Genomic DNA, 72,089 nt, shown 5'->3' on the forward strand with positions numbered 1-72,089 from the left:
ACAGAAACTCCAACGTGGTTAGCTGGATATTCTGCCTGGTCAGCTTTGAAACCTACTTGTCAGGCCAGAGAAAGGTACCGGCTAGATTCTACTACTGCAGCAAGGAAGGCTGGGGAACGGAGACTGTCACCTGGAAGCCATTTATCTGTCCAGCTAAGATTTGGAGACTCCACTATTGAAAAGGTAAAGGAAGAATGGATCTGGGAAGCTATTAGCATTATCTACCATAACTGTACACCAGCACACAAGGGATAGAATCAAGTAATTTTGCTTCGGGCAGTAGAGATGCGAGCAGAAGTCATACATGTACCCTTTAGTTTGCATCTTTAAAGAAAATGAACCTGCCCTCTCCTTCCCTTGTTCTCATTCCCTACTGGCTGGATGTCAGCAAGATGGCAGGAGCCGGAAATGGTCAGGTCACGACATGAAAGGAGCATGGTGAAGATGGGAGAACAAACAGTTACGGGGCTCCAAGTAAGACAGGACCTAGTTAGAGTCCTCCTGGAGCGCTTCTCTAGACTTTCCCAGTCTGAGAAAGGGGTATCGAGCATGGCCAAAATGAATCTTAGGGGCTAGTGAGGATGGAGGTCTAGCAAAATGGCAGTGAGGGAACAAGGGAGAGATGGTAGGCAAAGCAAACTCAACATATACTTGTAGTGTTCTATTTTATTTTCATAAAAAACAATGTATTTAATTGCTAACAAAATAAACATTGGTTTTCAGTATCTAAAAGAAATCAAGGCAGAAAGACTTGAAAATATGAAGTTACTCCAAAACCCACCTCACCAACTTTGGTTACACAAGAGGAAAACACAGCATCCTGGCTTGTGGCATAACAAGTGTTACAGGATGACGTTTGAGGATACTGAAACTGTATCAGAGCATTTAAGAACTATCATATACCTGAACAGATTCTGTCCCATCTCTTTCCAGTTTTGAAACCATAGGGAGGCCTCTATTTTTCTCCAACCCTTGAGGCTATTCTGAGGTCTTAATGATATTATAACTGTAAAGTGCTTTATTGTGCCTAGCACACAGTACAATTAGTGACAGCGATCATGATTGCCAGTATTTTATAGCACTTTCCCAACTCTAGAACCTTCTCTTTGCTGTTTTCTCAAACTCCTTAGCACTTTTTTTCCCTCTCAACATAGAAAGGATTGACCTATTGTGCCACTGAATTCTAACACTGTCAGAAGGTTTATTAAGTTCCAGGATTCAGTATCTATAAAAAGAAATCAGTGCCCTGTTTTATGGAAGCTCAGGGCTCAAAATTCTATAAAAAGGGTTTACATTTAATGACAAGTACCTGCACCGTGAACGTCATTGTTAATATTTCTGTGGCAAACTGCACTGAGCAATAAGGCATTTCAGACAAATACCCTGATGTCATGCAGCGGGGAAAGCCTTCTTTACTTACTAATTCTTAACTCCAAATGCCCTGTGTGCCTCTTGGTTTACTATTACATCAGAGTAGTTATTATCACCGAAACATAAGGTTAACATTTCCATCATCACTGAGGTTACAATTTGCATACTGCTGCATAATTCTTGTGCACAGCTGCTGCTGCTGCTATGCTTCATCTTTCATCTTAGTTTGTACAATTCATCTGGAATTTCTTAAAACTGAACTATTCATAATAACAGTCTTGAAAGAACTTCAGGGGGAATGTTGGGTTCAACATTTTAGCAGCATCCTTCACTTAAATAAAAAAGCTTCAGAGCCTCTTGAAGACATGAACAGTTTTGACTAAAAAGTTTAATATCAACCACATGGGCTAAATTATTGCAGAACAAATTTTTTATTGCATTATAAATCTGCTGGAAACAACGACAAAAAAAGATCATCAATCGCTTCCTTACTTCTTGTTGGTTTTTAAAAATTACTCTGTTTGCCTTTCTTGTTTCCAAAACTAAACTAGAGTATTCAATGTTGTCACAGCTTCTAATTGTCAATATATGTTTTTTGTAAACTGTCGAAACTTGTAGGCTAGATGAGAGGAAATCACCTAAAAACTCAAGCCATCTTTAAAAATCAAAAGTGCAATCAAAAGAAATTGGTCAACAGCCATTATGTGAAATGAAGGAAAGGCAAAATAGAGTGGTATAAAGAAGACATGAATTCTTTTTTTTTATTTTTATTTTTATTATTTATTTATTTATTATTTTTTTTTTGAAGACATGAATTCTTGCCTTGACTTTGCTTAAAACTTGCCATTGTTTCTTGAGCACATCATTTCACTTTTCAGTAGATGGGTTTCTTGATTACAAGTTTCAGAATCCAATCCAACTGGCAAAATAACAAGTGAAAGCAGTGGTGGGGCTGAGCCATCCACTGGCTCACATAAAAACATGGGGGTATATTTGGTTCAGGTGTGGTTAGATTGAGGCACCAAAATGAGGAACATGTTCTCCCTTACCCCTGTTCCTCAGCTCCTCTTTTTCTGTAGGTTGACTTCACTTTCAGGCAAGCTTTTCACATCCCATAAGAAGAGAGTTACTAGCACTTCCAGTTTATGTCTATCAGTTTAGCTATCCCAGTGGAAAGACAGCATCCCATTCCCAGTAATTCCCATAAAAGACCCATGGTCTTTGGAAAACCCCTTTATATCTCAGACTCAAATCTGAACCAATGCAAAATTCAAATTGTCCAGGTTTAGGCTACATGCACCACATACTACATGAACTACAATTTGGGAGGGGGTGTTTGCCTGAAGGAAAATCGGAATACTGTTACCAGAAAAAGTGGGGAATGAATAATAAATGGTGGGCAGGTAAAAGCAATTAACTTTCACTCCAACCTCTCTTGGAGCTCAAAGTAGTCAATGAAATGCAGAACTTGGAGTTGATGATGGGAAGTTTTTTACTCTAAGATTTAAACTACAATGCCTTTGAGAAATGTCTGAGAAAGAAAATTGAAACCCAACATTTATTCTCCTTCTCTATCTTTAGTAAAAGGATCCCCTAACCTGTTATAGAAGCACAGCTGCACAGCAAAAGACTCTTAGTCCTAAGCTCCCATGTAGCTAAGTGCGGCCAAATGACTGATGTGGTAGGCTGAATTATGACCTCTGTATTAGTCCGTTCTCATGCTGCTAACAAAGATGTACCCAAGACTGGGTCATTTGTAGAGGAAAAAGATTTAACCGACTTGCAGTTCCACATGGCTGGGGAGGCCTCAGGAAACTTAAAAATCATGACAGAAGGGGAGGCAAACGTCCTTCTTCACATGATGGCAGGAAAGAGAGGTACGAAGCAAAAGGAGGAAAACCTCCTCATAAAACTGTCAGATCTCATGAGAATTCAACTCACTATCATGAGAACAGCATGAGAGTAACTCCCCCATGATTAAATTGCCTCCCACTGGGTCCCTCCCATGACACATGGTGATTATGAGAACTACAATTCAAGATGAGATTTGGATGAGGACACAGTCAAACCATAACAGCATTCAAAGATAGCCAGATCTTAATTCTTGGAAACTAAGAATGTTATCTTATAAGGTAACAAGGTCTTTTCAGGTGTAATTGAGTTAAGGATCTAGAGATGGGCTGGATTATCCAGGGAGGCATTAACTGCAACCGCAAATGCCCTTATAAGAAGGAAGCAGAGGAAAATTACATACAGCAGAGGAGAAGGCAATGTGACCATCAACGTAGAGTCTGGAGTGATGCAAAATGCAATAACTACCCAAAGCTAAAAGAGGCAAAGAGGGGGTTCCCTTCCACAGTCTCCAGAAGGAGCACAGTCCTGCTGACACCTTAAGTTCATCACTAAAAAAGAGGACTGTGAAAGAATAAACTTCTGTTGCTTTAAGCCACTAAATTTTTTTAAATTGTACTTTAGGTTCTAGGGTACATGTGCAGATCATGCAGGACTGTTGCATAGGTACATACATGGCAATGTAGTTTGCTGCCTCCATCCCCCCGATCACCCACATCTGGCATTTCTCCCCATGTTATCCCTCCCCGACCTCCCCACCCCACCACTGTCCCTCTGTTGGTCCCCCCCAACAGACCCCAGTGTGTTATGCTCCCCTCCCCATGTCCCTGTGTTCTTATTGTTCAACACCCATCTATGAGTAAGAACATGTGGTGTTTGATTTTCTGTTCTTGTATCAGTTTGCTGAGAATGATGTTTGCCAGATTCATCCATGTCCCTACAGAGGACACTAACTCATCATTTTTTATGGCTGCATAGTATTCCATGGTGTATTAAATTCATGGTAGTTTGTTACCACAGCCATAGGAAAATAATACAACTTAGTATGAGTTTTGGAAAGTAAAATATGAGCAGAAAGGAGGTACCCAACTACCAGCTTATGCCCTTCAAGATCAAAGGCAATAGCCTCCCTTCCTCTCTCTTGTTTATTCAGTAGGCTGGAAGGCAGACATGATGGTGAGCTGTCTTAGGCCACCATCAATTATGTAAATAATGGTAACAACCCTACAATGGCAGAGCAGCAAGAAAGAAGGACCCTAGATCCCCAGTATTCAGCTTGAGATTCAAAGTTGAGAAATAAATAAAATTTTCTTTTGCTTACGCCAGAGTATTTTGGGGTCTCTTGTGACAGCTAATCTGTATCCTAATGAAATCACCATTTTTGTCTGCTATGAGATGCACCTTGCAGACTTCCTACTACAAGGAGTATAATACACCAACAGTCAGTGGCCACAATCTGAAATCCCCCACTACGTTTTCACTCAGCCCGTGCTTTCACAAGCTGTTCCTGGATAGTGACAGGGCATGGTAGAGATACTGAAGCAGTTCTATTCCTGGGAGACATGGTACTCCTATAACAGCCAGCTTTGGCTCAAAGATTCCCCAACGTCCTTGCCAAAACTTCCTTAGACAGCACAGCAGTCTAAGAAACGTAGACCCAACCTTCCTTTGCTCTGCAATCACTCAGGGCAGACTTGTTTTACCCTCTGATGGCTCTCCCAGCCTTACCAGCTCCTGCCCCATTTTCCCTCACAGATGCTTCTGCTAATTAGATTCTTGCTCATTTAATTTCATCTTGGCATCTGCTTCTCAGATTAGCATACCACCTTTTCTGAGAAATTCAAGAACAATAGGTCTTCTGCAAAAGTAAGAAAACACAACAAGAAACTTATTGAGCAGTAAAAATAACCTGCTATAAACGTATTTTGTAAATACCCAAGGTACCTCTCTGTGAAACCATGAAGGAAGGCTTGACCATCTCATACAACTTTATGTTCCCCCAGCAACCTCCTGGTTACTTCCAAATTCTCCTCTGCCACTTGGAAACAAATTAGGAGGGCAATAAAGTTCTCTCTCAAGATTTAGCAAACTATGTTATTGGCTATTCTGAACAACTGAATGAAAAATAAAATCCCATCAATTACCCAATTGCTTATTTAAATATAAAACATGTAGTTGGTTGATGCTAAATAGGTAAACATTCAGAATGATCAATTTTTTTTATTAATCTCCTACCTGATTTAACAGAGTGTATATGCAGCCCATTAGCTCTATGCCTCCATGTGTTTGCATGTTTTCGCCCTGGTGAGTGTGAATCTGTCATCCTGGATGTGTGGATGTCCACATAATGTGAAGACTTGCTTAACTTTCCTGATTAGAAGTTACTGCTCTATTCCACTAAGTCCACTATTTGCACTTTTAGTCATAACTTATTTCTTTATGCTTACTATATTTGTCTGCTGAATTGTCATGCTTTTTATTTATTTGAGGAGTCCCGTAACTATTTCCCACACCATGTCTGTCTTCATCACACATTTGTTGAATTGAATCAAATGTGAAAGAGTTGAGAAATGGGAGCTTTCATTGTTGGACACTGACAGTTCTGGAACAGTTTCTACCACAGGTGTTAAGAACTTCCCTCTGTGAGTAGTGACTGGAATAAGGAAATAGGCCATTGAGAGGATCTCAGGGAAGGATATGTCTGCTCTTGACAAAGGCTTTGAACACAAGACACAGCAGAGAAAACTGAGAATGATGAGTTCTAATCTTTTCACCTGTAGTTTATTTACAGTCATGCCAACTGAAGGAAGACTCTAAGAAGCATGCTTTGTTGTTGACTGGAGGGTGTGTTTGTGTGTGTGTGTTTGTGTATGTGTGTGTGTGTGTGTTCTCCAAGGGAGAGCTGTATTTTTGTTTTGTGCACTTCTTTTTTGTCTATTTTCAGAAAGCAAAGCTTTCCTACACGCTTATAAAAACAAATCAATATCTCCTTTTTAATGACAGTGGAGAGCTGTGACTGTCATAACTCCAAATAAACACATTTCTTTAAGTCTGAAAGGTTTTTGGTTTTTTATATTAAAAGAAAACACTAAATCTAGTCCTGGTAATAAAACACATGAGGAAATTGTGAATTCTTAGAATGTTGGCATATTAGTCATGTGAAAATAGGAGTCACCTAAATCCTCTGAGGCCTGACAACCTTATCTATACAATGAAAGAGTTGAAGCATATCAAAGATCAAACACTGGTGGTTTATGGGCCCAGTGTAGCCTAAAGGTGTGCTTCCTTTGATCAGTTAGTAATTTTAAAACCGAACCAATTGCCTACATATAAAATCAGATGTTTTTGCCAAAATATTAAATTAAATTTCTGGCTTTAAAAATAATCAGAAGATATAATCATCATCCTGTATTCCTATCAGGCAACCATAAAGTCAATTCTCCACAAGCATACCTGGCCCACTTCATTCATTTATGTCATCTGCCTCAATGCCCTTGACAATCATTTGAGTGTGTGATTCCTACACTCCATGACTGAAATACAATTGAGAGTCTAGAAACTTATACATATAATCAATTGATTTTCAACAACGGTGCCCAAAACTCAATGGAGAAAAAAAAATATTTTCAACAAATGGTACTTTGAAAGGACAACTTGGATATCAAATGGACAACTTGACACCCACATGCAATAAATAGTATGAACTTGGATCCCTTTTTCACACCATACACAAAAATTAACTCAAAGTAGATCACAGACTTAAATATGAGATGAAACTATAAAACTATTAGGAGATTCTTCAAGATCTTAGGTTGGGCAATATTGTTTTATATATGACATGAAAATACAAGTGACAAAAGAAAATAGAGAAATGAGACTTCAAAATTAATAATGCTTGCGCTTCAAAGAGTGCCACTGAAGAAGTAAAAAGACAGCCTACAAAATGACGGCAAATATTTGCAAATCATATAGCCAATAAGGAACTTGTATCTATATTACATTCATAATTATTTTAATAGAACAATAAAATGACAGCCCAAATTAAAACATGTGTAAAGGATCTGAATAGACATTTCTCCAAAGAGGCTATACAAATGGCCAACAGGCACTTAAAAAGATGCTGAATGTTATTAGCCATTGTGGAAATGCAAATAAAAATCACAGTGAAATTTGACTTCACACTCACTAAAATGGTTATAATAAAAAAGACAGACACTGACAAATGTTGACAAGGATATGGTGAAACTGGAACCCTCATATACTATTGGGAACATAAGATTTTGCATCGACTTTGGAAGATAGGCTGGCAAGTCATCAAAAGGGTAAACATAACATTATCATATGGCCCCCAAATTTGACTACTAGGTATATTCATCCAAGAGAAATGAAAATGTGTGTCTGTATAAAAACTTATACATAAATGTTTATAGCAGCATTATTCATAATAGCTTATAACTAGAACCAAGTTTTCATCAACTGAATAATAGATAAACAAAATGTGGTATATTCACCAATGGAATATTACTTGGCAATTAAAACAGAATGAAATGCTGAAACATTATAGAAAAGAGATGAACTCTTAGAGTAGTATGCTATGTGAAAGAAGTCAGACACAGAAGGCCATATATGGCAAGATTCAATGTAAATGAAATGTCCAGAATAGGCAAATTCATGGAGACAGAAAGTAGATTGATGGTTGCCAGGGAGTTGGGGTAGGGAGAAGGAAGAGTGACTGCTTAAAGGTATTGGGTTTCTTTTGGGGGGTGAAGACTATGTTGTAAAATTAGATAGTGGTGATGGTCGTACAACTTTGCGATCATGCTAAAAAAACATTGAATTGTATACTAAAAAGGTGGATTTGATGATATATGAGCTATATCTCAACTTGTAAAAGTCTATGAGTCTCTAATAGCATGTAAACATTCATCACCATTATCCCTATTAACATTGCCAATATCCTTAAATCATTTTCCCCAGTCATCAGTTAACCAATATGAGCTTCCCACTTCACCTTAGCATATGACATAGTGAATTAAGGCTAACATTGGAATAAATTTTACTTATGAAAAAATAAGACATGAGCCTCTTCTTTCAAAAAAAGGAAATTAGGAGAAATTTTTAAAATATATATTTTACTCATCTTTTGAAGATTAAAGTTTTTGTATTTTTTCCCCATAAGCATCTCAGCTCCATGTGACCATATGAAATCTCTCTTCTTTTGTTGACAGGCTTGTTGCAGGATAGAGAAGACAAATCCTAATCAATGACAAACTGGTTTCTTTAAGTCTTCACATCCTTTTGTATATTTACCTTTGAGACTGAGCTCATGGTCTCTTCTGAATTCCAGATCAAGCTGGGGCAACTGATAAATTGGCAGCCCCTACAGGGACTCATTCTAAGCCACTTTTCTCATACCCCAGTACTTGAAGATTACATGAAAATGGCAACTGTCTTGTGACCATTAAAAAATTAAACCCTGGGCCAGGCATGGTGGCTCATGCCTATAATCCCAGCACTTTGGGATCATGAGGTCAAGAGATTGAGACCATCCTGGTCAACAAGATGAAACCCCATCTCTACTAAAAATACAAAAATTAGCTGGGCATGGTGGTGTGCACCTGTAGTCCCAGCTACTCGGGAGTCTGAGGCAGGAGAATTGCTTGAACCCAGGAGGCGGAGGTTGTGGTGAGCCGAGATCGTGCCATTGCACTCCAGTCTGGGTAACAAGAGCAAAACTCCGTCTCAAAAAAAAAAAAATTAAACCCTTTATTCAAGGATTGCTGTGCAGGCAACTGAATTATCCCAGTTCTTCTGTATTTCTATCTTAAATCTCAGCATAAGTAAAGAGGAGACATACATTACTAAAATAACAATATACCAAAAACGTTCCCCTGAAGCATTATTTTCATAGCTGTAAATACAGTTGAAGTTCCAGAAATATCTTCTCACTATATTGACCAAGCATAAAATATAATAAATTATTTAACATTAACCAGTCTATCTAGGAAAATTCTGCATGTTTCATCACTATTCCAGCATTAAAGATGAAAACATATTTGCCTTTAGAAAGCGGTTCCTATGGAAATGACCATAAATACAGACAAATGTGAATATATAATGGGAAGTGGGAAAAATACATTCATTTTAAGTTGGCTAGTTTGAATTGGTTGACTTGAGAAGAGTGCAGCTTCTTTTCTTTGGCAGAAAATTTTCCTTTGTTTAGAAAAGACATCAGTGAGTTTCCCTGTATTGTATACATTTTTTATTTTATATATATTATGATGTTTTGACATCTTAAAAAAAAACCTTTCTAGCAGGGGAGGGACTGCCCCTTCCAGGAATAGCCACGCAGAGATCAGGAGAGCTCAGCCAGGCACGCCTTTGATATGCAAACCAACCAATCTGCAGCCCAGAGCCTAGGCTTCTCTATTTGGCCCAGACACCCCAGGAGACTATATTCCTCTGTCCTAAACATCCTAAAGCCAGATGCCAGGCAACTAGGGACCACCCCTATAATTTAGAACCCACCCCAAATTACTCAAACCAGTCAGTCCTAAATTGTTCACCTTGCCCTGCCTTGTCTTTCCCACAAACCATGGTCCCAATCCACCCCCTGTTTTCTGTTTCTTTTTTCTGCCTCCTGACCACCCTGCTGTCTTACCGCTATGTCCCTGCACGGTATGCCCCATCTTTAGGACCTGTGAGTATAACACACTTTGCTTTCTGGGGCCTTTCCTGTGTCTCCTCTTGTGGTTGCATCTTAATGAACATCATATAAAAGAATTCAAAATACCCCTCAATCCTCTGAACCAGATAAGAGAGATCTAGAAAAAGAAAAATAAAGCTGATCTTCATAATAAATAATTAAAATTTCTCCAGTGGTATGGGGCAAGAGGATCCTCCACATCCATTCCCCCACCCTGCTCTGCCCTGCCTTTCATCTGACCACAGAGGACTATATCAACAGACTCCTTGGCCACTGGCTCCCAGAGGGGTTGTGCCAACATGTGATAACTGTCAATGACAGGTTAGTGAGGTTTGGGTGTTTATTCCCCAGGCTCTCCATCTGCTGCTTCATGAGCCAGCAGCACTTGGGATTTGTGGAAGCAAGGCATCCTTTTCCTGCAGGGGCCCTCTCCCACTCGGGATTCCCATGACATCTTCTCTGCTCTCTTCCTTCAGACCTAAGAGTGGTAATAGCTCCCTGCTGTTGCCAGCCACAGGGTGCTTCAACATAAAGTCGGTTCTGCTATAATGCAACACAGACATTGCTGAAAATCAACATACTATGTAAAATTGTACAATGAAAACCATAGGACTTAGGGCAAAATGGGGCTAGAGGCAAATACACAAAAATGACACCTGTGATGTCGTTTAAAAAAATGGTATACAGCATTATACTTCCTGAGTTATTAAGAAAGACATAAATACTAGAAGAAATATGGCACTCAGCCTTGGGAAAGACCTGGCATTTCCTTATGGAAATGGGTGTGGGGAAAGATGCAGCTTGTGGGTTATTGTGAAGTGGTGGAAATGGGTTACCTGGGATCCCAGGGAAAGTTGTAACATAGGATGTAGATGGATGTGGCTCACAAGAATGTGATGAATTCAGTGTGGATGCTGGTGGATGCTCGAAGCACTTGCATTTTGTGTATTCCTACACTGCTTGGCTCGCCTAGGTGTAGTTTTCTGTGTTCACTTAATGTTTCTCATGGATGAAATCACACATGAGCAAATACAAAATTATGGTCAAATTGTTCCTGAATACATCAATGGCTTTGGAACAAATCTGTGTTTTCAAAACAAGTGTTATGAATGAAATGACTGTATGTAATTTGTTCCCCTATACTCGGCCTATGACTTTTACTAAATTCTCCTCAGTTTTCAAACTCAAGCGTGTTCTCTGTTTCCTCTCAAAACACCTATAAAGAGAATTAGGGGAGCCTGGGAAAGCTCAGGAGCTTCACTTGGAGCTCTAGGAATGTAGTGGGAATTCAGAACCTAAGACTCGAACAGCCTCTGTAAGAAATTCCTGTTGGGAGCTTGAGCCAAGGGAACTATGGCATGGGCAATGTCCCATCAACCTGTGTGAGTGATGTTGCCACCCTGTGTGTCTGGAAGGCAGAGCGTCAAAGCAAAGAAGATTATTCTCAAGCCTTTAAGATATCACAGGGCTTGGCTGGCTTGGTTTTAGACTTGCTTGGTACTAACACCCCTTTCTTCTTTCCTGTTTTTCCCTTTGGAATGAGAGCGCGTATCCTATCCCTGTCCCACTATTGGATTTTGGAAGCACCTGGTTTCACAGGTTCACAGGTGGAGAATGGTTTTGCCTCAGGATGAATTACACCTCAGGTCTCACCTATATCTGATTTAGATATTTAGATGAGACTTTGCATTTTAGAGTTGATGCTAGAATGAGTTTAAACTTTTGGGACTGTTGGGATGGAATGAACATGATTTGCATATAGAAGAGCATGCATTTGGGCGGGAAAGGGTGGAATGCAATGGAATGAATGTTTGTGTCCCACACAAAAAACATGTTGAAATCCAAACCCACAAAATGATGGCATTTGGAGGTAAGGCTTTGGAAAGTCATTAGGTGATGAGGGTAGAGTCTCCATGAATGGAATTAGTGCCTTATCAAAGAAGCCCCCCGAGAACTCCCTTGCACCTTCCCCCAGTGAGACTACAAGCAGACGCTGGCAGTCTGCAACCTGGAACAGGACCCTCATCAGAACCCAACCGTGATGTCAACCTACTCTAGGATTTCCAGCCTCTGAAAAAGTAAAAAATAAATTGCTGTTGTTTATAAGCCACCGTAAGTCAATGGTCTCTGTTATAGCAGCCGAAACTAAGACAAATCAATTGCCAAGGAACTTTGAAAGATGGTGATGTCTCTTTATAAAATTCTAGTTGCTTCACATTCTATATGATCTCGCAATCTCTATCACAGCCTGTCCCACCTTCCAGCCTGCAACAGCTGTGGCTTTGTGAAGATGTGGGAAAGGAAAGGGGAGGAGAATGACAAGTGTTAGACAAAGATAGACAGAAAGACAGGGACCACAGTTGCCAACAAAAAAATAATAATTGAGACACAAACCTCCTTCCCCAAAATCAATCGAAGAAAGGGACCTTTGAAGGGAACCAGGCAGTTCACGTTGTGTTAGTATGTAACTAGGGACTATATTCCCATGGCTAGAGAATTGCACTCTACATGCAGAAAAAGTGAATGACTTTTACTTCCACATTTTTCACCACAGAAAGCTTCCCAGCTATATTTTCCATTCCAAAAGCACTTGTTCTGCAAGTAACAAAATTTTAGAGTAAAAATATTCCATTATTTTTTCCTTCAACAAGCCATTTCTTTTTTACCTGAGCCAGAACATAAATATGACCTAGACTTTGCCCAACAACATTACATTAGCCACAGAAACACACCCATGTGAAGGAGTTATTAATCCTCAAAAAAACCATGGCAGAATTTGATGAAAGCTGAAATGTATTTTTACAGATGGTTGTGCTATGATGTATTTGATTTGAAAAATATTAAACAAAGGAATACTTCATTTCTGTTTTACTCCCTGAAAGCAATTACTACATGAAAAGGTAGACAGGCAGGACACAGTTAACAAACAAAGACTAAAGAGTTGTCATCGGGTTTGAAATGGTCTGGAAAATAAATGAGGGCCACTCACCAATAATATGACTATAAAATACAGCAATGAAAAATCTATATTGTGAACATACGCATACTTACATCCCACATCACAGCTTGATGGAGCAGGAGATAAATGACCCAACATTGATTGTTTTTACAGGACTATGACAACCCCCCGCCCAAAGGAAGAGAAGCAGAACGTCTCTCCCTTCACATAAAAAGCAAATTACAGATGGAAAAAAAAATCACTACTCTCAAAGCAAGATTCAATTAAAAAAATATGTCTGGCTTTGACAGGGCAAATTCCAGGCGAAGTGTGTTTTCATAGAAGTTGGTCCTAAAGGAAAGATTTGAGTGCAACAAAAAACTGTGGAACTTTTCACAGCTTCTAATTTCTCCGTAATACTAAGCAAGGATTTCCACCTCCTTAGCTCATATTTTTCTTAACTGACCCTGCAAGGTGGTGTTATGTTTGTGATAGTGTATGTCCTTTCTGAAATCCACATTGTATAATAGCTGCACTGCAGACACTGAATAATAACTAATACTCTCTTACAGCAATACCGTAACGGGGAATGCTTTATTGAGGAGTGTGTGTGTGTGTGTGTGTGTGTGTGTGTGTGTGTGTGTAAATACTTGAGGTTATATGGCAGGATGAAACTACAGGAAGGAAGGGCAGAGGCAGCTCATCCTGTCCTATGCAATGGTGCAAGGACATCACAATGGCATTATTTAATTACAAGGCAATCCTAACTCTGGGACATCCACTTCTATCTTCAGAAACATTAAACAGGAACTATATTGTCTTTGTGTTGTGCAAAGGTTCAAGGCAACCTCTGAAAGAACCTCTGAAAGTCGCATGATTTTTGAGCCAACACTTCTGCGCACATTCCCCTCTGCCTTGTCACCTTTCATCCACTTTGTCCAGAGCATCATTAGGGTTTCTAGACACCTTGTTCTGGATCTTGTTATAATGCTCACAATGGATGTCAGTGGACAGGAAAAGAGCTCCAGTAGTCAGGTTTGAGCTATGTGAATAAATACACCCATTTGGGTGTTATCGAGCTGTTTCATTTGTCTTATCATTTCGTTCTTCATTTGACACTGTGACCCTTGAAAAGCCAAAGATGGCATTTCTCTGGTTCTTTACCCTCAACCTCAAGGTACCACAGCCTTTATTCTCTGTCCCCTGTTGCACTTTGGAGATAATTGCCTACACTTTGGTGCCTATATTACATATGTTTCAACCTGTTCTCCAAACATTAACTGTTTGGGATTAAAATAGTTTCTAAGAAGTATTTTCAGCCTTTCCTTGAGCTTCTGCCAAATCTGTGGCTCTTCACAGAAAGGAAAATGCTGAGCATCAAAAAACAAAATGAGGATTAGTCAGAAAGAGATAATAAATAGCACATTACTACATGTAGCAAAAGCCAAAAAAAAAAACAACTAGTTTGTACTTTAATGGTTTAACCATGACAACAGTCTGAAGTCTTAGTAAAGATAACAGGAATATAGGTTTCTCACTTCTATCAAGAACTGAGAAAAGATTGGAAAGGCTTTTCATGGAAGTCATATCAGATTATTGATATTGTTTATGCAACCAGATTAAAAGATTTCACTTAAATACTTCCACAATGCATTATTTGGAATAGAAATAGTAATAGCAGCAATAAATGATGGAATAAATTGTGATGTGGATAATTACAAAATAGAAGTTGGACTGAGGTCTGCAGGACTCTAGTACCCTCAATATTATGCTAATAAAGGGGCAGGGCAAACTCTGTTGAGACCTTTGTCAGAGTCTCTGCGGGTGTGGGTGGACAGTGGCTACCACTTGGGAAAGAGAACCATGGTGGTAAAATCATAACAAACACTACTACCACAACTTATTTAATCTTACAAAAAGAAAAAAAGCCAACCGTATGAGGTTAAGGCACTATTATCATCCTCATGTTGCAGATGAGGAATTCAACACCCAAAGAGAGGTGGGGTTTACTAAAGGTTAGAGAGTTGATAGATGGAGCAAAGATGTAAACCCAAGCAGTAGAGCTCATATGAATCCCTACTTAACTCCACAGTATCGTGCCTGCATAATGGGCTAGGAAAGTTACAGTGTGTATGCGCCATGTCTCACTAGAGGATTAGACATTTAGCCGATCATTCATGTATTTATTTGTTTATACATTCAACAAATATACATTGAGCACCTACTATGTGCCAGGCATAAATGCTAGAGCCTGGGGTTTAAGGATAAACAAGTAGGTGAGCCCTCTTCTTTTGGAATTTACAACTTGGGAGCGGAGATTGGTGGAAAAAACAGGTTACCTGCAGAACTACAGAGGGAAATACTCACAAGTAGTTCTGGAAGGTTAATATGCCTCAAAATTGCCCAGGGAGTTTATGAAAGCATAGATTGTGCACCCCCACTCTCTGCCCCCACCACTGCCACCTGCAGTTTCTGACTTAGTAGGTCTGTGTTTGGGCTTAACAATTTACATTTCTAACCAGTTCCCAGATGATGCTTATACAGCTGGGCTGGAGACTATACTTGGAGCATTGTTGCTCTAAGGGGTATTTGGTTGAGGGAGAAAGATTTCTTCACGTTGTACTTTACATCCCTTGGAGATAATCCTGTGATTAAGAAAAATAGTTACTAACTTATATAGATATAATATGAGGCCTGCCAGAAAGTCTCTCTCATCCTGCCTTAAAATATCAACATGCTCTCTAGGATGAGTAATATTCAGCCACCCACAACATTCACATGTGGGATCTGGTAAAGTGGGACAGAGGACAGGTAAGTTGTTTTTTGGTTTTTTAGGTTTTTTTTTTAAAGCCTTTATTTTGTAGAGCAGATTTAGGTTCACAGCAATATTGAGCACAAATACACAGCTCCTGTATACCTCCTACCCCCACCTCACACCAACAGCTCACACTGTCAACATCCCCCACTGGACAGGTACATTTGTTGCAATTGATGAACCGCCATTGACACATCATTATCACCCAAAGTTCATAGCATATATTAGTGTTCATTCATATACATTCTCTGGGTTTGGACAAATATACAGCAACATGTATTTACCATTATAGTATCATACAGAATAGTTTCATGCCCCTAAAATCCTCTGTGCTCTGTCAATTCATCCCTCCCTCCCCCAACCCACAGTTTTGCCTATTCCAGAATTTCATATAGTTGGAATTCTACAATATGTAGTCTTTTCAAATTGGCTTCTTTCATTTAGCAATATGCATTTAAGATTCCCTGATGGTTTTTCCTGGCTTGCTAGCTAATTTCTCCTTGTTACTGGATAATATTCTGTTCCTTGGATGTACCATTGTTTATTTATCAATTTACTTACTGAAGGACATCTCGGTTGTTTCCAAGTTTTGGCAATCATGAATAAAGCTGCTATAAACATTTTTGAGCAGGTTTTTGTGTGGATAAAGATATTCACTTTTTAACCATTGGTAAAATGTCTCTATAACTTGTATTTTTGTGTATTTTACAATGAAACATCTTTATATGGTATTTTTATTTTTAATTAATTTTTTGTTTTATTAACTATTTAAACTTTTTTTAAGTTGGCAAAATGATATATGATTACCACATACACCATGATGTTTTGAAGTATATATACATTGTGGAATGACCAAATCTAGCTAATTAACACATTTTATTGGCTCTCATACTTACTTTTTTTTTGGTGAGAACACAATATTCACCCTCTCAGCAATTTTCAAGAATACAATATATTGTTATTAACTGCAGTCAGCATGTTGTACAATAGATCTCTTGAACATATTTCTATATAACTAAATTGTGACATTTTAAAATGAGCTAATATATATAAAGCACATATCAAAGCCTAATATATATATAAAGCCTAATATATATAAAGCACATATCAAAGTGTGGCACATATCAAAGCCTAATAATGCTACCAGACAGGTAAGTTTTGATAACACATACTTGAAAGGAAAAGCAAAATGTGAAGCCAGGGTGTGCTACCTTGAGTATATTACTGAGGAATCAGAGGTAATATACAAAATATTGACACTCTAAGGGATGAAGATGCTAATGGCAAGATGGGAACCACTACAGAGGAATTTTTTACTCATCAATTCAAGAAGCACATATCATTCTTTTTTTTTTTTTTTTTTTTTTTTTGAGACAGAGTCTCGCTCTGTCACCAGGCGCCAGGCTGGAGTACAGTGGCACAGTCTCGGCTCACTGCAACCTTCACCTCCTGGGTTCAAGCAATTCTCCTGCCTCAGCCTCCCCAGTAGCTGGGACTACAGGTGCACGCCACCACACCCAGCTAATTTTTGTATTTTTAATAAAGACAGGGTTTCACCATGTTGGCCAGGATGGTCTCGATCTCTTGACCTGGTGATCCACCCGCCTCGGCCTCTCAAAGTGTTGGGATTACAGGCTTGAGCCACTGCGCCCAGCCCACATATCATTCTTATAGACAATGACACCTTACCATTTAATTGACATGACGATTAAAGTTGCTTCCAGTTTCCTGGGTCTGGCTCCAACACATGTTTTTGTTTTGGATTTCTTGTCTATGAAAGGGCATTTTTCCAGATTCATGACCTTTTCGTCTACTAGAGACATACATGGCAAGAGTGAAAGGAAGTATTGTGAAAGAGACAATTTCTTTAAAATCCATATGTGGATAGAAAGTGCAGCATTATCTCTGAGAACAATAATAGATGTACATATATACACATACACATGATTTTTTTCCCATGTGTATGTGTACAAGAGTTGTCAGGCTGAATGCTACAGAACAAGAGGGCTTGTGGAGCTAGGTTATAAAACTGTGAGACACAGAAAGGAGTAATCCATGGGTTGGCATTTGGATAGCTTTCCTCCCAGATCAAAGATCAAGCAGAATAAATTTCTGATATCAAGAGGCCATTTTCCTCTGCTCTGCAAATAGCCTTACACTAATGCCAAGTAAGAGCCTAACAAGTAGTACAAGTACATATCCCTCCTTAAAAGCAAATGCAAGTGATTTGGAAAGTCATTTAGGAGTTGGTTATCTATAATATCAGCTATCCGAATGGCCTATTCCTTAATCTGGTCCAGATAATTAAAAGTTAGCTAATTTTCTAAGCTAATGGCACACAGGCAAAATCTGATGTACAGATGTGATTTGTTCAGTCTGTGTATCTTGCTGCTTGTTGATGTGCCTTTAAATGTTGAACCTGAATGAGTTAAATGGAGCACTCAGTCTCCTTTGTGCAACCTTGCCCACTGGTCTCTGATATCTTTTACCTGGACTGGGTGAAACCTTTAAGTTATTGGCCAATCCCTTGGAAAGATTTGAGTTTTTGACCCTTGTTATATAATTTACAAAGTTTCTCTTCAACTACAGCATTATTTTTCTATTCCTCTAACTGCTTCTTATTTTTTCTTCATCTCACTAGTGAAAGGCCAGGTTTTTCCATAAGGATTTAATTGTTCCTGGGTGGATGATATAATACTATGTGAAACTTAGGGAGGAAATGTTTCTCAATGAAAATACAGAATTACTTTCTGGCATGGTTCACAGTACAGTCCATATTATTGACCTATTTGATATGGGCTTGAAAATTTTAAGCTGAATAAATAAAATGGGTCAAATCTGTGAAGTATCTTGATTTTTAGCAATAGAAGCATATTACTACCAGACACAAATTAGCTCAGAGAATACATTAAATTTTAGGAGGTACAGAAAGGGCTTTGTGTGTGTGTGTGTGTGACAAAAGAAGGCTGGGAGAATGTGAAATGCCCCAGGCATGTTCATTTTTATTCTGTAATGAATAGGAAATCTACTGCAGTAAAAGCAGAATTAATGATTCAAAAACAGCTGGAGATATTGAAACAGAAATTAATCCTACTTACCTAACTCTTAAAACTGGTGAAAGGACAAGGCCGGCTGAAAGCCAGCACCTGAAAGGAAATGGAATGTGGATGTTAAAAATCTGTGACCAGTCATTTGTAGGACATTCACAGTACACAGTTACAGTAAAGCTCACAAGTAGCAAATCTCACTAATTAGGAATAACAGGGTGATGGCCACTTGAAATCACTATAAAACCTGAAGTGTGGATACTTTTTAAGGCATTGCTTTCAAGGCAGAGACTAACGCAAATGACTTTCAAAGGACTGTAAGGTCCCACTGGAGCTGCTAAGAGATAAAAATCATTTGCACTTAGTACATTCTTTACAGGCCAGGGACTGATGTTTGGGTTATACCAATCACTTTAAAACAGTTTGATTTTAAAAAGCTATGCATATCTCCTCCTACCTTATCTATGCTGCTCATTTGACCATTTTTTCTAAAAATGGTAGAAAGGTTTACTTTAGTCCAAGTGCTTTCCTGAGTGACAAATTCATGTTTGTAGTATATGTCGTATTGAAGTGGTCCCACTGATCTTGGAAATTCTTACTGTTACAGTTGGAGAAAGGCTGAAACTCGGAACATATGTATGTATGTATATACACGTGGGTGTGTGGGCACCTGTGTATAAGGCCCATATCTGCCATCTTCTATGTTGCTGTAAGTTTTTTAAAATTGAACTCTAGGAGGCAAGTATGCAAACTTGAGCCTCAAACAATTCATTTTGTAGTTTTTGTTTTTCGGGGTATTGTGACGATATAGGAATCATGACCAGGGCTTTTCTTCACGAGTAAATTTGCTGGTGGATTTTAAGCAAATAGCAAAATAAGCAAAATTCATCTGGCAACTCTGTTTTACCACCATGTATATATTTTCAAACTTATTCTGGATGGAAAAACAGCATTTATGGCCAAATCTATTTCAACATCAGCTCTCAACCAAAAGATGTCTTTACAGAATTTCCAAGGCTAAAGTACTTGCTTATTTCCATACGCAGTGACTTTCAAGAGAGAGGAGCTTATAAAATAACACACCAATTCCAGGATGTTTGTGAATGTCTTTACGCATTGGGGTTCAAGGCACAAAAGGCTTGTATATTTGCTGGATGAAACTGCTTGAGATTTCCCTAAGGAGGAAGGAAAAGAACTTATATCAAGTGTGTTCTCAGTGTCAGTCTCTGAATGATAAGCTTTATGTTTGTAATATATTAAATGACATCCCTATTTGAAATTAGGCCATGCCCCCTCCTACTTAATTTCTCTCCTTAGCATTTGTCATTTTCCACTATAATATAAAATTTACTTATTTTGTCTATTTTCTTTCTCCTACCACCAAAATATAAGTTTCATGAGTATAGAGATTTTACCTGTTTCTCATTGCTCTGTCTCCAGTGTCAAGAATTCTGTCTGACCAATAATACGTACTCGATAAATAAATCATTTTGGAGTGACTGAGTGAATGACTGAGTATAAACAACTATGGATATCATCTCATTATCTTGTGTTCTAATGGACACAACAGGAAGACCTGGCTGGAACCCAGCTCTGACACTTACCAACTGGAAGGCCTTAGATAAGGGACAGTCTCTCTGAGCATTCGTTTTTCTCATGCCTGAAAAGCAGATAATGATAGTTCCTTCTCCATAAGGTTTTAATAACAAAAAAGGAACAAGCCAGGACACTGTTTGGCATGGTTCTTGGTATACTGTAGGTGGTTCAAACATGTTGGCTATTATTACTGCTTTTGTCTTTATTTCAAAACCATTAATGAATGCAGGATAATACTGAATATAACATAATTCTGCACCTACATATTTCATCATTCATCTTAGAATGCTGACACAGGACTAGGAAGAAACTGATGGGTGAAGAAGCTGCCTTACTCTTGCTGAGTTTTGCAAAACCATTTCTGGGGCCTGGGAAGTGGAAAGGGCCTTCTAGACCCGACCCCACAAAGGACCAAAGTCGCACACTTAGGAAATCAGTAAGGCATTTGGGTCTCACTCTATTACCTTTCTGAAGCCTTAAATACATTTGAAAAGCAATTGTTTTCTTTCTAGCTTTGGAAAGGAAAATGTGAAGAGATGCCTGGTGGAGGCAAAGCTCATATTTCAAGGCACGTCAAGGACCAAGATGGATGATGTGCAGATAACAGTGGAAACAGATGTAAAACATAACGACCAGACCCACACAGATGCCCACACTGCCCCCCCAACCCACCACTTTGGATCAAGATGAAATGGAGTCATAACATTCAAAAACAGAGACACTGGTTTTCAGAGTAAAGAAAGGCTTGATAGCACCTGATATTCAGGTCATCATTGTCTGTGCTGGGATTTTGAATGCATAGATGCTTCCAGATAATGTCTATTTTTCTACCTCTTTGTTCTGTGATTCCTAGTTCTACTAGCCTTATTAGAATTATCAGTAAAGGATACTTTTCAAAAGCACTTATTCTATGCATAAGTGCTTGTTTCATCCTTGCAATAAGCCATCAAAATAGGAAATATTAATTTGTGTGCCCATTTCACAGATGAGGTCTTGCCATAACACCAGTAAGTAGCACAGTCAGATCTGTCCCCAGGCCTGTCTAAATCAAGCTTACACGCTGCTCTAATATCACGACACCACAAACCAAATTAGATTTCTTGTGATGCTCTCACAGCTTCTTTTACTTTTTCTTCATAGCGTTGAACTTAATTTATAGAAATATATGTGCATAATTACTTGCCTAATTCTTGACTCAGCAATAAACAACTTTTTTATATATAAAACTGTATTTGTAAAGCAGAGCCCAAACCTAATTCATAAGAGAGGGTCAGAAAACATCTGTCAAATGTGTGAATACAAAGTGGACATAAATTAATATTTCACATTAAGATTGAAATTTAGTTCATTTTTTAAATGAATAAAGAACATTCAAAACTCTTATATTCAGTGATCTTTCCTCTTAAAAGGATAAAATCATGTGTAAAAGTTTCTAATAACCTTTAGTATAATTATTCCATAATCATAGGGAAAGTCAAACAATTGTACAATTTATTCATTTATTATTTTACTCTTCCACTAAACAACTGCCAGTATGTACCTACCCTCTACATTTTTTTCTCCTTTTGATTCTAGTTCTTAGTAGGTACTCAACAAATATTTGTGGGACAAACTAATTAAAAATACTGCTGATGAGCAGTTGCTGATATTTTAATAAAAGTAAAAATGCTGACACCTTTATAACCATACATAAATCTTTCCTGAGTGATGTGAACTTAGAGATTTTCAGAGTGAGTTACTTTGTGACTTGACAGCATTCAAGATACAACAAAATAATGAAAATCTGATTTAAGGGAGAAACTCTGTGGCTATGAACCAAAGCTAAAGAGAAAAAGCCCTGCTGTTTTAGTTTGTTTTTACCAAACAAAGTTGGGAGGTAAGCCACAGCTTCTGACCATGTTTTTAAACATTTCAAAAACTCTCTGAAATCACTTACATGTAAACAGCAAGAGATTAATACTGTGTTTTTGAAACTGGCTTGAATAAGGGCTGTGAGATTTCACCACAGAAAATGAGAAAATGTTTGTTCCCAGAAATAAACAAAAACAATGTAAGAATTTAGATTTTTCTTTATCTTTCTGTTAGCCGAAAGCAAAACACAACAGACAATGCAAACAAAAAGCAAATGAACAAAAGAATCTTAAAAGGAAAGAAGTGGTGATAAAGTCTAAGGAAGGGGAAATGTGCTGTGAAGCAAGAAGCAAAGTATTCCAGTGAAATGTAAGGGAAATGCTAAATGAAAGATGGGTATGCAGCATGAGGCAGAATCAAGAAATGGTAAGAGGTTGGACAGAGAAGAAGAATCAAGCTGCTGGGTAGTGAGTCCAAACACTACTAAAATCCAATTCTAATTACACACGAACTTCTTCTCTGCATTTGTTTAATTTTATTCTTCTCTGAAAACACAGAAACAGCTGCTTCCCTTTTGACACAATTATCTAAGTCCAGAAGCTTTTGAAATGTCCCTTTGAAAGGTTTGCAGACCTTACAAGAAGCCTAAACATATTAAGTAACAGATCTTTTGGATTTTAGACAAGGAAAGCATTTTACTCAAGGCCTTGAATCTACAGGCCAGAGGACCTAGGGTGATGGAAGGAACCATGATGAGTTTCAAAGTCAGGATAAATGGCAACTTATCTGGCCTTAAAAGTCAACAACTTGACAATTAGCTTGATTACATTATGAGCAAAAAATTGACCCAGAGTATTCTTCCATTGGCTGATCAGTAGCTAATCAGATTATCTTCATTGACTTAGTAGTTTAAACTAAGATATTGAGAATCTATAGTCAATTGTTAATGGACACCATAATGTAAAGCCAAGGAGATGTAGGATTAGTCGTTCCATTGGGCCATGTCCATGTCAGTCAGGAGACACAAAGAACACTGAGTAGTTCCATCAAGAGAGAGAAAAGACTAAAGGAAAAAAGGGAAAGACTACAGAGGAGACACAAATGAATAAACCTGTGGCCCTAAAGAGATGGAAGTATTTTCCATTCCTATCAACTTTTCATTTCCAGTCTTCATGAAGACTCAATATTCAAACTCAGTATCCAATAAACAAATAATGATCAATGTTATTGAACACATAACCACAGCATTGTGCATATATTGTTTCATTTCATCCTCAAACAACCCTATAAAGTAAGAGCCATTACTATTTTACTTTTACAGCTGAGAAATCTGAGACCTGGAGAGCTTAAGTAACGCACTCACGGAAGTCCCGTTGTTAGTGACTGGTAGCAAAAACTCAACTCTGTCTTATTCCAAAGTTCATGTTCTTTTTAAACCACTGCTTCTTGGACCCTGAAATGATCTTCCTCTTTATTTGAGCAAGTTTGAGAATTTCTTTTTTAAACATCAGCCATCCCTGATGAAGACATAAATGAAAAAGTTCAACATGTTGGCAAAGAGGGCACCCTTGCTAAGCACAGATGTTGTGACAGAGAGGCAATTCTGTGACTGAAAACTCCATTTCCTTTGGGTATAAAGATTCAACTTTAAATGTTTTTGCCCCCCCTTTACTTTCCTCCTTTCTGGTTTTTACATTAGGCAAGTTGACTGATGTGAAACTCACTTCTTGCTAAACTTAGTGTCCTGTCATTCTCCCTAGTGTTCTGACATTTTTAAAAAGATATAAAGTAATTTAATGGATTTTTTTTTTTACTGGGTAAGAGAAGGACAGAAGAAAGAGTATACTTTGAGTAATGAAGCAAACAAAGCTGAGGAAGTTGGATGCTTATGTTTACTACCAAGTAAATGTCAGAGGACATTTACATTTGCCAAATTCTTTGCATGTGTATCTTTAAAGCCATCCAGATACATCAGATGAACACAGTATGATAATGGTCATACCCTGCTCTACGCTTCACTTCTTCACATTAAATCGCCTGAATATAAATGAAGGCCACAATGTTCATTTACATGCAATACTAGGCCTATTTTTTGAACAAGCTGTCTAAAGGAATATTCTTTCACACGGTAGGTTTTCACCTCTTTTCTTTGGCTATTTTGGTTTTATGTTAAAAAGAAGTGAAGGGATATGTGAAGGAATTTTTCAGAATATTGGATTTGGGCCTGGGCTAGCCATTGGCTAGCTGTGTGACCTTAAGCTAGGAATTTGCCTGATGACACTGAAACCATATTATTTATGTCACTGGGGAAATAGGGTCATAATATTATAACTGTAATAAAGATAGAAAAGATTATCAGGAGTCTTTAAATGTTTATGGAATTTATTGAATGATTCCATTTGTTTTAAGGAAGAGCCACTCGAAACTCCATTTAGTTGAAGGAACACATGTGGGTACTTACTGTGTGGCACTGGGTTGTAGCACATGCTTTCACATGAAATGATCTCCCCAGCTCTGCAACAGGACTTTCAGTTTGGGTCTTTTGAGTTGCAAAATGGCAGAAGGTGCTGGACCATCAAGACCTGAAGCTGATCTCAAGAAAAGATGCTCCCTGCCATCCCTGCCTCCAAATCTTTAGCCCCAGGCCATAGGGCACATGTGGATTGGGTTCGCTCTGCAAAGGGGTGGGGTCAATTGAGAGGCTGCTGTTGCCTTGCAGCCATGTTCCATGGGGGAGCAGGGGGGACAACAGGGTGCCAACCAAGAGCAAAGAACTCCCGATTTTACCCCTTTAACAGGGTAAAAATTATAGGCTCATTGGTTTAATCTCGCATTCTTTTGTTTGTAACATCAGAAGCAAGTCTTGTATAACCTATTCATAGACACATACACATTTATGTGAAACAAATATTTTGCACAAGAATAATTTTTAAAGAAGTGACACTTTCAACAGAGAATATGTAGATATTCAATGTTCTCCTTCCTCCTAGAGGGGAACAGCTTCTTTCTAGGGAGAGGCACCCAGCTGGAGAACATTTGTCATAATTTGCAATAACCAGCCTTTCATGAAAAGAAACATAGTCACAAAGCCAACCCAGGCTGTTTCAAAACCACAGTAGAGAATTTTCTGGAATCAGGGGCATATGGGTGCATGGAACTGAGGAATAAATGCCAGATCCAAAGTGGATGCTGAGATCATTTCCAAGCTAAGACCATCATGTGAGTAGAGGGAATCAAGGCATACTGTCAGAGTGGGCAGAGAAGCCCAAAGATGAGTGAAGAGTATCATGGGGAGAGAGGGGTAGCAATGGCATCTGCAGGAGCTAAGGCAGTTCTACTGGCATTTGTAGCCATCTAGCCTTAAAAGGCATTGGCACAGAGGAGTGGAAGCAGCTCAGGGCATCATAAGGCCATGGGGGCCTTCGGGAATGGTGATAAATAGAGGTATGAGGCCCAATGAGAGATGCGGATAGAGAGTAATCAAGGACTAGGAAGACCATATCATGTATTGTCCAAACAAGGTCAGGACAATCTGGAAAGTGGAAGGAGGTGCTGTTAATAACTATGCCAGGCATACACTGGACTGTTTCAGGCAAGTTGGGACATATGGACTCTATCAAAAGCAAATAATTCTTTGGCTTAATGTTGGCCCTGATCAAGCCATTGTGGGTAAGAGTTAGGGCTCTGGAGTCTTTGCCCAATTCAAACACAAGTACAAACACTGCTGCTTATTGACCGGGTGATCTTGGGTGGATTATTTAACTTCTCTGGGCAGAGTTTTCCTGCATATTCCATTTCACAGGGAAAGCCCTGGGGCCCTAGAGAAGTTTAGTAGTCACCCTAGGTAATGGTATTAGGAATCAAACATAATCCAGTCTTAATCCAAACTCACGCTCTGAAGCTCTACCATAGTAACTGTGCACACAGTCAGTGGCAGCATTTGGGTTCTCAAATTTTTCACCATGAACAGCATTGAATAGATCTATGCAGGTTTTTAACTATTTTCTTCCTTGACCAGTATTTTTAGATACTGACCAGTATATATCTGTCCCCAACTTTGTAATGCCCTCAAACAGTACCCACTCCCCACCAAAGGTCTAGTTTAATGTCATTTTGGAAGGTTTTACTTAAAATCTGCTGTTCCTTCTACCAGTAATTCCTCCTGCCTTACAGAATGTTCTCTCCCTGGCCACAGAAGAGGGTATATGTTTGATTTTAATCACTCTCCTTAGAATCCCAGCTTAAGGGGATACAGGTAAAAACAAGAAAAAGAATCAGCTGAAAAGACAAAGTTCTTGGCTCCAAATTAAAAACAATCCTGAATACTCCATATCTGAAAAAAAGTGCAAATGATTCCTGGGAGGGACTTGGAAAAGAGCTTGGCTCTTACAGTAACCTGTCAACTGTCAGCCTTTCAACACTAGAGGTTTAAAGACACACACTGTTCTTGTTACAGAGGACACGTTCTTGTGGGTACATCCGCAGCAACTTATGACGACTTCAAAATCAGTGGCAAGTTCATCTATGTTTGAAATCCAGCATTTATGTGTGCTTTAGGAGACACTGAAAATGATCTTAAATGAGATAATATATGTAAAGGCCAGTAAAAAGTTAAAAGCAGCTTATAAATACAAGGTATTGTTATTATTGGAAGAACATTAGTTATGCAATGCCTGTCAGTCTCTTCTACAGTATTCTCCTGGATAAATGTGTTATTCCTTTAAACCTATTCCAGTAAAACTGACTTTAGATAAAACATAGGCAGACATTATTTTCATATCTCCTGTTTTCATTCTGTGAGTGTTGACATATTTCAAATCAGTGAGTGAATCCATAAGGTACTCAAAGAGGCAGTATGGTCTTCTCACCACAGAACACCATCACTAATTACCTATAATACAGCTGACCAGGACAAGAAATGCAGAACATAACTCTTTATTATTAGGTACAACCATTTTAGCTCAGATCCCACTAATTTGAACATTTCAATTATTCAACTGAGCCTATGCTGAATTTTTTCTTTTTCTTTGTTTTGCTCTGAATTTTTTCCTTCTGCTTTCTTTGGTAAAACTGGTTGTGAAGCAAATGGAAGCATAAATATAATGAGTTTGGAGGAGAAAGTTAAAAATATTTTTTAAAGTTTTGAATACATATTTATGTAAAAGAACAAGAAATGTAATGATTCAAAATAGGTACTTCTGTATTACCTAAATGTTATACCTCTTTAAAAGAAAGTCTGGTGGTTGCCCTAGGGTTACATCTTTAATTAACCAATGTACTTTCAAGTAATGTTATACTGCTTCACATGGCATGCAAAATGCCTTTGAATCACTTTCCTTATTTAATAGATGGAAATTAAAATATAATTTAAGCTGTTAAAATATAATTTAAGCTGTAATTCTCTATATTTTAGTCTATTTTCACTAATTCAGACTGACCAGTCCATTTTCTTCTTTTTACTTTCAGTTTACTCGTATATTCCAGGGTATTGGAAATGTTCTATATCTTGATTTGGAGGTATATAGGTGGATACATGTGTAGAAATTTATCATGTACTTAATTGTATATGTATTATACTTAGATTTTTTTTTCAATGTGATGCACAGGTTAAGCCTTCCTCATTGTTCACCCAGGAGATATTTCCATAATAGCATTGAGTTGGTTACAGAAAATATGGACAGGGCATATTTTGAAGGCTGTCTGAATGCCTTGTGTTAGCATTCAGAGCTCAAGAAGCTGGAATTTCTACTAATCAATTATCGTTACTCTAATCCAACAATGCCTTTTCATCCCAACCAGCCATCTTTCAGATACTATCTGTTGCCTAGAAAAGCTAGAGTCATATCAAGAAAGATATTTCTCAACCAATAAAACATTAATTTACAGCCCACATGCAAGAGGTGGTGATGGCGGGTTTTTTGGTATGTCAGTGAGGTATAAAGAATGGCATCATTGGCCAGATGTGGTGGCTCACGCCTGTAATCCCAACACTTTGGGAGGCCAAGGCGGGTGGATCATGAGGTCAAGAGATCGAGACCATCCTGGTCAACATGGTGAAACCCCATCTCTACTAAAAATACAAAAAATTAGCTGGGCATGGTGGCGCATGCCTGTAATCCCAGCTATTCAGGAGGCTGAGGCAGGAGAATTGCCTGAACCCAGGAGGGGGAGGTTGCGGTGAGCCGAGATCGCGCCATTGCACTCCAGGCTGGGTAACAAGAGCAAAACTCTGTCTCAAAAAAAAAAAAAAAAAAAAAGAATGGCGTCATTAATGACGGCAAACTCTAGCAAATTAAGAATTGTTCATATTCATTTATTCATCAAGGATTCATAAAGGATTATTCATGCAGTCATTTATTGCATGCCTATATGTACCAGACCCTGTGCAGGAATATGCAGTTATTGTTTTTAGGCATTCATTGTGTTGAGGGATATAATGGCAATTACAGCTGCATAGTAAGCATACTATAGTGGGAACTGCACTGTGTCATAGCAGAGCAGAGTTGGGCTCTCTGCCAGCTGAAGAGTAGCAAGGAGTGATGGGTATGAAAGTCTTCTTGGAGGATATGAAGCATAACCATTGGAAATAGCCTATCAATCTAATGCCAACATTCTCAATAGCCATCCACTTTCCTCTTCAAAATAGATTCCTTCCTTAATGGATGCACCTTGGAAATGTACAGCATTTTTTTTTCAGTTGCTAAAGTTAAAAACATCTAGGAGGTCCTGCAAAGGAGCACAAAGAACTGTTTTAGATTGGTAAAAGAAATTATATTTCTGTACTACAGTGGTGTGGTTTCATAGGCATATATATATTTCTATACTCATCTTAGTGTATGTTTTAAATGGATGAAGTTTTATCAATAAGGTTGATGAAAAATCTAGGCATTACCCTTGACTGATTTTTTTCTGTAATCCACAGGTCATTTATAAGTGGAATCCGTTCACCTATCCTAATCCATCCACCACTCTTCATCACCATTGCCACCACTTTTGTACAAGCCCTAGCCACATAGGGCTGGGATGACTATGGTAGCCTCCTGACTGGTCTTCCCCCTCCATTCTTGCTCTCTACAATGCATTCTCTGTATCGTTCATAATGCAAATATGGTTATGTTATACCCTTGCTTAAAACTCAAAGGGCTTCCAATCTCATTTATAATAAAACTGAAATTCTGGGGAACGATCCAAGATGGCCGATTGCTAACATCTCGGGATTGCAGCTCTCAGTGCAAGCACAGAGAACTAGAGGATGCCACACTTTCAGACAAATTCTGGTTGCTCACGGAGCAGAAGATTCCCAGTGGAGGAGCCACACGGGTCGCCAGCGCGACTCTTGTGGCCAGCGCAGCGGTTTTGCCTGTACCTCGGTGCGGCAGCTCTCAGAGCAGAGTAAACAGGGCTGGCTCCCCTTCTGACTGGGGTTTGGAGGACCCACACAGGTCCCCAGCACGACTCCTGAGGCCGGCGCAGCGGTTGTGACGGCACCTTGGCACGGCGGCTCTCGGCTCAGAGTAAATGGGACCGGTTCCCCTTCTGACCGAGGTTTGGAGCCCTGACAAGGCAGAGTTGCCTATTATAGACACAAGAAGGAAGCCAGACAGGAGAATCCTGGGCAGAAAAGCACCATCAGTCTTAACGCCGCTGTTCTGGCCCTGGGAACTAACAACTTGGACATCCACTCAAGGGACTTAATCTGAAAGTAGGTAATTTCAAAGACGACAGGAGGATAAACTTACAATGATGGGAAGAAACCAGTGTAAAAAGGCTGAGAATACTCAAAATCAGAACGCCTCTCCCTCTAAAGATGATCACAGTTCCACATCAACAATGGAACAAGGCTTGATGGAGAACGAGCACATGCCAATAACAGAATCATGCTTCAGGGAATGGATAATAAGAAACTTCTGTGAGTTAAAAGAACACATTGTAGCCCAACGTAAAGAAACTAAGAACTTTGAAAAAAAAGTTTGACGAAATCCTATTGAGAATAGACAACTTAGAGAGGAATATAAGTGAATTAATGGAACTGAAGAATACAATACGGGAACTCCAAGAAGTATGCACAGGTTTAAACACTCGAATTGTTCAAGCAGAAGAAAGGATATCAGAGGCCAAAGCCCAACTTAATGAAATAAAACGAGAAGACGAGATTAGAGAAAAAAGGATAAAAAGGAATGAGCAAAGTCTCCAAGAAATGTGGGACTATGGGAAAAGACCAAATTTACATTTGATAGGCGTACCTGAATGTGACAGAGAGAATGAATCCAAGCTGGAAAATACCCTTCAGGATATTATTCAGGAAAATTTTCCCAACCTAGCAAAGCAAGAAAATATTCAACCCCAGGTAATACAGAGAACACCACAAAGATATTCCTCAAGAAGAGCAACCCCAAGGCACATAATCATTAGATTCACCAGGGTTGAAACGAAGGAGAAAATACTAAGGGCAGCCAGAGAGAAAGGTCAAGTTACCCACAAAGGCAAGCCTATCAGACTTACAGCAGATCTCTCAGCAGAAACTCTACAAGCCAGAAGAGAGGGGGCCAACATTCAATATCCTCAAAGAACAGAACCTTCAGCCCAGAATTTCATATCCAGCCAAACTAAGCTTCACAACTGAAGGAAAAATAAAATCTTTTACGAACAAGCAAGTACTCAGAGATTTTATTACCACCAGGCCTGCTTTACAAGAGCTTCTGAAAGAAGCATTACACACAGAAAGAAACAACCAGTATTAGCCTTTCTAAAAATATACCAAAAAGTAAAGAGCACCAACATAAAGAATTTACATCAACGAATGGATAAACAGCCAGTTAACATCAAATGGCAGTAACCCTAAATTTAAATCGACTAAATCCCCCAATCAAAAGACACAGTCAAAACCCAACGGCATGTTACATCCAGACCTGTTTCACATGCAAGGATACACAAAGACTCAAAACAAAGGAATGGAGAAAGATTTACCAACCAAATGGAGAGCAAAAATAAATAAATAAAAAGCAGGAGTTGCAATTCTCGTAGCGGATAAAATAGATTTTAAAGCAACAAAGATATAGTGGTAAAAGAATCAATGCAACAAGAAGAGCTAACGATCCTAACACCCAGATACATAGAGACTTAGATTCAACGAGACAGAAAATTAATAAGGATATCAAGGACTCGAACTCAGATGTGGAACAAGTAAACTTAATAAATATTTATAGAGCTCTCCACTTCAAATACACAAAATATACATTCTTGTCAATACCACATCACACCTACTCATAGGTTTAAATGAAATATTGATTGGCCATTATTAATACCCATTTTTTTCAGAATAAAGCAATATTTCCGTTTACCCTCACTCTTTCTCTTCCTCTTTCTTCCTCTCCTTTACTCATTTTTCTTTCCTTCTCTCAAAAAAAGAAAAAAAAAAAAAAAGAAAAGAAATCAACTTGTAAACCTCTAGATCCAGGTCAGCAATGTCTCTCTCATTGCTTAATTTCCTTCCTTCCCTTCCCTCCGTCCCTCTACCCCTCCCTCCCCCCTTCCTCCCTTCCTTCCTCCCTCCCTTCCTCCTTCCCTCCCTTCCTGCCTTCCTCCCAAAAAAAAAAAAAAAAAACTGAAATTCTTTACCAGGGCCTTCAAGATGCTACATTAAAACTTATAAAATTTTTGGCCTCAGGACTCTCTCACACTTTCAGAAATTAGTGAGGAAAGCAAAGAGCTTGGTTATATCTATTGATATTTATCAGATTAAAAACTAAAGCTGGGATATTTTTATGCCTCTTTTAAATATATTTTTAGTGATTACTCTTCCAGGGTTTTATATATACATTTATGTATATAGATGTATATATACATATGTGTGTGTATATATATGTATGTAAACACACATATATATCTTTTCTTTTTAAGTTCTGGGGTACATGTGCAGATCTTGCAGGATTGTTACATAGGTATACACATGCCATGGTGGTTTGCTGCCTCCATCCCCCCATCTCCTACATTAGGTATTTCTCCCAATGTTATTGCTCCCCAATCTTCCCATACCCCACTAACCCTCCTCTAGCCACCCACCCTGGAACAGACCCCAGTGTGTGATGTTCCCCTCCCTGTGTTCTCATTGTTCAACACTCACCTATGAGCAAGAACATGTGGTGTTTGGTCTTCTGTTCTTGTGTCAGTTTGCTGAGAAAGATGGTTTCCAGATTCATCTATGTCCCTGCAAAGGACATGAACACATCCCTTTTTATGGCTGCATAGTATTCCATAGTGTATATGTGCCACATTTTTTTTTATCCAGTCTATCATTGATGGGCATTTGGGTTGGTTTCAGGTCTTTGCTATTGTAAACAGGGTCGCAATGAACATACGTAACACACATATATATCTTTAATTAATCAGTTTACCTTCAAATATTATATAGCTTCATTTGACAGGCAAGAAATTTTGGAACAATATTCTTTTGGTTCTTCTCTCCCCTCTTTTTACTATTGTTTCATACCTTTTACTCATACATATACCATAAAGATACAATACTACATACTCTAGAAAGTTATCTTTTAGAGCAATTTAAAATGAGGAAAAAATACTTCTATACTTACCTTCATTAATGCCATTTCCAGTGCTCTTCATTTCTTCAAGTAGGTCCAAGATTCTTTAATCTGGTATTATATTCTGTCTGAAGAACTTTAACATTTTTTTCCATAGAACAGGTCTACTTGTAATGAGTTCACCAAGTTTTTGCCTGAAAAATGTATTTTTGAAAGATATTTTTGCTGGATATAGATTTCTGTATGGACAGTTGTGTTTTTAAATTTTTTTATTAATATATAATAGATGTTCATATTTTCAGGATACCTGCAATAATTTTGTACAATTTGTTTCTTTCAGCACTTTAAAGATGTCACTTTTGTCTTCCAGCTTGCAGAGATTTTTTTTTTTTTAGACAGAGTTTTGCTCTTGTTACCCAGGCTGGAGTGCAATGGCGCGATCTCAGCTCACTGCAACCTCCGCCTCCTGGGTTCAGGCAATTCTCCTGCCTCAGCCTCCTGAATAGCTGGGATTACAGGCACGTGCCACCACACTCAGCTAATTTTTTGTATTTTTAGTAGAGACAGGGTTTCACCATGTTGACCAGGATGGTCTCGATCTCTTGACCTTGTGATCCACCAGCCTTGGCCTCCGAAAGTGCTGGGATTACAGGTGTGAGCCACTGTGCCTGGCCCAGCTTGCAGAGATTTAAGGGGAAGTGGCTCATAATTTTTATCTTTGCTTCTCTTTATGCAATTTTTTTTTATTCATGGCCTTCGAGATTTTCTCTTTATCTTTGGTTTTCAGAAGATTGGTCTAGGGTTTTAAACATCTTTATTATTGTTCTCTAAGCTTCTTACAGCTGTACTTTGTCATCCATCATTAATTTTAGAAAATTCTCAGCCATATATTTCAAATATTGCTTCTTTCACATTTTTCTCTTGCTAGAATTTCAGTAATTATGACATATCAGACCATTTGATATTGTTCCACAACTCTAAGACACTCAGTTCCTTTTTTTATTTGTGTTTCAGACTGGTTAATTTCTGTTGGCCTATTTTCAATCGCACTGTATTGAGTTTACTGATAAGTTTGTCAAAGGTATTTTGAATCTGTTTTTCACTTCTAGAATTTTTATTGTTTCTTATAATTGTCATCTCTCTGCTAAACTCCATCATCTGACATTGCATTTTTCTAGTAGAGCCATTAACATAATAAGTATTTGAATTATTTGTCTGATAGTTCCACCTGAAGGACTTGTTTGGGGCTTCACACCTTTCCCAGGGAGACTGCTGTTCCCCTCTTCCATGCCCTGCACCACCAGGGAGTTTTCCCCTGGACTCTCAGCTGCCTCTCATCTTTCTCATGAATCCCCAGTAAAGTTCACAAAAAAAGAGCCTGAGAGTGTCAAGTCCCTTGTGTCTGCAGCTCCCAAGGGTTCTATACTCTAATATTAGCCACCTTCTGTTTTAACTCATTAAAATTTTTAGCTGAAACTTTTCTGATAAGCTTTTTGGCTAGTAGACCGTCTCTCTCTTAACATACTATACTTGCTTAAGTTTTAGATGAGTTGATTTCCCTGAGATCTCAGCAATCTGAGAGATTTAGGAATGACTGTATGTAGACTCTGGAAAACTTACTGTGTGCTTGTCGGAGAACCAATGAAAAAGGAAAACAGTATTTAGTATTGTTATGACAATTGTTTTAGCTTTGTGGACTCTCCAAAATGTTTTGGTGACTTCCAGTAGAGTCTTTGAGACCCACGGTACTCCATGATTCAAGCTCCACTCATCTAACATTACCACCAAACACTATCCCCACTTCCACACTATACTCAGCTACACTGGTCCTATCATTCTGCCTGCACGCCTAGCTGTCGAATGGCCTAAGTCTTTGGCCTCATTTCTCCCACATAGAATGCTGTTTCCTTGGTCTTTGAATGACTAACTCCTTGTAATTCTCCAAATTTCAACCTGGATGTGCCTTCTCAAAGAGGTCCTCCATGATCACCTTGGTCTAAAGAACCTATACACATACACCTACTCTAAGATGTTTTCAGTCACATCACACTTTTTATTTATACTCTCAGCCATGCTTCTATGTCTCTTGCAGCTAAGTCTATCCTTGGTGTGAGTCCGACTGGGCCTAGACAGAAAACCAATTTGTTCAAAGACCGTTTGAACCTCTATATGAGCTATACTTGGCCAGTGAAACAATCCCATAGAAGTCTTCTTTTTAAGTGATTTTTTAAACCACAGTTAGCTTGTTAATGATTGATACAATTTAGTTATTCTTTTATCAAAAAATATTTTCAATATATTTCCTTATTTTGTCTTCCTTCAACTCTTCTGTCTCCTACAATATCTGCAGTACCTAGAACAGCATCTATTATATAGTAGCTGCTCACAATATATGTGAATAAAATGGCTTAGATTATTTTTATAACTAAATTGTACTAATCATTATCAAACTAATTGTGACTTTTACATCACTTAAATTAAAAAAAAAAAGGCCAGGCGTGGTGGCTCATGTCCATAATCCCAGCACTTTGGGAGGCCGAGGCGGGTGGATCACGAGGTCTAGAGATCGAGACCATGCTGGTCAACATGGTGAAACCCCGTCTCTACTGAAAACACAAAAAATTAGCTGGGCACGGTGGCACGTGCCTGTAATCCCAGCTACTCAGGAGGCTGAGGCAGGAGAATTGCCTGAACCCAGGAGGCGGAGGTTGCTGTGAGCCAAGATCGCGCCATTGTACTCCAGCCTGGGTAAAGAGAGCAAAACGCCATCTCAAAAAAAAAAAAAAGTCTCCCATAGGGTTGTTTCACTGGCCAAGAATAATTAGTATCTAGATTCAAATGCTCTTTGAACTGGATTGGTTTTTAATCTAGGCCCAGTTGAACTTATATCAGAGACAGGCTCAGCCACAAGAGACATGGAAGAATAGCCAATAGTCTAAAATATGATTCCAACACATGATAAAGCAAGGCTGTTTCAACAGGGAGGTGTAATTCTTTGAACAGTGAGCACTGGCTTTCCATATCACCATACCTGGCAAAGCTTTGTTTTCTTTTCAATAATCTTTAGCTTATCTTCCTAAGACAATGTGAAAAATTAAAAAGGAAACTTCAGGAAGCTGTCAGAAAACCCCTGGTTTTCACATCTGCTCTACTTAGTTCCCCAAAATAATATTTCCTCAAATAAAGATGTCAGGAGTTAATGTGGACTCCAGAACTAGGCAAGAACCCACAATCAGGTGGTGCCTGATCAATCTAATGATGTGGTTTCTCTCTTATGGAAGACTATAGAAAATTAAAAAAGAAGAGCCACAGTTCTTTTCTAATTTGGGATTTGGTACAAGAAATTAAGAGCTGGTAGTTTGGAGTTTGTTTTTCACAAATTGAAAGGATGTTTTAGAAAAAAGCTCTTGCTCAACACTCAGCTCTCCTAATAAAACTGATGACTTTTTCCTTAGCTGTTGGATTTTAAATGTATGTTACTCTCTTGATAAATCTTTTCTCTAAAGCCTTGTTAAGGGCAGATATCTGGGTGGGGAATAAAGCAAGGGCAGTGATCTATGCAGTCATCAAGAGCTGAAAAGTTCTTAATTCAGTCCTAGAGAAAGGGCATAATGTGGTGGAGAATGAAGAATATGGGACCAAAATCTAAGTCATATTTGTGTGTGTGTGTGTGTGTGTGTGTGTATTCATTAGTCCAGTATATATTTGATGCGGTTTGGCAGAGGTTGCTGTGGACCAAGATCATGCCACTGCACTCCAGGCTGAGTAACAGAGCAAGACTCTATCTCAAAAAGAAAAAAAGAAAAGAAAAGGTATTAATGAATATACATTTATTCAATTTGTTACAAGTATCAAAAATGAACTAGGGATGCAGATAAACACAAAAATTATGAGAATTAGCATAAGAGAAAATTACATAATCATGAATTTAAAAGAAGTGGTAAGGGCACCAATCTTACAAACCAGAGACCTTAATTCTGGACCAGATTTTGCCAAGAAATGCCTATGTGATATGAGCAAGTTTAATTTCTCTGAGCCTCAGCTTCTATGTTGAAGAATAAGGGAGTTGGACCAGGTCATCATGGACTTCTTTCTGGTATAATAAGAATGATATTTTGAGTATATTTTTCTTTCTTCCCATTTATTTGAATCAAATAATAATGTACCCCAATATTTCTCTGAGATAGCCACAATATATCATCTTGAACAGTGCTAATAATCAGATTCATGATGAAATGCACAAGGAAATGCTCAAAGCTGACTTTAAAGAGCACCATCTAATATAACACTGAGGTTTCCTCCCACCACTTTAACTGATTCTTCTTAGTGGCTTGCTATTCATCACAGAAACTGATCACACAAACCACAAGGGCATTGATCATATTTCTTGAGTCTATGCATTTGTATAACCTCATTGTCTCTTTAGAGTGCACAGAATAAGAATTTCTGACAACTTCTTTTTCTCTGCTGAAAAATAATAGATGTCTGCATAATACCAATGATACTGGTCTGATGGCCAGCCAGCAGTTTACAGTTTCCAGTAGGATTTGTTTTTATGTGTTGTTTTTCTAACAGTACTGTTACTATAAAATATAAGAGAACAGTATACTGGGGAGAAGGGAGGTGATAGGGAAGAAATAAGAGAAAGGAAGTAGAGGCCACAGTTGAGGGAGCTGCAAGGTGCTTGAAGATGTTTGGTCTTTTGGGCACAATTGACATAACCATTTAAATTGTGGTGGGTTGTGCGGCTCCAGCTAAAATTCAGTCGAGAGGATTAAAAAACATAAAAATTAGACGCAGAGAACTAAGCAAAGCAATTAGTATATACAGAAGTTGGAGATCCTAGGAACAGATTTTTTTGCAAATCTTTGGGCAGATGACATTATTTGGGCATAGTATACGTCTTTCACAGCCAAACAATATGACCTGTGATGAACAGAGTGTCCAGACAAAGAGAAACTCTGGGAGTCACATGTAATTTTTTTATCAGCAAACAGTAGACTTACATCCATCTTGGTTGGTGGAAAAGTCAGCCAAGGCATTTTCCTTTCTTTGAGCATCTTAATATAATGAAGAGATAATATATGAGAGGGGACATAGAGAAGGAGAAAACTTTATTAGAGAAAGAAACATTGTCAGATGACTAGACAGAAAAAAGACATAGGGTAACAGATTTCCTGAGATATATTCCTTGGGTACCAAAGAAAGCATAGGCTTGGAAAAAAAAGAAAGACCAAGATAAAAAGTAAGGAGAGAGTGTAAAAAGTGAGAAGAAAGCTTATGAAGAGAAAGAAAAATGGAAATAGGAAAACAATGAGAAGAGAGGAAAGAAAATACAAGGAGGAGGTAGAAGCCTGCTTTGTCCTTCTTTCATTGGTGCACATCAGTAAAGGTCTGTCTTTGCATGTCTCCTTTATCATTACCTCCACTTTCTCTTCTTTCTCACTTTTTTCCCACTTCAGAATGGAGAAAGAAAAAGACACTGCCAGAGATGCTTCTGGGTTCCCCTTTACTGCCATGTACAACTTAGATTTTCTGTCTTTCCAAGACAGCATAAAATTGGGTCCCCCAAAAGGAAATCAGGATACTGTTAGGAAAGGGCCATGAAGCTGAGGAACCAAAGCACAACAATATCTACACAGAATCGATTCTGTGAGCTAGTTTTATCTGCCATTGAGCTCCAACCATTCACAACTTAATGAAGGAGAGCTGAAAAGCAAAGACACTAAAAAGTAAAAGAGAAAAAGAAAAAGTGTACATATTCAGTGTTTCATAAAAGATGAAGCTTTCCCTAAGCTCATAGATCAGAAATAGAAATGAAAGCTCAACGTAGCTTTCCTATCCCGTGAGTCTGCTTCAACAATAAGATCACTAGGTTAATTGAACTCTGACTTCTTAACATTTTCACTAAAAATGTAAAAATATTGTTTGATTATCTCTTGAAAACTAAAATGAGGTATACTTTCAGTCATTTATTTAGTTGTCATATGTATGTTTTCCTGTTTTATGATGCCCCCTGATTTTAAGATTTAAGTATACTAAATTTTAGCCCCTAGAAACAAATTGGTGCTTTTCTATGACATTTCCTAAAAGACAAGTGGTTGTTTTTTCTTCTTTTGGCTCTTTCTTTGCTGCATTCTTACTTTTTTTTTTTAATCTTGAGAAAATGTCTTTCAACTTTTTTTCTTCATGAGAATGCTCTTCAAGTTTCTCAGAACCTGTCACATTATACTACTTCACATACAAAATTATACATAATTATTTTAAATGCATTTACAAATGACTAAATGGCAAATGCTTACAGATGCATACTTACTGACATGTATATATTCAATATTTACCTTATACATAAATTTAGTCAGACTCTATGTTAAGTGAATGGTTATTAACATGTCAAAATATCATTCTGAGATTAAGATTTTATAACATCAGGATAGTTGTTATGTACTGACAAGGACTGATGTCTAGAAATGTCAAGTGAAAAAAAATGAGCTGCAGATCAATATACATAATATAATCCTTTGCATTTAAAAAAAATCATAATACAGATTCATGTATTATGTTATAATTGGTTTTGCTATGGTAACTAGCTAATTCTGAAATCTTAGTAATTAAACACAATGAAGATATAATTTGCTCATGGTACACATACAACCCATATTTTCAGGATGAGGGAAGAACACTAATCCACACAGTCATTCAGGCACCCAGGCTTCCATCCCATTGTATGTGTAACATTTAGAAGATGGAGCCTCATCAGTCTTTGCAAGAAAGAAAGGAGGCTCATGAAGAACTCATTCTTACCATTATGCATCAGCCCAGCATTGACAAATGTTACTTCTTTGTGACACGGTCTCGCTCTGTTGCTTAGGTTGGAATGCAGTGGTGTAATCATTGCTTGCTATAACCTTGAACTCCTGGACTCAAGCAATCCTCCCACCTCAGCCTCCCAGGCTGTAGTCCTATGACTACAGGTGAATGCTACCACCCTCAGCTAATTTTAAAATTTATTTTGTAGAGACAGGGCCTTGCTCTGTTGCCCAGGCTGATTTTGAACTCCTAGTCTCAAGCAATCCTCCTGCCTCAGCTTTCCAAAGTAATGGGATTACTGGCATGAACCACTGTGCCTGGCCTCACTTCTGTTTATAGCATATGGGCCTAAGGTAGTCCTAAAGCCAATCTGAGCTGCAAGGAAACTGCAATTGGGAAGAGCACATGAATATCCACTTAACAGTAAATATTTCTAACAGTATGTACACACACAGAAAAAGAGAGAGAGAGAGAGATGGAAAATGCAAATGTAAAGCTCCAGAAAGAAAAAATAAATCTATCCAGTGATTTACCTTCGAGGAGAGAAGTGAAATTAGGGAAAGAATGAAGAAAAATTCCACTCTTCTATATTATGTTTCCAAACTTTTTGCATTTTTAAAATAAAAATCAGGTCTTATATTTGTTATTAAACAAAAATATTTTAAAAACTGTTAATTGTGAGTTATTCTGGGATAATCCAGTTGAAATAAAACTGGTAAGTAAGTGGTTAAAAGGCAATACAAAATAGTTTTCGTCAATGGCTCAGCATCAAGCATGGGCATAGTTTTCAGGGATCAGCCAGGGCTCTCTATGATTTAGTGGCTGTTGTTTGATCAATGGCTGAAATGATAGAGTGGATAGCCTGCTGATTAAGTTCATGGATAAAGCTATGTTAACTAAAACTTTGGGAGCTGTGATTAAGATCCAAACTGGCCTGTCAGAAGTGAGCTATGGCAAGTGTAGGGTGTGAGTATACTTGGGAGTGAAGAATGAATCTCTGAAGACTGCAAGGGTCAGACAAAAATACTTGAGTGCCTCTGGATTCAGTGTAAATCACATGCCAGATGGACATCTGGAATAAACGAAGTTGCTTTAAGAAATGTAGCACTACTCAGGCATTTCAAGCATTAAGATGAGAAAGGAAAGAAAGGAACATATCTTCAGAACTTGTTGTATTTAAGATCATCCGGCAAAAAAATAAATAAATTCCTGAACAGGGTGGACTGTGTATCAGAGCATGTGTTACAGTGGTAAATAATGCAGACATTGTCATCATCTTTATGGAGAGCATGTCTAGCTGCCCTCTTGACATCCAAGACTTATCTCTCATGGTCTCTAGGTTGACTCATTCAGGGATAAGAGACTCTCTTGGGAACTTAGTAGATAGGCAGAATATGAGTTCAATCCCCGACCTAAGGAATCAGAATCTGCTTTGTAACCAGGTCCCTCAGGTGGTTCATATGCACATTCATTTGTGGAAAGCACAGGTCTAGGTTATATCTGCCTCCTCCTACTTACCCAACCTATTAAGGAGAAAGCCTCCTTACTTCCCAATTGCCTTGTCTTTGATTTTATCTACCCCTAGATAGGCAAGAGAATTGAAAGGGATAGGAGAGGCTAAGCAGACATATATAATGAAGAGATGAATAGAGAGGGGAAATGCAAAGAGAAATATTCAGGCAAGGGGAGTTTATAGGTGAAGTTCAGGGAAGTGTAGAGACAGGAGGAGGGAGAAATGGAGGACAATTGCAAATATATAAAGAGATGCGGGAGAGCAAATTTGAAGAAGTTTTACTATACAATGTCTCCATCAGTCATTCTTTGAAAAACTTTGTAAGAGATTTAAATTTCTTTTTAACTATCTTTGGGTGCCACTACTGACATTTTTTATGTGAAACCAGATGAGAAGGGGCTACTACAACCCCTAGCTTTATATTAGTTATATATTAGTTGTCATTTCTTAGGTAGGAAGGTGGAAAAGGCAATAAACATGTAAGACAAGTTCTATAATCTAGGAATATGCAGTTCCCATTCTATACCATTTCCAAAAAGGAAGGATTTTTTTCATTATTTAACAATGTTTCTGTTGACTTTCATGGATCTCTGCACTAAATCATTAAATGATGCTAAATTAACACTAAATCCCCAAATAGCTGTCATTTACCAGTTACGCTAGAAAGGGATGCACCAGATAGATCCTTTTAGCTGATTTTAGCTCTGTATTTCTGTATCTAATATGAATGGGAAAAAAAATGAAAATAATCTCCAATTCATGGAATTAAACTAGCAGAAAGAATGTTCCAGCCTTGGTTTTTAGCTAAATGAATTGCTTGAGCATAAACGATCTTTATCCTTATGTACATAACAAAGAGGATCAATTTTGGAGGCCAAATGAATAATAGTGGTAGTAAAAAAAGGAATTCATAAACCAAAATTGGTAGACTATAATAACCCCAACACTTACGGCTACTCTGTATAATCTACATATCAAACAAAAATCACAAAACAAAAAACAATATCTTGTGAAAAATCTGGAATGGTTATGAGAGATGAAGTGATGGTTCTTTCTGAAAAACCACTCTTATAAACATTTATTTTAAAAATAGTTTTTAGATCAGGAGAAAATGTCAGAAAGAAACTCAACCTGACTCTTTTGCTCTTTTTGGTGTTTGATTTGAACTCAAGGTTGGGGATTCTTATGACAACAAAAACAAAGAATTTTGTTTTAATTTAAGCGTAGTCTTTGATGCTGCATTGCCTACATGTGGTAACATGCAACCTTGCTTGACTTAGATATATTACCATGCATTCAACTTCAGAACAATTTCAAAGACTTTCAAGAGACTAGGTGCCCTTTCTTTTCAAGATAGTATCTAATTAGCCCATGGTAAGAGGACTTTAAAACACACACACACACACATACACACAAACACTAACAAACACACACAGATGGTGAGAAAACTGCTAACCTTTATCAAAATATAGTACTTGTAATCAATTTGTGTAGGATTTACCTCTAATTGCTGTTGTGAATATCATGAATTCTTCCACATTTAAAAAAGAGAGAAAGAAAAGTTGCTGATCTACATGTGCTTTACAAACGCTTTATCAAGGCTGCAACATTTTAGGTGTTTCACAGGCTATAATATAAACATGATGGCAAGAAATTGTGTAGAGTTGATTGCTGCCCTCAAAGCTTACCATGTATACCTCCGGAATACAGACACCACATCTTCTAGTAGACTTGCAAGTCCCTGGGCTATGCTCCAGGGTCAGTGTGCTTTTCTGACTTGGGGCATCAGTGTATGAACCCTAATTACAGTTAATACACTATTCCTAGATAATGATCTCCAATCCCACAGCTGTCAAATCCATTGGAGAAACTGGCGGAAAGTCAAGTCCAGGGAGTTTTAAGGGAAAGCAAAATGCTGAAATGTACAGGATGCTGTCTATCTCCTGCTTAAATATTTTCTCATGGCTCTTGAAATTAAGGTCAAGATCCACAGGATGAATTGCACAGTCCTGCGCAGCCTGGCAGCTTCCTAGCTCCTACTTAGCATTTTTTTCTTGGCCAACTATTCTTTAGCCATACTGGTTTTTCCCCCATCATGGGGCCTTTACCCACATCCCTGCCCTTTGCCTGCTTCATTTCTAACCTCTCTCTTCCCTTCATCCATCAAGTCACAGTGCAAATGTCAAGGTATCAGGAGAAGCCCAACTTCAGCATTCAAACTAGGTAGTTTGTTTCCTCTGTTATGCGATCCCACATGACCTGCAACTTTTCCATGAGAACATCTACCACAATTGCAGTTTTACTGTTATATATGCAATTGTTTTTTCACTGCCTTTTCTCTATGGCTTTAAACTCCATGTTTCTAAGTACTATCTGTCTGACACATAGAGACTCCATAAATATTTGTTAACTGAATGAATGAATAAAAGGGAGAAGAATGAGAGGAAGACATGGAGACAGAAGATGACTGACAGGAAATAAGAGGAAAAGGAGGCAGAGAGAGAAAAAGAAGACAGAGGAAAAGTTAGTAAGTCCTTTAGCATGTCAGATGAAATACAAGAGAAAATCCCTGATTAAAACCTTCCTCTGGAAGAAGAAAAGGCTTATGTAACCTTTTGGAGGATATACCAAACAAATGTGGCACATTGACAGCATATTATAAATAATACTGATCTTAAAATTGTTTTTATAAAGACAAACAGAACACTAAATTTCCTGTTGGCAATATTCAAACCATTAATAATTTTGATTTCAGGTTAATACATTTTGGGGGCAAGAATAGAAGACTTCAGAGGGCATTTAGAATCATTAGAAGCCAGTGTATTACCACTGACATTAAAATCTTTGGGAAAACTCATGATGTCACTTGCTTTGAACAATATGAGGACCAGCTGTAAGTGGTACAAAATGAAGACAAATGACTAAAACTGTTCACATGCAAAACTCAGACTTGTAGAAGAGGACCTCTTCAGCAGCACCAGGCTGTTAGGCTAAATTATTAGCTCATTTTAATTGAAAATGTGAAAAGACATTACACTTTGCAAGATGGTACTCAAGACAGCCATGATTTTAGCTGAAAGAATCTCATTCAGAGAATCCCCACGGTGCCAGCCTTTCAATTATATATTACATTTATGTTACTGTTGATATTCTGTATTTTTGTAGATCTGGTCAAAATGCATTTGGCTCTGAAATGATTTCAATAAAATTCCACATCAGAAAGTCTTTAGTCATCTTGTATTTTAGACCTTTTACTTACATTTCAGTTATTCAAGACAATGTGTTTTTTCACCATCCCCTTCTAAAGGAGATGAGTATCATTAACATGTCACAACTCACTTGTTTTTTATTCCAAATCCATAAACTTTTATTGACAATCTTATGATCCATTCACTTTCAAGAAAAGCTGTTGGAACATCTTGGTTTGACGGAGTCTCTTAAGTCAAGCCCAATATCTCCTGACATGGTGAGTCGGATTTTTGCCAAAAACAGGCAAAAGCTAAACTCTGCTTGTTAGCAGCAGATGAAGCCAACAAGCTGGCTTTGGGAATTATTATCAAAGTAGCCACATTTGCATCCTGGATAATAAGAAAAGACACCTCACACAGAAGCTGGTAAGCATAAATCAACCAAGGTTCCTCTGTCCCTCATTTCACCCCATGTCCAGTCTAAAACTTAACCCCATTAATTTTACTTCCAATCTTCCCCACACCACCTGAGCTACTCCAGTGGTCTCATCCCTGGGTTTCTGGCTTATGTCCTTGGCCTCTTCAATGCATTCTCCACATGGAGACCCAAGTGATCTGATAAACACACATCGGATAAGTTTGGATACCTGTTGTATAGGATAGTGACTATAGTTGATAACAATGTATTGAAAACTTATAAATTGTTAAGAGATTAAATCTTAAATGTTCTCACAACAAAAAAATAAGTATGTGAGGTGATGGATATGTTAATAAGCTTGATTATATTATTTTACGATATATACCTATATCGCCTTTCAGGCGCCTTGCTTTTACTCTCAACATGAATGCCTCTCTCTGATTTGCAAATCTCTTTCCAGAGACTGTCTAAATGGAAAGTTTTTTTGATCTACAGCCCAGACAAAGGAAGAATCTGTATTTCCAACATCTAGTGCAGGCTGCCTCCCTGTTGACATTAATCTTCCACTTTTGCCAGGTCTAGACAATAGAGGTTTGAGAGTGTTGGTCTAAAGATTTATCAGACACCAAGCCAATATATCACCTTGTATGCCATCAATATATGTGGTTTTTGTCAACTGTACCTTAGTTTTAAAAGAATAAAATTAAAAAGAAGCACTCTCCAAAAAAAAAAAAAAAAAACATATTATCACATTATTCATTTGCATGAACCCTTCAGTGATTTTTCTTTGCACTTAGAATAAAGCAAAAACTCTTAACCCTTCCTTAAAATGCTTTGCCATCCCCTCCAAACTCATCCTATATTACTTTCCATCAGTCTGTTTCATATTTATTTTCTTAAAAGTTAAGGTGCAGTAACACCAACACACACTTTCACCCTGGTGTCCCCATGGGCCGCAGCATCCCCCTGGACCTGGTGAACCACCTGGCCCTGCAGCTCAGGAACGCCAGCCGGTCTGAGGAGGACCAAAGGAAGGACCTGGCCAGTGCCCTGGAACAGCTGCTGCAGGCCCACCCTCCAGACATGGACAAGGAGAAGGCTATACTGGTGCTGGCCCTGCTGCTGGCCAAGGAGGTAGCCAATCACATGCCATCCTTGCTACGTGATGTCTTCTGCACAACAGTGAATTTCATTAACCAGAACCTACAGGCCTACATGAGGAGCTTAACCAGAAACGAGATGGACTGAATGGACGGTTCCGAAAGCATGACTGGCTACAGCTTGGTGTGGCCACAGCCGGGTAGCTGCTTCAGTGCAGGTGGACCCCTGGCATGTCAACAGCATTCCTAGAGAAGACGGGCTGGATGGCGGCTGTAATTTCTATCTCAAAGACAATGTTTTAAGCTTCTAACCAATTTCAAAATATCCACATTAATACACTTGAATGAAAATGTCAAAAAAAAAAAATCCTGGCTCATCCTGGCTCACTCAGCAGGTAAGTTGGACCCCATTCAGGAGTTCTGCATCGTGGAGATGTACACAGAGGCGCCCTCACACCTTTTCATGGGTACACATATCACAGGTGATGTGTGCCTTTTATAGTCAAACCAAAGTCATATTATTTCATGATAACTAAATTGCCAAAAATGAATGATGGACTATGTAAGCTAATGCCTACCAAGAAACTCAGTTTGAAGATACCAAAAAATGAAACACAAGCAACCACAAGAAAAAGGCAGAATGGACACTTCTCATATTCCAAATCTATACTTCTTGCATGTTAAAAACAATGACCATATCAGATTTGCCATGATGCCAGGAAGAAAGTGATAATTTAAAAAAAGCATTTGAACTTATACACTTGTTTACTATTGTTAATAACTCTTAACTTTCATACTGAAACTTGACCTATTGATGTGAAAATATAATTAGCAAGAACATTTCAACACTAAGCATACAGACTATTAATCTACCTAAGAATATAAGAGATTGTTATTAAAAATGGCTTTTAAAAGTATTTTATCTTTTAAAATATTTTTGTAACATAGTGATATACATACATAATTTGTAAGTAAGTAAATACATATATTTTTATATTTCTTTCTCAAAATGTTTCTATTGCTGGGGTGGTCAAAAAGCTTAGAGACAACTAGACTCATGTATCAGAATCATTTGTGGAACTGCTGAAAGCAAGGGTGCCTGAGATTCACCTAAGAGTCTCCAGGGGTGGGATGTGGGAATCTGCCTTTTTAAACAGAGCCTTTTGAGATCTTGAAGTGTTCTTAGGATTCACTAATTCCATGCATACCAAATAAATCCTCCTGTGTACCAGGCACTTTGCGATGGTGAGGGGACAGAAGCGAACAATTTAGACAATGCTACTGCTCTCCTGGTACTTACATTTTAATGAGACAAAGAAAAGTAAATAAACAAGAGGATAAATACTTCACATCATTCCAGGCTACAAAGTAAATAAAATGAGGTATTAAGATAGAAAGTCAGGGACTGGGCACAGTGGCTCATTTCCGTAATCCCAGCACTTTGAGAGACCGAGGTGGGAGGATCACTTGAGCCCAGAAGTTCGAGATCAGCCTGTGCAACGTAGGAAGACCCTGTCACTACAAAAGAATTAAAACATTAGTCAGTTGGTGGAAAACACCTGTAGTCCCAGCTCCTTCGGAGGTTGAGGTGAGAGAATCACTTGAACCCAAGAGGTTGAGGCTTCAGTGAGTCATGACTGTACCACTGAATTCCAGTCTGGGCAACAGAGTAAGACACTGTCTCTCAAGAATAAAAAAGAAAGAAAGTCTTACAGGTGTTAGGAAGGCCTCTTGTAGAGATAACGTTTAAGCTGAAGTTGAATGACAAACAGCCAGTCATGCAAAAATATGGGACCAAAGGGAACATCAGTGCAAAGTCCATAGGTGGCAACAAACTTGGAAATTTTGAGGAAAAGGAAAATATCATACAGCAAGCACTGGGGACAAGGATGAGGTGCAAGGGGAGGTGAAGCCCCACTCCTGTCAGCTTTGAAAGGCCAGGGAAGGAGTTCAGATGTTCTCTTAAATGAGATGGGGAGCCACTAAAGGGTCTTGGTAAAGGTACCATCTGATTTGATTCATATTTTTAAAGCGTGCATGCTGGCTCTGTGTGGGGAATGGAATGTAAGAGAGCTGGCAAGATATCAGGTGAGACCCACTGCGACAGTCAACTTTTTCAAACCTAAGGCCAAGGTCAGAACTAAAAAAAAAGTAGCACTTGGCTGTTGAGTGAACAAATCAACAATGAAGAGTTAATAAACAGTAGAACCAAAGAATTAGTCAAAGCCAGGGGTGAATTATAATCCTAGAAACTCACCCCATATTCATTGGTGACCCTTGCAGTTAGAGGTCAGGACCACTGACCACTCCTGTTCTGGGTGCCAGCCAGCCCTCTGCTCGTATTTCAGACAGAGTGCATTTTATGATTAATCTTAATCCTCCTACCTCCTGTAGAAATTAATCATCTAAATGCTTTCCTCAGGGGAGGAGAGAAGGTAAATGATCTCTCCAAACATACCCTTTAAAGTTTTTTTGATGAAAGCAAATTTTTAAACTCACACATTTGAGTGAGAACTGAAAGGTGGCAAACCAATACCTGACTTCTACCTGTGGGATCTTTGAGATGACCCTATGTCTGTCATCACAGAATGAAGTCTGTAACCACAGCCAAGATGCCTACCCTCATCCTTGCCCCCACTTCCAACTAACAGGAGCCAGAAGTTGTCTCAGTTAAGACATGAGATGGCTGTGGTCTTTTTCACTTGAGTTCTTGTGCACCTTCTTTTTCTTTCAGGCGCCTTGCTCTTTTACTCTCAACATGAATGCCTCTCTCTGATTTGCAAATCTCTTTCCAGAGTCTGTCTAAATGGAAAGCTTTTTGATCTACAGCCCAGACAAAGGTAGAATCTGTATTTCCAACATCTAGTGCAGGCTGCCTCCCTGTTGACATTAATCTTCCACTTTTGCCAGGTCTAGACAATAGAGGTTTGAGAGTGTTAATCTAAAGATTCACCAGACACCAAGCCATAAATCTGCCAGGGGGTAGATAGACTTGTGGCATTTTCTATTTGCTCCTAAGAAGATTCTAGGATCTGTTTGGTCTTTCATTGCCTCTGCCCTAAGAGACTGAATTACTCACAACATCAAAATTCACTTCCTCCAGAGCATCTCACGCCCAGCAAAGCTGAGAACAAGGCACCATCCATTTACTTCAGGAATCAAGTCAGAAAATCCAAGGGGAGACATGGAAAGATACAATATATTTAGCTGTGTGAGACATTTTGTTTCCCAACAGAGTAAAGCAAGGGAGGTGTTTCTCATTATATAGTCATATTTCCTAGTGAGTATCACTGAGATTTTTCGAATGGCCATATCTAGTTTTTCTTACCTGGGTTAAGGTGAAAGTTCCCAACTAAGACCAAAACTATAAGGTGTTCACAAGAGAATACTACTAGTAAACTGGATATTCGCTGTATATTTTCATAAAATCCAAATATTAGACAGCAAATCTGAAAAGTGTGCCTAATGACAGATTAAGCATTGTGTCTGCAAAATTAAAGGCATCGTTATATCTTGTCTGAATGCACAACTGATAAATGATTTCCCTTGAAAAGTCATTTTGAATTTTTGTTTTGACTTTTGTTTCCCCTCAGATTAACTGGACTGTCAATGTATGTGGGTATACACTTAAAGATTATTCTCTGTGTGTGGGTGTGGGTGTGGGTGTGGGTGTGGGTGTGGGTGTGGGTGTGCACGGGTGCACACACACATCTGCCTCCCTCTGTGTCTCTCTCTGATACTTTCTCTGTCTCCACCTCCCTTTCTCTTTCTCCCTCCCTCCCCATTTGTGTCCATCTGTCTGTCTGTCTCTCCCTAAAAACACCTAGCTCTACTAAATAAGTTGCATTCCTTAACCCTTTCTACTTATTCTGGCTCAAAAGAACACCTATTTTAGGACACTCATCCTATGGACACAAACTGACTACTTGAGATAACTTCTAATCCAAGAACTCCATAATTAGTAGGCAATCCCTCACTTCAGTTAAAGAAATGTTTTCATGCACAACTGCAGAATGAACTTGGGCTCCATTATACTCCTGGAATCATTCATATGCTGACATCACTTAAAATAGGCACCCCAGTGTGTATAGAAAGATAAGCATCATTTCATGTGTCAAGAATGAGATAGACTAGATAAAAAAAAATGTAGTTCATTTACACTGTGGAATACAATGTAGCCATAAACAGGAATGAGATCATGTCCTTTGCAAATACTAGAAGGAGTTATCCTTAGCAAAATAGTGCAGGACCAGAAAACCAAACAAACACCTAATATTCTTACTTATAAGTGGGAGCTGAATGATGAGAGCACATGGACATATAGGGGGAACAACACACACTGGAGCCTGACAGGGTGGTGTCTGGGGAGGGAGAGAATAGCTAATGGATGCAGGGCTTAATACCTAGGTCATGGGTTGATCTGTACAGCAGACCACCATGGCACCCATTTACCTGTGTAACAAACCTGCACATCCTACACATGTACCCCGGAACTTAAAAGTTGAAGAAAAATAAAAAGAGATTGAGTTGGTAGTGGTTTCTTGGAGCTCTGTGTTTAGAGGGATTCTGAGGCTATCTCCTTCCTTAACAGGAAAGTGCCAAAATCATCACGTCTGATTTCTACAGGAAAGGGAACTTGAACAAGGACACAAGTTACCTTTCTCCAATCTGTTCCTTCACGTGTTTTCTATTGAAAGGCTTCATTTTGAACATGTACTTCACCCCATCACTTGCTAGACCCTCTTAACCAAATATTTTGCTCCCATTTTTTCAGCTTACCTTTACAAGAGGGGCTAGACCCTGGAGTGTTCCTTCAACCTCAATTGACCTATGATATGGCTCATGATATGGTTCATTCTTTATGTTCCATTTTCCAGGCTAATTCTGTAAGTACTTTGTTTTATAGTAAGACTAAGTGAGAATGTCATAATGAATTACGCTTTAGGAATACTATGTTTACATTTTAACTCAAGTTGTGGGCTTTAAGAAGCATGATGAATAAACTTTCTCATACACATCTGCACTCACAGACATTGGTGGTTCATTGCATCATACCCAAATGTCCAGGCCCACTTTATGATGTCAGCTTAGGACTTTCTATGTGTGTGAAAACAATGAACAAAAAGTCTGGTTACCTCAAGATTAAGGTGCAACCAAAAAATGAGCAATCGACCTGTGCACAGAATGGGCAAGCATCTTATGAGCACACAAAAGAGATCCGGGTTGCAATTTTCCCTATAGTACAATTTGCCCATTTAAACTAGCTCAACATTCCCCATTAATTACTCATGTACGTTTCAGCTCTTTTGAAAACTGGTAACAGGCACAGTTTAAGAAATAAACTACCTATACAAAAATAACCTGGGAGGAGAGTCACATGTGGCAAATACACATTTGTAATCAGTACTATAAATCATGAAACAGATTAATTATCCAGAAACATAAAAAATTATCCTCTAAATTGTTCTTCTAATGTACCAGCTCTCCACTGACTCATTACTAAGTTATTTGCTAGTGAATGAATTTTCCTTTCTTCAAATGCTTTCTGAGCTGGGAGGAGTTGGCACAGACAAAATGCTTTCTGCAAAGAGTGAGGTTATATACCCATGACCCTGAATCAACTGATTATAAAAGTCAAAGGATTTTGTTGAACCACAGGAAGTTTTCTCTTACGGTTATCAGCCATTGATTTTGCCACATCTTCTTTATATTCTGAAATAAAATTCACAGATAATATAACCTACTGACATGTAATTTAAATAAACAAACAAACAGGTATTAACTAATATAAAGGAAGGAAAAAAGAAAGTCATTTATTATAATATGCATTTAATATTTACATGTTTGGGCTCTAAACTGGAAATCATCATAAAGCAGTCAGATGATTTCATCTGTACACAGAAACACAAAAGCTACAGATATTCCCCAATCCTTACAGCACCCAAAATTGCATCCAGGTATTTGCTACACAACTCCTAGAGAGAAGTGCTTTTATTGAGACCCCCAATTTCCACAACACTAAATGGTTGGTTTGATAGCCTGTTTTTGATATATTTATTTTTCAGGCTGAATTCATTATTGGTCTGGCTAGGAGTGTCACAGCCATTGATGAGAACTAGAGACCACACACCCTAAGTTTTTATATCTCTGTTTTTACTTTTTAGAAATATTGTCTTATTCTGTCACCCAGGCTGGAGTAGAGCAGCATGATACCGCTCACTGCAGCTTCAAACTCCTGGGTTTAAGCAATTCTCCTATTTCAGGCTTTCAGGTAGCTAGGACCATAGGCATGTGCCACAGTGCTTACCTAATTCTTAATTTTTTTTGTGGAAATAGAGTCTTGCTTTGTTGCCCAGGGTGGCCTCAAACTCCTGGCCTCAAGTCATCCTCCCACCTCAGCCTCCCAAAGTGCTGTGATTACAGACATGAGCCATTGTGTCCAGCCTCACCTCTGTTTCTAGACATGATTCTCTAAAAGTCCAATTCTAATGAAGTAAGCATAGAAATTTGCTCAGTCTTATGGCCTGCCACATGACTATACCTGTAGAGACAAATGGCAAAAATTTCAGGAAAAAAACGGCCTACTCCACAGATATAGTGAGATTTATCTTTTAGGCAGAAGTTATAAAGTTTTCTCTACTCCCCTTGAAATGGGTCACTGAAACTCCAAAAGACATTTTCCTTGTGATACCTGAATCAGGAGAGTGGCTTACTTACAACCAAAAATGATCATTGTGAGCTTCCACACTGGATTCTGTTTCTCACCAGGGAGAAAAGTAAACTTCTACTTATCTGGCCTGTGAAGTGGGAACCTGAGGTTGGGGGAGTGCCCTCACCTGTTGTTAAAGGGGATGAGTAAGTTTTCCTTTTTACTGGTTCATACTTCTAAGAGAAAGAGGCACACATTACTCCCTCTGGGTTGTCCTTCTTAAGTTTCACTGGAACAAAGGTTAGTTTGAATTTCTCTTGTGGTGAATCACAGAGATAAAACGAAAACAGTGAAGGCACTTCAAAACCTCAACAGTGTGCTTCCCCCTGAGCTATAGACCTGTGATGAGATATCATAATTGCTATCGGTATCATTGATGTTTTGCATTCCTGTACCATTGTAGAAGCATCATTGTACATTCTATGCACACGGTCCTACTTGATCCTTTACAGCAACGGAAATAAGAAAGTCAGTGTTATTACCATCATTTTAAAGATGATGACTCTGAGGCTGCGAGAAAAATGATTTGTCTAAAGCCCCATGGTTACCAAGTGGCAGTTCAAAGAGGATTCATGTATTGGGCTAAGAATAGCTTGCTCTTTTTATTCCACCACTGAATTACCAGAAGATACCCCTTTGCCCCTGGATAATTTGCCTGCTGAAGAGAATAGATCATTTTCATGATTGGCCCTCAAGTAGGTAATAGCTAAAAATAATACCATAAACCAAGTTCTATACTTTCAACATTGGGAGAACAATTGGGAGGACAAGGACATACTTGAGTAATGTCAAGACCCAAGTTCAAGCAAAAGCATGTTTCAAGAGAATTAGTCGCTGCCTCAAAGTGTTGCCTGCATTTGAAAAATGATTGTCTCAGCTCTCAGACCCCAGCATCCTCAATATAGGGGTTTTACTTCATGATAACTCTCCTCATGGTCACAAGATGGCTGTCAAACAGCTCCAGGCTTCCTATGGGGAGGAAACAAGATCTGGCAAGAAAGAGACAGTCTCTTCCCGAGTTTAAGAGTGAAATAAAATTTTCTTCTGGAAAACTTCTGAGAAGTCCCCCAGCCAGTCTCATTATGTTTATCAGCCAGAATTAGGCCTCCTGCCCACCTTTAAAATAATGTATTGGCAACAGGAATTACTCAATTGGCTGAAACAAATCAAATTAACCCTTTGGTTAGAGAGAGGGCCCTCTTCCCTGAAAGAAGACAGGGAGATATCTGGGGGTGGGGGACAAGGAATGGGGTTCTATTGACAAGGAAAGTCTGGGGGTGGTAGCTCATGCCTATAATCCCAGCATTTTGGGAAGCCGAGGCAGGCGGATCATGAGGTCAGGAGTTCAAACCAGCCTGGCCAATATGGTGATATCCCATCTCTACTAAAAATACAAAAAATTAGCTGGGCATGTTGGTGCACACCTCTAGTCCCAGCTACTTGAAAGCCTGAGGCAGAAGAATCACTTGAACCCGGGAAGCGGAGGTTACAGTGAGCCGAGATCATAGTGCCACTGCACTCCAGCCTGGGCGACAGAGCAAGACTCCATCTCAAAAAGAAAAAGAAAAGAAACACACACACACACACACACCCCTCTCTCTCTCTGTGTGTGGAGGAGAAATGCAATGTTACCTACCAGCTACCAAGAAGTTTCCATTTTCTAAGTTTCCTTTTTTTGATGATCCTCTGAGCACTTCTTTTACACGTCATACCTTCCAGACAGTGCTGGTTTTTGCTTCTCTCCTGAGCTGCATTCTCTTCTAGTTTTGTTGCTGGTACAGAACTGTCAGTCTGATCGCCTCTTCTCTGAGGCTGCCATGCCATAGAATTGGACAAGTTTCTAAGCTTGGCCCTTTAAATCAGATTTTTCGAAAATTATACTTAAAAACAGACATGAGAAATCTTAGGGTGTGTGGTCTCAAGGTTTCATCCGTGGCTATGGCACTTCTAGCCAGTCCAATAATAAGCCAGGAGACAGTATCAATATATAGTGTGTTTAGAGTGCTCACTCAGGTGTGAATCATTCATTATTAATAATACATTTTAAAGCCACTTTACTGAGTGTTTATCAGGTGCCAGGTGTTGTGCTTAGTGCCCCATATGCGTGACTTATGTCACTGTCACATTTCCCTCAAAGGAAGGTAATATTTTCCTCATTCTTCCTTGACATATGAAGATACTGAGCCTCAGATAGGTGAAGAGACTTACCTTCTCAAGGTCTCACAGCTAAAAGTGGCAGAACAGGTCCTTGAACCCATGCTTCTCTGACCCCACAATCCATACTCTTAACCACTATTTTATGTTTTCTTTCAGATGTTCAGAAGCATAGTGAATGAGTCAATGCAATGATTAATCAGTTTCCATGTTCAGAATTACTGATGGCTCTTGCCTTCCTAATCGCTCAGTGAGTATGAACATTATGATATTCTATCCTCACTGAGTATTGAGAGAGGGCTGGGATCATCAGCACCACAGCTGCAGATCACCGGGTGAGGAAATCAAAAGAAGAGCCTACAACTATTAATAAAACAAGAGTCTTCAGACTCCTAGCCAGTGCATTCACTTACACATCATGAAATGCCTTACCCAGGACAGAAACCACTCTTCCATCAGGTTCCAGAGTTCTTACCATTATCATCATCTCAGAACCTCCTCATACCTCCCTGGTAAATATGAGGTAACGATGTTAACCTTGATAGAAAGAAGCAAACCTGGTGGGTCACAGTGTTCATGCCTGTTATCCCAGCACTTTGGGAGGCTAAGTCAGGCATGTCACTTGAGTCCAGGAGTCCAAGACCAGCCTGGGCAACATGGTAAAACCCTGTCTTAACAAAAAACACAAAAAAATTATCCTGGCATGGTGGTACATGTCCGCAGGCTCAGCTATTTGAGAGGCTGAGGTGGAAGGATCCTTTGAATCCAGGAGGCAGAGGTTGCAGTGACCCAAGATCACACCACTATACTCCAGCCTGGGTGACAGAGTGAGACCCTGTCTCAAAACAAAGAAAGAAGCAAACTCGATAAGGGAGAAGTGTGGGGTTTTTTCATGGCAACAAGACTAGTTAGAGGTAATGAATAGGTACCAGAGCCACAAAACGTATTCAAATGCGCCCCACAAAACCTAGTTATAGAAGCCTTTCTCATCATTCCTGGGGGCTTGGAGAAGAGATCACTAAAGTATCTGGTTATGCTCAGTCCCACAGGACAAGATTGCTGATGCCACATCTTTTCCCCAATCATTCAAAAGAGCATCTTTGTCAGCCTGTCAGCCCCACTGAATCAAAGCGATGCTAGGGAAAGGAGAGAACAAAGTCACGAGAGAGAAACCACATATAACATCTGCGCTGAACATGACCTCTAGTCCAGAAACAAATGTCCTAATTTTAGAGTGCTAAGGAAAGTGTCCTCACTGGTGGGTGAAGTACAGCTTCTCTGTAGGAGGAGGACCCATGCAAATCTTTGCTTTTTCTTCCTATCTATTAGATACTTTCCAAAGGGTTAATCCGCTTTAACATGGGTTGATGCCACTGTGCTAGTCTAAAATCTAGCAGATGGGGGTTGGCAGGATCAACCACAAAGTCTAACATCAAACAAAACACAAATGCATTCACCTCTGATCACTGGTTCAGATTCAGGGCAGCCTGCCACTTTGGCTGGAGGTAGAACATTCTGATAACTGTTATGAGTGTGGTGGTGCAAGCTGAATAATTTGATGCTCCCTTGGACTTCTATTTGAGATTCCTCCTCTGGTATTTATATGGTAGAGAATAAGCACGTGTAGGGACTACTCTTAGCAAAGCAACATAAGGCTGGGCTCAGTGGCTCACACCTGTCTTTCCAACACTTTGGGAGGTAAAGGAGGGCAGATCACTCGAGGTCGGGAGTTTGAGACAAGACTGGCCAACATAGTGAAAACCCTGTCTCTACTAAAAATACAAAAATTAGCCAGGTGTGGTGGTAGGCTCCTGTAATCCCAGCTGCTCTGGAGGCTGAGGCAGGAGAATCACTTGAACCTGGGAGACGGAGATTGCAGTGGGCTGAAATGTGCCAATGCACTCCAGCCTGGGTGAAAGAGTGAGACTCTGCCTCAAAAACAAAAAAAAAGAAAAGAAAAATCAACATAAATCACTTTTATTATTTTGAGATATGTTCCATCAATACCTAGTTTATTGAGAGTTTTTAGCATAACAGGCTATTGAATTTTGTCAAAGGCCTTCTCTGCATCTATTGAGATGATCATGTGGTTTTTGTCTTTGGTTCTGTTTATGTGATGGATTACATTTATACATTTGACTATATTGAACCAGTCTTGCTTCCCCGGGATGAAGCCTACTTGATCATGATGGATAAGATTTTTGATGTGCTGTTGCATTCAGTTTGCCAGTATCTTATTGAAGATTTTTACATCGGTGTTCTTTATGGATATTGGCCTTTTTTAGCTGAGTCTCTGCCAGGTATTGGTATCAGGATGATATTACCAAACAATGAGCACAATCTAAATTTCCTCTAAGTCATCCAGAAAGCACGGTAATAGTCAATGTTAAAAAGTTGGTCTCATAAAATGAGTTAGGGAGGATTCTCTCTTTTTGTATTGTTAGGAATAGTTTGAGAAGGAATGGTACCAGCTCCTCTTTGCATGTCTGGTAGGGTTTGGCTGTAAACCCATCTGGACCTGGACCTTTTTTTGGTTGGTAGGCTATTAATTGCTGCCTCAACTTCAGACCTTGATATTGGACTATTCAGGGATTCAACTTCTTCCTAGTTTAGTCTTAGGAGGGTACCAAAAGTGCAGAAAGCTAAAACTAGACCCCTTCCTTACATCTTATACTAAAATTAACTCCATGTGGATGAAAGATTTAAACATAAAACCTAACACCATAAAAACACTAGAAGAAAACCTAGGCAAAATCATCCAGGACATAGGCATAGGCAAGGACTTCATGACTAAAACACCAAAAGCAATGACAACAAAAGCCAAAATAGACAAATGGGATCTAATTAAACTTAAGAGTTTCTGCACAGCAAAACAATCATTAAAGTTAACCGGCAACCAACAGAATGGGAAAACATTTTTGCAATCTAACCATCTGACAAAGGGCTAATATCCAGAATCAACAAAGAACTAAAGCAAATTTACAAGAAAAAGAAAACCCCATTCAAAAGTGGGCAAAAGATATGAACAGACATTTTTCAAAAGAAGACATTTGTGAGGCCAAAAAACATATAAAACATATAAAAAATGCTCATCATCACTGGTTATTAGAGAAATGCAAATCAAAACCACATTGAGATACCATCTCATGCCAGTTAGAATGGAAATAATTAAAAAATCAGGAGACAACAGATGCTGGAGAGGATGTGGAGAAATGGGAACACTTTTATACTGTTGGTGGAAGTGTAAATTAGTTCAACCATTGTGGAAGACAGTGTGGCTATTCCTCAAGGATCTAGAAATAGAAATTCCATTTGACCCAGCAATCCCAATACTGGACATATACCCAAAGGATTCTAAATATTCTGTTATAAAGATATATGCACACATATGTTCCTTGCGGCACTGTTTACAATAGCAAAGACCTGGAACCAACCCAAATGTCCATCAATGATAGACTGGACAAAGAAAATGTGGCACATATATACCATGGAATACTATGCAGCCATAAAAAAAGGATGAGTTCATATTCTTTGCAGGGACATGGATGAATCTGGAAACCATCATTCTCAGCAAACCATCATTCTCAGCAAACTGACAGAAGAACAGAAAACCAAACACTGCATGTTCTCACTCATAGGTGGGTGTTGAACATATGGACACAGGGAGGGGAGCATCACACACGTGGGGGTCTGTTGGTGAGGGCTAAGGGAGGGACAGCAAGGGGTGGAGAGGTTGGGGAGGGATAACATGGGGAGAAATGCCAGATATAGGTGACGGGGGATGGAGGGAGCAAACTACCTTGCCATGTATGTACCTACGCAAAAATCCTGCATGATCTGTACATGTACCCCAGAACCTAAAGTACAATTTAAAAAAAAGAAAAAGAAAAAGAAAATCAAATAATAAATCGAAAAGGCAAAGCAAATCAATAGAGTAGGTTAAGTACAATAACAATGGAAGTATAGCGGTAGAGCCTGATCTCACCAAGACAGTAGTATCTAAAGATGAAAATTGGGCACAATCTAAATTTCCTCTAAGTCATCCAGAAAGCACAGTAATAGTCAATGTTTCTCATGGCCCTTAAATGATTCTTCCATTTATTCCTGCAGAAGGTTGAGGAAGTCATAACTGCCTCCTAAGCAAGGTATCTGATGTCTCTGTGTTGACAAAACCTGTGAAATTATTCACTGATTCTTCCTCTGTGTTTTATCTTCCCGCATGGCTAAATTTCATCCACTGTCTGTTTATGGGTAAAGTATTAGGGGTCTCACCAAGTATGTATGCTTGAAGTCAGTTAAGACAGATGGGCATATGATAGTCCTCCCACAGAGGTGACCTAGAAGACTGAGTGCTTCACTGTGTGTAAGGAGTGGGACATGGAAAGTTTCAAAAAAGAACTTTGCAGGATTTCACGTCAAAGGGGAAAATGAGTTGTTCATATCTATAACATGGCATGAGATTGAGGATTTTTAACTTCCTGGATTTACTAAGGCTCCTATGTCATCCCATCATAGATGACATTGTATATGCCATCACTCATGGGATCCTTTTCAGAAGTCATGATAAATTTTAGTAACCAAGTCATGGGAGCACTGGCACTAAAAGGGTCCATGTGTTTACGGTATGTAACACACTGTGACATGGGTATTGTCAAAAGCACCAGACAGGAAGGATTGCATATTGCCTATAATAACCACTTACAAGAAAAACCTTCATAAATTTCTGGTTAGTCAAGCAAGTAGACATTATCACAAATAACAAATTCATTTCTGTAATAATAATTTTGTTAAACCCTTGAATTATAATTTAGGTAATTATGAGAGAATGAGCTGCTTGGAAAACTTAGCACATCCTTGCTTTTGAAGGAAACAAAACATCACCTAACTGATAGATGTGTTAATTTCTCACTTTAGCACATCCACTTGCTTATAATGAGGGTTACTACCAGTAAATTCACACCCTGTTCCAAATCTGCCGTGGTGCATGCTTCATCTCAGAATAGAACCCCACAGTCTATAACTCATTATACTTTTCTCTTGATAACTCTTAAAGTTGTGGTCAGAATTAAGTAAGTCAATAATGTGAACTACCTGTAACAATAACCCAGTTAGCAAAGATCATTTATCCTCCCTGTAGATTATCTGCAAAAATGGCCTCCCACAATTCCATTTATTTTTAACACACATTCCATCTTTCCCATCAAGAGGCATAGTCTATTTCTCCAGCCTGTAAGCCTATGCTGGCCTCACAACACTCTTCAGAAGGGATGTTATGTGACATCTATTAGTATTTCTGCACCTATACCTTAAGAGACGTGGCAGCTTCTGCATTTGGCCTCCTGGGACCCAGCCTTCATGTTAAGAAGCTTGGGCTAGATTGCTGAATGTTTAAAGAACACATGGAGAGACAGAGAGGTTCAGTGAGTCCCCTGCAGTTCCAGCCAAAGCCCCAGGCATGCAAGCAAAGGCATCTTGCATCCTCCAGCTTGAGTCAAGCTCTCCCTACTCCTCTTTTCCACCCCCAGCCCACCTCCTTGCCAACAGCACATGGGGTAGAGATAAGCCTCCCATGCCAAGCCACCCATCCCAAGCCCTGACCAACTTGCAGAATTGTGAACAACTAAGTTGTTGGGTTTTTTTTTAAAGCCTCTAAGTTATGGGGCATTTTGTTATATAGTCATTGATAACTAAAAAAGATGAAGAAACTGAATCACAACAGGCCACTAGCTTAGCTAATCAAGTAGCAAAGCTACGATATGAACCCAGGCAACCCAGCAGCAGAAACCACACCTTTAACCACCATTCTGTGCTGACTGCTTAGATATAAACAAAGAGCAACACAGAATGAGAAGGCAGATCGAAACCACAGTCTTAGTGGTGGGTACAAATAAAGCAAGGGAAAAGAACAATAAACAAAACAAAAAAAGATCGGTCCAGAGAGAGATCTGAGGTAACGGTATCAAAAAAATGCATAGAAACCATCATGATTTCCAACATGTTTTTTTGCTCTTTAGCTGCTGCCTAAGTCAGAATACATGCCTACCTTGATCTTCATGCACATATTCTGTCTTTTAGATGTCTCTTAGGAAAGGCAGCAGTTCAGAGTTGGAACTCTACATGATGGGGCTTAAGATTTGAGATACCTAATACCTAGCTGGCATCAGGTATCGCAAATCTTAATCCACCTCATCTTAGCTGGGTGCTCTCCTCACATCACTTAACGTCTCTGAGCCTTAGTCCATATATCTGTAAAATGGGCACAATACTTTGATCTAACTCATAAATTGTTACAAGGATTAAATCAAACAATATACTTATGGTTTAATCTCAATAAATAGAAACTATTACTTTGATGAAAACTTGCTCTGGCCCAGAGACCATCCTCCTTACATTTTTGGCATTGTCTTTTGACTTGTTTTCATATCTTCCATATTATATTTCTAAATCCACGTGCCATAACAACCACCAGATGTCTGCCATCCTCCAACACTGCTGTAGGCTAATTCTGAGGCACACACACTGCTAAACTGCCATACCTGTTTGGACTACAGGTTCAGGAAACTCTATTTTAAGCCTCTGACTGATTGCCAAATATGAACCCCCCCTTTCCAACTCAGGAATCTCATTTTGCATCTCTTGCCATGTTAAACAGTAAATAAATTACCTCCTGATCAAGGCAAAAAGCACTTTTGAAAGGTCCTTCCCTTTTCTTTCTTCTCTTCACATTAATCTTTGTTGCTAGCCAGGTAATTTTTTTTTTAATGACATCTAAGCTCTCTGCTCCCATGGGCATCTGATACAGTCTGCTTTCTCTTAGCCTGTTATACCCCGGTCCTCCCTCTCTTTTCCCATTATCTTAAATTCCCAGACCACTAGAGTGATATCAATAAGCTGACAACTCACTTGCCTGCCAGACCCCTTTCAAGCGCTTATTAATTCAGTTGGGTCAAGTGTAACATGCCTTCCCCCCGATGCAATTCCTTTCCCTCAATTTTCATTTTCCAGGCAAGGTGCCTGCATCATGGAATGGCCATGATGAATTAGTTTTACCTTGATTTATTCCAGCACGCATAAAGAAAGCATGAGGATTCCAATTTCCTTGATTAATGTATCATTCCACTCCACAAGAGCCTTCATTTTTAGCTCCTAATCACTCTCAGAAATGTGTGATATTGTTAGCTACCACATTCCACCCGGAAATGCTATTGTTTCCCTAAGTTCCCTCAAACTCAACTTGGAGCTTCACTCTCTGAGCTGGGATGTCTTGAAAAACATCCTTCACTTTAAGTTTCACAATAAATTTTGCATTTTTGTCCCCTTCTTGGGATATCGTGAAAAACATACATTAGGAAGAAATATAGAATATACTTTAAGAGAATCTGGCCACATCCAATGAAAATGCCTCACTTTTACAGCAGGGAGAAAAAATTCCTACATCATAAAGAATCCGTGGCTTCTACCAAAAATAATGGTAGCACTTCCAGAGGGTTTCCATAGAAATAGAAAGGATGTTTCACTCAGAAAAGGGGAACAAAGGCCAATGACATGTGTTCACTCTCTGAAAACGTGAAAAACAACAGATGAAAAGACAAATCAAAGGTCTCCTCACCAACCTCTCTTCCTTAAATAGATGAGAGAGATGGAGGCCCACACTGAGCTAACCCAACCGTGAAGCTATTAGAGAGTAACGGGGAGATGAGATGAAAGTGTCAGGAAAAAATACAAAGATGGTATTTTTGTTTCAAAGCCAATTTTCCATATTTTTATCACAAAGTATATTTAAAAAACGGAGTAGATTGGGAGACTAGGAAAGGCTTTCTTTGTTCACTAAATATCAGAGTCCATCAAAAATGTGAGCTCCCTCCTTTCTTTGGGGTCTGGCACATTGAAAGTGGGAGGAGCAAAAAGGGAGAGCCCAATGGGGACAGAACCTGGTGATAAATGGACTGCATCATCAGTCTAGTTGAAGTCAAGTCTTTAAAAAAAACAAAGAAACAAACAAGCAAATTTTTGAAAACCAGATTAATACTTGCGATACTCCCCTCATGAAAATTCTCATGTCTGCCTCTATCCCTTTTTCCTGGTCTGGCCAAATGCAATTGCTTCCCTTCACACATGACATTTGATACTTTGGGAACATTGCTCGTATTAATCCTCTTCTTTGATTCCCCACATCTTCCCTTCTGGCTATTTTCTCTGCCCTTTGAAACCCTATTTGACCTACATAGCCAGTTCAAATACATTCAGTATCTCCATGAAGACTTCATGGTGTATTTGGCTGTAATGTATTGCTCCTTCATTGGAATCCGGTCATCCTCCTCGTCATTGAAGCTATCTTTTGTTAAATGCTGCTGTTTTTTCACCCTTGTGTTCTATTATTTGGCAGACATTTAGAGAGTGTTAAACATGAACTGATTACTACCTGTTTGTTTGCGGAGGGGGAGGAAGAGGTGAGGGATAAGGAGAAGGAAACATCTCTCAGAACGTCATCATCATCATCAAATATTGAATCACGACACGCCATGGCTGATTCACTTCCTACCCATGTGTGCTCTCATACATGGTCCTGCCCTCTTGCAGTTCGGTAAGGCCATGTGACTAGTTTTAACCAATGGGCTGTGTGTGGCTGTGACATCTGTCCCTTCCTGTCTGAAGCACTTAAGAGCTGGGGGGAAATAATGATTCCCCTTTCCCCAAGCTCTCTCTTGCTTTTTTGAAAGCCATGCATTAAAGTGGCAACGTCACAAGTTTCAGGTGACCTAGATCACTGGTAAGTCAGTGAATGGATAGTGTTGCCCTAGGGAGTCACCTGACTCACAGCAGATTTTGTGTTGACGAGAAAAACATTTGTGGTGTTAAGCACCTGTATTTTGGGAAGATTCGTGAGTGCAGCTTGACCTATTCAAACCAATACATTTCTCAAAGACAGGTTCTCCTACTATCCCTATTTCTAAATGAGAAAACTCACACATGGAGTATAAAGACATTTGTACAGGTAGAAACAGAAGGATTCTCTCATTTCCATGATCAACTCTGCCCTCCTGAATGGATTCATATCATTCTCACTCAGGTGAGTTAATTACTTCAGGATTGGACTCCTGTTAAAAGACCCAGCCTGATTTCTTTTCTCTGTCTGGCATGCCAACTTGCCCTTCCATCTTTCACCGTGAGTTGACCCAGATGCCAGCACCATGCTCTTGGACTTCCCAGCATCCAGAACTGTGAGCCAAATAAAGTTCCATTGTCTATAAATTATCCTGTCTGTGGTATTCCGTCATGGCAGAAGATAAACAAAGACAACTAGTATACAAACTGATTAGTAAAAAAAAAAAATTATTCTCACTAATATGGAGACTGAAGTGACTGTGGAGCTAATAGCAGCCTATTGATGCATTCATTCATTCTTTTTACATATATTATTAAGTGCTCATCATATGCTGAACAATGATAGACACAATAGGTTTGGCAGTGAAAACACAGGCATCATATCTACATTCAAGAAACTTACAGTCTAGTGGAGAAAGAGAAGGTCATCAGATCATGATATGAATGAGCATATAACTGAAGACAGTGATCAATGCTCTGAAGAAAAACAACATGGTTTTATGAAAGTATGTGACTACAGAACCTCACACAGGATGAGACCAGGGAAGAGTTCCCTGAGCAGGTAGGGATCTGCCTGCTCAAGATCAAACTAAGATCTGCAAGAAAAGTCCTCCCTTTCTTTTCTCATTATCCTAAATTCCCAGACCACTAGAGTGATGTCAACTCCCCACCTGACTTTAATATGAAGTCAGGTGGGGAATTGGAAAAGAGGAGAGAATTCTAGTCCAAACAAATAACACAGTTGAAGATTCAATGTCGAGAAAGAACAGTCTGAAGAACTAAAAGGTCAGTGTATTTAGGATTAGAGTATTTCTGAAAATGAAAGATGAGGCTCAAATGATAAGTAGAGATCAGAGAATGGAGGAAATTTTAGGCTAGGTCGAGGCAGTCCTATACATACTTAGCATCCCAGTTGGCTTGAGAGATGATGCTTAAGCAAAGACTACTCATTGTCCTCTTTTATCCTTCTCTCTGTTAAAAAAAAAATTGTTTTTCAGCTGTGCATAAGGCAAACTTGAATAAAATACATGTTCCCTAGACCTCTTTACAACTAGTTATGACCTTGGCACTAAGTGGCTTAGGAAATACAGGCAGAAATGGTACATGTGACTTTTGAGACTGAGTCTCACTCTGTTGCCCAGGCTGCAGTGCAGTGGCATGATCTTGGCTCACTGCAACCTTGGCCTCCTGGGTTCGAGAGATTCTTCTGTCTCAGCCTCCCAAATAGCTCAGACTATAGGCACACACTACCACGCCCGGCTAATTTTTGTATTTTTAGTAGCGATGGGGTTTCGCCATATTGGCCAGGCTGGTCTCGAACTCATGACCTCGTGATCCACCCACCTCAGCCTCCAAAAGTGCAGGGATTATAAGTGAGAGCCACTGCCCCTGCCATGTAACTTTTAGGAAGTTCACTTAAAGGATGGGGGAGTGCCCTTTGCCACTCCTTGCTCTTTACTGCTGGCTAGAATAGATATAATGGCTGTAAGTAAGTGACACACACATGGGAAAGGAAAACACATGTGACAATAAAATAGAAGAAATCTTGTTCTCTGATGCCATAGACCATGCCATCCCCAGGTAGACTGCCTTTAGCTTCTTAAACATATGAAAGATATTCACTTCTACCTTCTTTAACCCAGTGATATTTGGGGATTTTTCTGTTATTCCTATGGAAATGTAATCTAATCCAGTGCTGAATATTAAATACTCACTTAACTCTGTGAAGTTATTGGACATTTTTAGAATTGTCATATTCATAATTGGAAGATAAATTTTCCCTTCAGAATTCTAAGCAAGGAGCAAAGCTAGTATATACCTCAAGCAAATTTTTTTTAATTTTAATTTTAATTAATTAATTAATTTATTTATTTATTTATTTTGAGACAGAGTTTCACTCTTGTTACCCAGGCTGGAGTGCAATGGCGCGATCTCAGCTCACCGCAACCTCCGCCTCCTGGGTTCAGGCAATTCTCCTGCCTCAGCCTCCTGAGTAGCTGGGATTACAGGCACGTGCCACCATGCCCAGCTAATTTTTTACATTTTTTTTAGTAGAGATGGGGTTTCACCATATTGACCAGGATGGTCTCAATCTCCTGACCTCGTGATCCTCGGCCTCTCAAAGTTTTTTTTTTAATTTTTAAGTTCTGGGGTACATGTGCAGGATTTGCAGGTTTGTTATATAGGTAAACATGTGCCATGGTTGTTTGCCGCACCCATCAACCCATCACACCTAGGTATTGAGCTCAGCATGCATTAGCTATTTTTTCTAATTCTCTCCCTCCCTCCACCCCAACGGCCAGGAGGCTCCAGTTTGTGTTGTTCCCCTCCCTGTGTCCATGTGTTCATACTGTTCAGCTCCCACTTATGAGTTCAACCACTGTGGAAGACGGTGTGGCGATTCCTCAAAGATCTAGAACCAAAAATACCATTTAACCCAGCAATCTCGTTACTGGGTATGTACCTAAAAAACATAAGTCATTCTATTACAAAGATGCATGTATGCATATGTTCATTGCAGCACTATTCACAGTAGCAAAGACAAAGAGGCTTGAGGGAGCCTGTTTGTCCCTTCTAACACCTGAGGACACAACAAGGTGCCATCTTGAAAGGAAAGTGTAAACCTTCACCACACACTGAATCTGCTGGCACCATGATCTTGGACCTCCAGGTTCCAGAAGTGTGAGAATAATTTTCTATTGCTTATAAATGACCCAGCTGGTTGTACTTTGTAATGGCAGCCCAAACTGACTGAGACACTGTTAGAGAGATAAAAGCACCCATATGAGGTCTCTTAGCCCCAGGCTATAACTCCAACTCCCTGTGTAACCTTCAGCAAGTTACTTCCTTTCTCTTTGTCTCCATCTTAACAACAATGAAGTAGTAGCTTCCTTGCAGTCTGAAGTGAAGATTCAATGAAATAATGCATGTTAAAACACGTAGCACAGATAGCGCATAATAAGGACTCAAAAATGTTATCACTATTATTAATTTTTCAGGGCAAACTAAAACACAGGAGAGAACCAGGGAAAAGTTTACAACCTTAATAGAAGGCTCAATAATCAACTTTCTCTTTTTCACTATTATACCTAGTCTAAGAAGATAGCTATTAGATACATATGAGTATTTAAATTCAAATTAATGAAATAAAATGAAATGAAAACTTGAGTTTTTCAGGCGCACTAGCCAACTCTTAATAGCCACATGTGGCTAGTAGGTATGTATTATTAGATGGTGCAGAATAGAACAATTTCAGGATTGGAGAAAGTCCTGTTGGAGAGTAATGTTGCTACTCTTACTGCTTGAAGGCCTTAGGAAGAGACTTTCCAGACACAGGAGCCAAGATGCCAAGGGGGTGTTATTTTCCTTTCGGCTTATAAAGGATTTCCAACGCTGCATCAGTAAATAGACATCTTAAAAAATAGCTTTATCAGCAGTAACTATAAAAGTCAGTTCTTATCACAACTTCAAATAGAATGCATAGCTACCAAGAATTTTTCATCTATAGATGGAGATGCTAGAAGCCACAAAAGGTGTGTATTAATCATGGCAATACCAGTGTATGAATAACTTCTTTAGCAATATCCGTAAAAATGGAAAGGGCTTTGAGTTTTAGAAACAAAAATCGGTACAAACACACATAAACCAAGCCCCACCTTTCCTGCAAATAAAAAGAGACCATTCTTGTATAACATGTTGACCACACAAACACATTTTTAAGTTTCAGAACCTGGGCTGAATTAAGAACCACCTGGAAGATTACAGCCAAAGTAGGGAAAAATACAATAATAAATGACGGAACAGAAATCAAAGTGACAATGTAGTTTACAAGTTTCCAATGAAATGTCACCTAAAATGTTTTGCTCACTGTAATTGACGTATCAAGAAGACATTATGTGAGAAACAGCTCAAGGGACAGCCCAGGGTGTCTCTCATTTTGATACAATTTCTGGAAGGGGAAGAATATAATCAAGTCACTTCTGTTCCAATCAAAAGGGGGAGATCGTGGTTCAAGAAAAAGAAAATCAAAATAAAGAAAGAAAATTTATGTTCTACTAATCAGAGATGAAATTCAGAAGGAGTATTGGACTTTTAGAAGAGAGTTCAAAAAACCCATTTAACCACGGGCATAAGAGAGCAATAAAGTCATGACACCACTAAGCAGAAGATAAATGGAGTTTAGGTCCCCCTCATCCTTTTATGGCAAGAGTAAGGCTTAGGCAAGAGAAAGGCCTGACCAAGAAACAAGAGTGGTAAGACATAGATGGTGTTGGAAGTAAACCCGAAAGGGTCAGCATGGACAGCCTTATCTTACACAGCCTACCACTAAGCAGGTCTCTAAGAACAGGCAGTGGAGATCGGCTATGGGTATCTGTCACAGTTTCCTCCTATCAAGATATTCTCTACCCGGGAAATGATCACATCCCTTTCATCATTTGTACATCAACTAGACTCCATCATCTTGTTTCTGTCTCATAAATGTCTGCTGAAAGGTGGGAGGGTCTGGAGAGCAGGCCCCAGCAAATTTCTGACACCACCCTCTATAGAGTCCTCTCCCTAAAAAGGAAAAGAAGAACAAGAAAAAAAGAGTAATGAAAGAGAACCCTTCTTAAACAGGAGGAGCTCTCTCGGTACAAATGCACCATTGCCTCTCCAGCAGCTCCTAAAGAAACTGCAGTGATTTCCACATCACAGAAACTCAATGTTAAGTCTCCACATTCCTTTCCTATTACACCTGCCTGCCACCTGCAGAGAGGTACTCATCTCATTTCCTGAGCGGGTTTTTGCACATAGCAAAGTGGCCTCAAGTCAAAGGAATGATGCAGGTCAGGAGACACACAGTTCAACTCTTTGAACTGTTTACAAAATCAGATCCCGAACTTGTCCTCCCACCATTATGCTGCACAACAGCTATCATACCCCTGCAATTTGCATTGCTGAGAAACTACATGATTTGTTTCTGGACACCGCCCTGTCTATATAGAAAGGGTTTGTTTTTCCACCTGCACAAGAGGTTCCAGTCTGGTCCATCAGCTAGAAAACATACGCTTTAAGATGATATATGTGTATTGTAAGATAATGACTAACATAATCATTAAATTCAATAATGTAGTTTATGTTAATAAAAAAAACTGTAGTATTAGAAAACGACACCAAGGATATTAAAACCTAGCAGAAATTCTAAGAACACTGAACAGTCAATAGCCAATCCAAGCAACAAAGGTTGTGGTTTTAATGGCATATTGGTGATAAGATCAGAAGCACTCTAGCTTAAGAGAGATCTGAGTTTTAAACCATCCTAAACGCTATCTCAGAACTTCAGTAGCCACCTCAGCAGGTTCTCAATGCCCACTCCCACCCCCACCCCCCGACCCCTGGCAATTCTATTCCTTCTATTTTGCTTCCTGATCCCCACAAGAGGATATCCAAAAGAAAAAAACCAAGGGATTATGTTTAACTACTCTTAGCCCGTATCTGCTTACATGTTGTAAAAAGCAGTGCATACATCTGTTCAGCTATTATCCACATGAAGGACACAATCCATGGATAGATCCAAGGAAAAGCACAATTCACTAGCAATACTAAAACACTAATCCAAATAACAGCAAAAATCACTGGGTGCTTCCTAGGTACTAACTAGCAGTATTCTAATACAATTTATGTATAGTTCAGTTCCTCCTGTGACAATACTCAGGAAGTAGATACTACCGTTATAATCTTCATTTGACACATAAAGAAATGGAGGCATGGAGAGGTTGAGTAACTTGCTTAAGTTCATATATCCAGGCAGAAAGTTTCCAGAGATTTTGTTCCTGACCACTAACTCTGCAGCTTGCTAAGGGACATAAGTGTAACTGCATCTTTTCCTGAGGAATACCCTGAATACCTTAACATACATATATTATATATATATATATATATACCTTAATATATATATTATATACAAATACCTTAATATATATATTATATATAGAGATACCTTAATATGCATATTATATATAAATACATATATATATGGAGATTGGGAAAATAAGGATATAGGTATATATATCTAGGTATATAAATCTAGGTATATATGTCTCCATATATATTGTGTGTGTGTGTGTGTGTGTGTGTGTGTGTGTGTGTGTATCCATATATATATCCATATATATATGTGGAGATTGGGGAAATGGGGATATAGGTAAAGAATAGGATATATATATGGAGATGGGGAATATATATATGTATATATATCCTATTTTATATATATATACATATATATATCCTATTATAGCCTAATATTATATATATATATATATATATGTATATATATATCCTATTGGCTCTATCTTTCTGGGAAACTCTGTCTTTCTGGGGAACTCAGAGACGAATATGTCTCTGAGTAATGCAGAGACATATTTGTCCCATGCTCAGCCCCATTCTGCACATAGGAAGTGCTCACCTCCATTCCACTTCAAAGGGTCCCTTCAAATCTATAGTAGCTTGGGGATAATGCAGGAAGGTATGTGTACCTTCATCCATGTCCTCAGATGAAGGTAGAAACAGGCTTTGTGGCTTGGGTCCAGTTGTTGTTCTTGCTAGTCATTGCTAAGAGTCCTTAGAGGATCCTGGTGTGAAAACTAGATTGTCAATTGGGTGGATGTCTTGGCAGAGGTCATGTTTATTTTCTATATTTGTCTGAGTGTATTGATAAATTCTCTGACCCAGTGCTCCTTCTCAGGTCCACTTCACCAAGCGCCTTCTAAGCAGAGCCTGGGCACCTCAAATCCCTTCTTCCCAGAGCCACAGGCTTTGGTTTCCTTTCTTTGTGCTTCCCTGCCACCTCCCCCAAACACGCACACAGACTACCATTCAACTGACCATCACTCCCTAATACTATTTTCTTTGGCCTACTAGAAACCTTCAGAGCCTCATTTAAAACAGAATCCAAATGTGTCAAGGAAAATATTGGTTGTCATTTTCTTGAGGACAGGGAAGGCTTGATCTTTAAAATAGAATTTTTTTTATTTCTACCTCTTGCCAGTGAGAGGAAGTATCTACTTGGCATATCAGGAAGGTGCCTAATTTCCAGATGGGCTAAGTCAACTCCTCCAAAGCAGCAACAAAAAAAGACCTTCCATATTAAAATAGGTTAATCTTTTACCTACGATTGCATTTGTACTTTGTCACTTTACCCTCTGGTTAGCAGATTGAATGAGAAGAAGATGTTCCTTTTTGAAGTTATTTACTTTGCTAGAACCCAGTGAAAACTCCAATAGAGACCAACAGGACTTCCTTATGGATTGGCCTGAGTTCACAAGTCAGGAAACAATCAAAGGGGTAGTCCATTTTAAATGTTATGTTTCCCAAAAATTTTTATGTTAAAAGGGTTCTGCTCTCATGAATGGGATTAATGTTCTTACAAAAGAAGCTCCAGAGAGCTACCTTGCACCTTCCACCATGTGAGGACACAGCAAGGAGGAGCCATCTAGAAATCGGAAAACCCTCACTAGACCCTGAATCTGCAGGTGTCTCGATCTTGAACTTTCCAGCCTCCACAACTATGAAAAACAAATTTCCATTGGTTATAAGCCACCCAGTTTATGGCATGTAGTTATAGCAACTTGAATGGGGAAAAAAAAAAAACACAAGAATTACAGTGAAAACTTGAATTCAGAAATATCTGAATCCTAGTTCGTATCTCACTTTAGATGCTTAACAGTTGGGTATCCTTGGATAAGTTACTTAACTTCCACAAGGCTCCAATTTTTTTTTTTTTTTTTTGAGACGGAGTTTCGCTCATTACCCGGCTGGGGTGCAATGGAGTGATCTCTGCTCACCGCAACCTCTGCCTCCTGCGTTCAGGCAATTCTTCTGCCTCAGCCTCATGAGTAGCTGGGATTACAGGCATGCACCACCATGCCCAGCTCATTTTTTGTATTTTGAGTAGAGACGGGGTTTCACCATGTTGACCAGGATGGTCTCGATCTCTTGACCTCGTGATCCACCCGCCTCAGCCTCCCAAAGTTCTGGGATTACAGGCTTGAGCCACCGCACCCGGCCAAGGCTCCAATTTCTAATGCAGAAAATGAGAATGATAAAGCCTCCCTGTTCTGCATAGCCCTAGACAATACACCAGAGCTGATGTGTAGACAAGCACCCAGCACAGTGCCTGGCACAGAGAAGGGGATACATAAATAATATTAATGCCTTGGCATGGAAGAGACAACAATTGAGAAGGAGAGAAGCCTCTCACATGCTGTACAAATTGTTTAACAGAACATCCAGAGCACAACCAACCTTCCAATAGTTGGCACAAACTATGGTTTTTAAAAAAAAAAAAAGGAAAATAAGACAAAAGAAATATATTGAAAAATTCAGTGGTTGAACAACACT

General features: G+C 39.0%; 1 long non-coding RNA gene and 1 pseudogene across 1 annotated transcript; one reads left to right on the forward strand and one right to left on the reverse strand.

Annotated features, from left to right (window-relative positions):
* Positions 1-2,193: 2,193 nt before the first annotated feature.
* LOC118147784 (uncharacterized) lies at positions 2,194-32,949 on the reverse strand. Its single transcript, XR_004734355.3, has 6 exons — positions 32,765-32,949; positions 32,299-32,382; positions 19,812-19,903; positions 18,780-18,827; positions 17,371-17,494; positions 2,194-2,290 (listed from the first exon to the last, which is right to left on the reverse strand). It is a non-coding gene; the product is annotated as an uncharacterized LOC118147784 (long non-coding RNA).
* Positions 32,950-45,590: 12,641 nt separating this feature from the next.
* Positions 45,591-46,004, forward strand: LOC100385400 (BH3-interacting domain death agonist pseudogene; annotated as a pseudogene).
* The last annotated feature ends 26,085 nt before the right edge of the window (positions 46,005-72,089 follow it).

This window comes from Callithrix jacchus, chromosome 15 (genome assembly GCF_049354715.1).
Source record: "Callithrix jacchus isolate 240 chromosome 15, calJac240_pri, whole genome shotgun sequence".
Lineage (NCBI taxonomy): Eukaryota > Metazoa > Chordata > Mammalia > Primates > Cebidae > Callithrix > Callithrix jacchus.